This window comes from Vanessa atalanta, chromosome 13 (assembly GCF_905147765.1).
Source record: "Vanessa atalanta chromosome 13, ilVanAtal1.2, whole genome shotgun sequence".
NCBI classification, from domain to species: domain Eukaryota; kingdom Metazoa; phylum Arthropoda; class Insecta; order Lepidoptera; family Nymphalidae; genus Vanessa; species Vanessa atalanta.
The window spans coordinates 10,659,343-10,731,431 of record NC_061883.1 but is presented as its reverse complement, the minus strand read 5'-3'; the positions used below and the strand labels follow the sequence as shown (position 1 = coordinate 10,731,431).

At 32.7% G+C, this 72,089-nt stretch overlaps 1 protein-coding gene across 1 annotated transcript; it reads left to right on the top strand.

Annotated features, from left to right (window-relative positions):
• The first annotated feature begins 33,622 nt into the window (after positions 1 to 33,622).
• Positions 33,623 to 60,490, top strand: LOC125068357 (atrial natriuretic peptide receptor 2-like). Its single transcript, XM_047677457.1, has 11 exons — positions 33,623 to 33,661; positions 45,402 to 45,431; positions 45,811 to 45,924; positions 48,032 to 48,241; positions 48,882 to 49,028; positions 52,652 to 52,781; positions 53,513 to 53,754; positions 56,269 to 56,363; positions 58,570 to 58,788; positions 59,438 to 59,529; positions 60,331 to 60,490. Exons 4-11 carry the CDS (start codon positions 48,066 to 48,068, stop codon positions 60,448 to 60,450), a joined length of 1,221 nt encoding a protein of 406 aa, XP_047533413.1. The 5' UTR covers positions 33,623 to 33,661; positions 45,402 to 45,431; positions 45,811 to 45,924; positions 48,032 to 48,065; the 3' UTR covers positions 60,451 to 60,490.
• Positions 60,491 to 72,089: the final 11,599 nt, after the last annotated feature.

Below are 72,089 nucleotides of genomic sequence, written 5' to 3'. Positions count from 1 at the left end.
TGTCAATTGTAAACCGGATAACTGCAAAGCGTAGCCTACTTATATAATTGTTTTTATATTAAAACATTCTTTGAAGCGCGCTGCAACTTCTGTTATATGTTGTATAGTTAGACATAACAAAAAATGGTTTTTTATTTATTCGTATACATTTTAAGGCTTTTCCAAGCAGTTTGGAAAATAATGTAAATATAATAACGGTTCGGTATGTAGATTCTAATGTTTTGAAAAATCGTACAGTTATAAATCTTTTTCTCAAATGAAATAACATAAAATTTTGAATGAGTTGTAGCTCGTACTTTAGTAACAAATAGTTGTTATTTAAATAGGTAATGATATATATTATACACTGTTCATACGTGGTTCCTGTATGTGTACGTTTATGTGTGCGAATTGTATTTCTATACAAATTGCAACAACACCACCGATTTATTTAAATATTTTTTTTCGATGATTCAAAGAGATTCTATAGTTGATAAAAAACTTTCAGTACTTGTTGACTTTCAGACAGAATATTATGTATAATTTAATTGTATTTAACTAACATAATTTTGTATTTTAATTGTTGGAAAAGAGTAACTACTGAGTTTCTTGCCGGTTCCTATTCGCAACCGGTGTAACTCCAAAAAAAATACAAAAGTGCTGTTAAAATCGTGCTGGAATAAAGTATAGTTTGGTTTTGATTTTGATATGAAAATATTACATGACGTTATTTACAAATGACGTCACTTCTGAATGAACTGTATGAATGAAAAAAGTATTCCTAATTATACTTGAAGTTATTACATTTTTACTAGTTGAACCTACGGCTACAGCCGCGTAAAATTTAAAAAAGCTTTACCACACGAACCCATAATTTTACCCCCTCATTTTAATTAAAGAATCTTATGACTCCCCGGAACTTAAACTATGTATACACCGAATATCAACTAAAACGTGGTAACAGACAGAGTTAATTTCGCATATACAATATTACTATAGATATATTTTGAAGTGACAAATGATTCAGAATCTAAGAAACGAAACAGTCTTTCTTTACAGTTCCTCTTTAGTTCTGGTTTTCTTTCTAATTATTTCACTGTTTGTACTTGTTAGACTATTAACAAGCTTCCAGTAGATATCGAGTCTCATCGAGTCTCATCAGTTCTATATATCATCTGCGAAAACATTTCCTGAATAATATTTTCTAACCTTGTATCAACTACAATAATTTGAGATGAGAGGAGGCCTTAGTCCAGCAGTGGGAAATTTACAGGCTGCTAATGTTATGTAATGTTATACTTTGTTTCGGTCCGTTTGTACGGTTACCTAAATATCCTGCTAACACTCGAAATAAAAATAATGTAAGATGTTAGAAGGTTGTAGAGCTTACTCTATTACGATGCTCCAATGCGAGTTGCTGGATACACATGGTACATTATCCACTGTCTTCTGCAGGTTTCCTCATGTCATGTTTTCCTTCACCGCTGAGTACTATAAGTATTATAAATACGAATTAAGCACATTAATTCAGTGGAGCTTGCCACGGGTTTTAATTCAGGATCATCGATTGAGATTCAAGTCTTGTAGCCAGTGGCTTTCACAGCTCATTGGATCATCACAGCATCGGTATTATACATTATTACAATATTTACAACAAAGTTATAACCTGTAAAAAAAATTCTACTGAACAAAGGCCGTTTCTTCCGTTGAGGAAAATATTGAGAGCTTAATAAACGACTTCGACAAAGACCTGTGGATACACAGAAGGAGGTTCTCAATTCGATTATATATATATATATATTTGGTTTTTTTTTTCTACGTCATATAAGTACTTCTGAATTATTTTTTTTATTGGGACCAAACCAAAACATAGAGTATACTTTTATATAGGGTGTTATTGGTCCCCGGGGTGCCATTAAATTTAAAGAAAAAAATAAGGCATAAAAAATTTTATAGGTTCGAATTTTATTGACAATCAATTTCTCCCTAAGAAAATAGATTGTCGATTCATATTATTTGAGGACGCTTTTTTATTATGTTTATACTCTGAACGAAGCTGATTCGTTGAACGTTATTGAGTGTCAGAATTTCGTGTAAAGTGTCCAAGTGCAGCACGAGATTCGAATCAAATTTAGTAACGGCATAATTCACTTGATCTCAATTGGACTTCAAACTCTGTCCTTCAGTAAAATCTAATGAAATATCTTGGCTTTGTGTTAAAATACCAGTAGCTGAATTATATATAATATTATACTTGGCATATCATAATAGTTATTGACGTTCGAATAATTGAAGTTTAATTATTATGTTGCGGTTCGAAGATAAGCTTTTGAGGATAATTGTATTCAAGTATATTTACATTAAAAATTAATATTAATAAAGTAATAATATTACAAATTATCAGCTATAACAAATAGTACATTTTTAAAAAAAAGTCTTAAATTATTTATATCACAATAAGAATTACATTACATTAGCAGCCTGTAATTTTTTTACTACTGGGCTAAGGCCTCCTTTCCCTTTGAGGAGAAGGTTTGGAGTATATTCCACCACGCTGCTCCAATGCGGATTGGTGGAATGTACATGTTTCAGAATTTCGTTGAAATTAGACACATGCAGGTTTCGTCACGATGTTTTCCTTCACCGCCGAGCACATCAAATCAAAAAAATGCAGTGGTGCTTGACTGGGTTAGAACTCGAAATCATGGGTTAAGATGTACGCGTTCTAACCACTGGGCCATCTCGGTCATTAATATTAATATAGTAATAATATTACAAATCATCAGCTATAATTAATAGTACATTTTGCAAATGTATTTTCTCAAATTATTCATATCAAAATGTGAACAAATTCCTTTAAATTGGCCGGTAAGTCAAATTTATGTAAAAAAAATTAAAACTTATAATAAAGTTATCATATTTTCTTAACTACGAGAAATCTACGTTTCTGGAGACGAACTCGAATCGATTTAATTAAGTATATTTTTAGAACAGTCAAGATTTATTTTATTTTTTACTTTACATTTCATTTCATCAGTAAATATATCACTTTATCATTGAAAAATGATTTTCTTTTGAATTAATGATAAAACAAGATAACTTTTTTTAAGAATAAGCATTTTAACCATAGCAAATCATGTATTCAATTTAATACACATTTTTATATAAATTATAATTAAATTCAAGGAATAAAAATATGACAACTTAATTTTATGAATAAATTTTACTAATTATATTTATATAAAACCAGTTACTAGTTAGCGGCTTACCCTGGGAGGGTAAACCGCTTCGTTACGTAACGCGTTACGGCACCAGTCTGTCTGGCTTCCCTCTCTCTTACGCATACAGCAGCGGTAGGCAACTTCCTCCTCTCTCACTCTAACCCACAGCGCCAGCCGGATTTCATATGGAAGTTTTTTTAAATTATCACTTCTGGCTGGCGTCTGGAGACGCACCCGCGTTTATTTTTTTTACTTTTTTACTACCAATTTAATACAATTGAAGTCCCATGAAAATCAAAAATAGTAACTCTATGCATTTTAATTGTCTATTACTGATTATTTCTACTATTTATTGTTAATAGTTTATTATAATAGTATATAAAATATTCGACGCAACTTTATGTGTTCCTTTTTCATTGAAAACATTCCAAAAGGAGTCTCGGATTATAAATTGATCAGACCAATGTTCATTAAGTCAGATATTGTCATGTTTAAAATTTTATCTTGTTCAATAATAATAAAATTTAAGTACCCAGTTCATTAGCGACAGTCTTCGGTCTCGGTCAAGGCGCAATAATTAGTTCTTTTACATGCAGTACTATTCTATAAGTTATAATAGACGTCTCACGTTGAATATCACTAAAGGAATACTTTCTACTACATAAAATAATGATTAAAGTCCACATAAAAACTATTTTTTAATATTATTTAGTTTTGCAAATTGTAGAGGTAACTGGAAACTCAGCGCAAAATACGAGCGTGAAATATCAGAAATTGATATGCAACATTGATTATATAAATTATAAAATGTATATGAAATATGTATCAAAATGGCGTAACATCGTAAGTTGGTTGAATCGTGTGGCAATCCACTGATTGTTTTGACAAAATGTCACGTCTCACTTTCCGAAATTTCACGATCGTCTTCCATGAACTGCTTCAAATATTCTGTACAAAATAATACCACCAAAATAAATTTACTGTTGATTTGCGTTACTAAATTATCTTAATAAATAACGTTGAATAACATAGTAGAAAATTGTTTGCTAATCCTTATATATTAAGAATTACGACTTTGATTTGATATTCAAAGACAGCATTGTCTAACTAATCACTGTCTTAACGAAGTTTAACCTTATATAGTACTTTTGATGGATTAAAAGTTTCAAGCAAAATCGTTATTTCTCTAATCTTCTTTATATATAATAAAGTTGCCAATTATTACTATATCCGTTTACGTTATTAAAATATGGTCTGTAAGTTAATTTAAAACTAAGTATTATTTCTAATTTTATTTTTTATTAAATTGTTACACGGACTGGCTAATGGGCCATCTGATGGTAAGTGACCACTACCGCCAATGCACCATCAACTTTGGAAATTAAGTTTTGTCTCTTGTGTTTTTCGTTTCACTGGCTCACCCTCCCTTTTAACTGGAACACAACAATACCAAGTATTTTTGTTTGGCGATAGAATATATGGTGAGTGTGTATGGGTGGTGTCTATCCAGACGGGCGTGCACAAATCCCACCACCAAGTAAAACCAAGTAAATCTATAACACTGTGTCGAATAGCTGTTTAAAGCGAAGTTTAATGTGCTTTTTTCTTCTCATATATCATAAAATATGCTTGAATTTAACGAAATTCTCGTACAGATGCAAAATATCGTTCTCATTTTATTTGAAATCTACCACGAAAATAGGCGTCCATAAATACCGTCACTGAATATTAACCTTAGAAATTTGAACTATCATTTTTGTGATGGCTGTTACATCCGTTTTACGTCCCAGTCAAATACAATCTTGCCCTCTCCTTTGCACCATTCCACGTTGACACAATTTGTGCCGTAACTATTTTTAATTCCGTATTTCGTAAAGTCATTAATTTAAAAAAAATCTTCCGCCTCAAATATTTTACTTTAAGTATTTTTTTAGTTTTAGTCGTGTAGATATTTCTTAATAATAACAAGTACATGATTAATGAAATACAATAATAATTGATCATATTCTTGCCCGTTATTCTCTACCGAGTATTTAGATTTCCCGAAATCAAAATAAATTTTGATTTTGATTTTGAAATAATAGAAATCCAATTATTCAGTTATTATAATAATCACATATAATTGTGGGTTCGAGTGCAATGACCCAATCATTAAAAAAAAAACCGAGATGGTTTAAAAAAAAAACCGAGATGGCCCATTGGTTAGAACGTGTGCATTTCGACCCAAGATTGCGAGTATAAACACATTAAAAATTCAAGTGTTTAATTCATCTTATGTTTGGGGGTGAAGGAGAACATAGTGAAACAACTTGCATGTGACTAATTCTGTCACATGTGTAAGTCGCACACAAATCTGTCACAGCGTTTAACATTAACATAAACATTAAATAAATGTAATAAAATGTAAATTTCCTAGTGCTGGGCTAAAACCTCCTCTCCCTTTGAGGAGAAGGTTTGGAGCATATTCATAACGCTGGGTTGGTAGATAAGATACACATCTGGCAGAATTTCGTTTTCGTTTCCTTACGATGTTTTCCTTCACCGCCGAGTACGAGATGAATTATAAACATAAATTAAGCACGTGAAGGAGATACAGTGGTGCTTGCTTGGGTTTGAACCCGCTATCATCGGTTAAGATGCACGCGTTTTAACCACTCCCGCGACACAGCGATTAATCCCTTCCATTCAGTAGTGGGATATTTACAGGCTGTTATATCATTTTTAAATTTAATTTCAAGCTCAAGCTCCATTACTGGACTACGGTCTCTTCTCCTTCTGAGGCGAGGTTTGTAGTTTCTTTCACTACGCTACTCTTAATTTACATCTGATATATGCAGTTTTCCTCATGAAGTTTTCGTACAACGAGCACGAGATGAATTATATAAAGTAAACACATTCAAAATTAGAGGTTTTTTCAAGTTTGAACCACAATCGTTAATATTCACGTGTGTCACCGCCAGGTCACGTTGGCTCACGTTTTATTTAAGAATAAGAAATACAATAAAGAAAAACAAAAAAAAAAAAAAAACGGGCAAGTGCGAGTCGGACTGAGGGTTCCGTACCACTAATCAATACTGAAAGATACGCTGATGTAACAACAAATTTACAGTTAGATTTTCCTATACTTTTACAAGATCAAAATCAATTTATTCTTTATTTAAGTAAGCTTATAAAAGTTTTTGAATCGTCATGTTACAGTATTGAATTTAATGTAAATCCAGCACCGGTTCAGCAAGTAGATTCTAGAGAGAAGAAACGGCTAGAAACTCAGTAGTTACTTTTCCAACATTTTAATTACAGAGTATGTCAGAAGTTAAATTGAATTGTTATGTATCCTGCATAGAAAAAAATACTAAGTGCACGCATTTTTGTCCTTAATAAAATCTTATATTGAGTAATGTTTTTTCGATATAAGCTTTTAATTTTTTTATTGGCTAAGTTACAGTTAACTATAACCGTTGAATCTTATTACAGAAACTAATACCGTGTCCCAGGCAGGACGTACTGACTTTGCTAAGTCGGAAAGTCGGAAGTAGTGTTATTAAAGCTTCTTGCCTAATCTTCATGATTCTAGGTCAACTTGAAGTACCCTATAGGTTTTTATATCCTTTGCGAATGTATGAGAAACACGACATAAACAGTCATGTAATTTGATTGTGTAGTCTTAGAGGTTTGATTTTATAACTCTACGCATTCCTGAGAAAAAGCATCTTGACTGACAGACGAACAACGAAGTGACATTATAAGGGCCCCTTTTTTCTTTAGATGAAGGGAACCCTAAAATACTTAAAGGTTGTTTTGATGTAAGCAAACAAAAGAGTATTTTTTGGTTCTTTAGAAAGAGTTTTAGTAAAAGTTAAAGGCAATTATGGGGTAACTTTATATTTTTATTGGCTTCTTGTTGTTTTTTTTTTTTTGAATAATAAAATTGTTTACGTCCAGATATAATGTAGATATAATAACAAATTAAATTTATTATGTAACAAAATGATAGATTTTTATTTGCATCAATATTTTTTTTTTTTAAGAACATTATATAAATGTATTCGATTTTAGCTATTCCGTAAATGATCGCATCCAAACAGTTTTTCCAGTTATAAACCGATTTCTATGCAATGTTGCAAGTAGTTCTGACAAAGATTCATGAATAATTTACGAATACATAAAGAAGATCTTTCCTTATTCACACTCTTTACATGCTAAGTCGAGGGTAGGTTTTTTTCGAACTTTATCTTTTGCGGCTTCAGCAAAAAGACTTTATGACCGAATCAATAAAAAAAATGTTGAAATGTGCGGCTGACATAGACATAGTACAACCAATTTATAATTAAACAAAGTATATTTAAAATAATTAAGGTAAATTATATAATTAATAGAATAAACACAAAAATACGTTCACCTGGCTTATCACCTAATAAACAGTTCAGAGCTCCGATAGTGCCGTGTTCAACACAGAATGTCTTCTTATCTGTTAACATATGTCGAGCTTTATATAAAGACTTGTCATTTGAATCAAATGCACAACCATATTATAAGACCGGAACTTGATTAAAAAATCTTATTTCTCAGAAATATACATTTAAGAAACTGAATAAAAAAAAAATTGTCGTCTAAAGTGACGGCAAATGTCTGATCGTATCTTGGCGATTAGGGCTTTGTAACTGACCTAGGTAGACACTATCTACTCATAACATACTCTTCCACCAAACAGCAAATACTTAATATTATTTTGTGTACTGTGTGTGTGTGGGGGGGGGGGGGGGGCGTGTGTGTCGTTTGTAAACGTGAGTGAACTAGTGTGAAAATACAAATGTCATATTTAATGAATGATTAAACTTTCTTAGGGTGCCAAAGTTTCTGTTTAGTTTTGTTCTATAATATTGTTCAAAAGTATTTACATCTGATGAAATTTTATTCGATACATATTTTTTTTGTAACAATAGTTTTCTACACAGCCGACCATGAGACTATACACCAATTAAATACTCAGTACTTACCCAAGTTTGAACACATTCTTCGGCTACGATGCCCTTGTTATAAGTATTTTACTACTACTGTATAAATATTTCTTTTTATTTTATTCAAAAAGGTTTTAGTTATGCCCGTGTGCTTTATGAATAAGATATATAATAGTGAATATAGTCCACCCCATTGACCAAGTGATTGAAGACAATCAAAGACAGAAGTCCGTGAACTAATACATTGCAGTCCAACAGTCTCTAGACTATTCCCGCTGTCTAATAATTTGAATACATTTATTATATGCATTACAATTAGGAACAGCCTTGTTGGTTCTGGGCTTAAGATTTAAGAAGATCAGGTTATTAAAAATATACTGGATTTTTCCGTCGAAAATTCTCAGTAAATCAGAAATTGGGGGTGTGTTCACAACCGTATTCTGAAAAGAATGAGAAGTTGGAGGTTCTGTTCTGCGCTTGATCCCTTTTCAGTCAACAATCAATAAACAGTGCTCCTGTGTTTGTGCATACACTCGTGCGCAATAAAATAAATTTAAAATAAATGTCTAGTTGGCTAGAAATCGGTCAAGAAGCCATCATCAATATTAGCAAAATATAAATACAAAAAACATTTGAATGGCACGATGGCAGATTTTCTCGACAAACAGGAATCCCCGTGAATTAAACTTAAACCCCGGGTCAGCTAGTTACATTATATAAGAACGATATATCTCTTTGATTAATGATATCGAAGTTAATTTTTCATAACGTCATTTATTACTATTAATTTCTAAGGTTCATTTATAAAGTTATAAAATAATTTATAAACAGTTGCACGACACGTCATAAATTTCTTTGACTAATGCCTTCTATATTTTTTGTTTTTGTGTTATATAGTTATCCCGGCTTCAAAGGAGTACATAGAGTAATTCATACATAAGCAACCTGTATATTGAAAAACAAATTTCGTAAACTAGATTCTTGGCAAAAAGCCAAGTCGTAATTGTCGGTCTTACATTTAAGGATTTTTATTGACATTTTAGTGAAAAAATATATTTTATTATTATTTGAGGGTTTTTTATGTGTGTGGGTGTGCTTTAGATCTTGGGTTACCTATTAAAATTTTAGATAAAGCCAGTTAAAGTTTTTGATGTTTTGCCTTAGCAATTTATTGCAACACGACAATAATTAGTTCTCAATAAATGATTTTATTGAGGAATCATAAATATAACGAAGAGTTACACTTCCATACCCCGTATAGCCGAACTAGGCATTCTAGACACCGGTGAGTCCTACAATCACCCCTTCCCGCTTCATGTGGGGGAATTATTTACACGTAAACGTTACTTCAGTAAATCTATGTGATTTCGTCTGCATATATACATTTTTTTCTTAATATTTCGTTATATATTTTATATTATAAATACTTATATATTCTACTTTACAGTTTATATGAGACAGCTTTTTATTAAAATCTAGCAGATGTCTTCACAATGTTATCTTTCAAATATAAACATATTTTTTTATGATATTTGTATGAAAATATTCAAATGTGTCTGTCACCTGATAGTCACCACTGCTCGTTAAAATTGGCGCTATCAGAAATATTTTTTATTCCTTACATAACTACCTAATTCGCCCCCTGATGTGGGAACTAAGATGTTACCTTATCACTTATAGCGATCACTCACAGACATCCTTTGGGGAAAGGAGCTTAAAAAGAAAACAGGTAATTGCATATATAGATAAAGAGAGGAGACAATAACTATAATACAAGAATACTTATACCAAAATAAAACAATAAACTAGACACAACTACATCCCAATAATACACACATAATAATATAATAAATATTATATAATACACACATAATTATTATAAATGTAGTATGAAATGATCGAGTCGAAATGCAATGTGTATTCAATAATATTGTTGCATAATGTCACCGTAAATTATATAATGTTAGTTTTGATAGCTCGTGATTTTGGAAACAATACGAAACATACATAGCGAAACGAGAACTCCCTAATTGACAAAATATCTGCGTAATATACCTATACGTCCAATTAACGGAAAATTATTATTGTAACATTAAATACTATGAAATAAATGTTTAACTTAATATAAGTTACTTTGTATAGTTGTTAGGACTCTGTGCAAGCTAATCTTGGTGTATATCACCTACTCATCACATATTCTTCAGCTAAATAGCAAGTATTGTCGTGTTCCAAATAGCGTAAGAGCCATTGAAAATACAGGAACAATAATGATATTTATAAATACAAGTATCAACCCTTTTTACTGTTGAAAAGTTATCAAAATAGATGCAACAAAGTTCCGCGGTCAATTGGAAGGTAAAGCCAAATTGCCATCAAAAAAGTTTGGTGTGCTCAGCAAGGCAAGACGGTACTCACGTCGTTGTCAGGTTTCGTCACGTCGGCCCATCGCCGAAAACTAATCAAGGCGCAAATTCGGCCACACATGGAGTACTGCTCTCACCTCTGGGCGGGTGCTCCCCAGTACCAGCTTCTTCCATTTTACCGTATTCAACGCAGAGCGGCTCGAATTATGGACGTTCAAGTCCTTTCCGACATGCTTGATCCTTTGGCTTTGCGTAGAGATGTTGAGATGTCACTCTGCATCTTCTACAACATTTTTCACGGGGAATGTTCCGAGGAAATGTCTGAAAATCCGCAACAGCGCGAATTTGAAAACCATTTCTGCCTTGCTCTACCCTTATACTTACTCTGTGGAACCAGCTATCGTCGGCAGTTTTTCCGAACCGATACGATATCCATGGGCGGTGGTAGTAACTTTCCATCAGGCGAGATTCCTGCTCGTTTGCCACCAATAGCATAACAAAAGTAAATAATCTTTATTCAACATCACATTTATTTATTGATCGTCAAAAGAAATCTACCACTGGTTCGTAAAGCAACACACCTCAGACCAGAGAAGAACCGTTAAAAGAAACCCAGACAGATATTTTGTTTCTATACCTTTTATTTCCAAGAATTGTATTTACAATGCAATTTCTATCTGAAACTGCCTGGAGGCGATTTAATACCCAAGGTGTTTTGTCATCTAAGAAGTGCTGTTAAATATCCTTTAACGAAATTTTGTATTTTTCAATTGAATAATATTAAATGTTTTCTGTATAATACAAAATAAATTTAACCCTATTTCTAGTAACAATTGTTATGTTTTATTAGCTAGCTTATGCTCCCTCATATATTTGAGAAGCGACATTCAGTATTTTTACTTCTTAGTTTTCTAAAACAAAATAACCATCCTGAAACGAATACTAATTGAAAATGCAGCCGCTAATTATACTTATTAATCCAATTAACAGGAAGTTATTATGGTAAAATTAAATTCACCTGTGCGGTATATTGGTTTAATTCGAAATAAACGCTTAATTAATACAAAATATAGGCACTTTTGCATTGTACATAAGCTGATTAAACTTTCGCCATAATATTACTAGTTTTAATTTAAAGCTGATGAAACAGTGGTTCGAACACGTGAATATTAACCGGACTTCTAAATTCAAAGCCAGACAAGCGACACTGAACTGCACTCTGCGGTAAAATATTGTGTGAAAACGTGCATATCAGATGAAAGTCGGCCAGTCCTCATTGAATCAGCGTGGTAGAACAAGTTCTAGACCTATCTTTAAAAAGAGAAGAGATCTAAGTCTGCCACTGGGACATTTACAGGCTGTCACACTAACCCAAGAGACCGTAACAATTAAAGACTCAATTTAATATTTTTCATAACTGTGCACTTAGAGATGTCAGAGTCGTTAAGCTAGTGAGATTGAATTAACCCCCTCGCTCCCCTACCCGCCTCTCCGCTGACACCTACAAGTACAGTTTGCATTCTATTGTTGTCTGCACGGCTATTGACTTTTCGTCTCGAAATTTTTTAGTTTTAATTTTTTAAGTTTTTTTTTCTTTGATTATTTATTTTTAAATATTGAGATAATACACAATGACATCCATTTGTTAACCGACTTCGAAAAGGAGGAGGTTATCAATTCCTTTGTATTTTTTTTTTGGAACAACGCAATAAATGCCTTTTTATGTTTAAATTTAAAATAATATTATTTTATAATTAACGTAATATTTAAATAAAATAAATATACATAAAATAATAATATTAATTATAAAATATGCTGTCACTGACACTACCAATAGAGTGAACCTATTCATATTTTGACGTTGCCAAGTGCATAGTTAGCAAAAAAAATAAATATTGATTCATGTCGGCTCTTATAAAATACTTGAAATATAATGAAGACAAGGACTGGTTTAAGGTTTTTTTTTTTTTAATAAAACACTAATAAATACTTATGCTAATACATTAATGTATACAGCTTAAGTTAACTTTAGCCGGACAATAATTGGATATCTATTAAATAATATTGTCATAGCTTAAAGAAATATGTATGTATGTAATCTAGTGTTCGGTAACACAATTAGATAACATTAAATCAAAATAACGGAGTACGAACCTGTACACTACGTATTTTCAAGATTTGCACAGAACTCCAAAACCAGTTCAAGACATTTTACTAGAAAACTTTACTTGTTTCAATTTGGAAGTTGTTGACAAATGTTTGCATATGGTAGGGTTTGTATCTGAATTCTGTAAAAATGTTGTCTTTATAGATTCATAGTCGTAGTTTGCAGTCCGAGGTGTTGGGTTCCAACACCTTGGTCTGCAGTCAAGCTAATATAACGTTATTAGGTGTTTTCATTTACAAATTCTCACTAGCAGCCAAGAGTTTGGACATTGGCCTTTTTACACTCCTCGGGGAGCACGTTGGTTCTCATCTGAACTCTACCCGTTCGTGTCAGAGAGCCTACGCTTCGATTTTTAAAAGTGAAAGAATAAACAGTGCGTCTGTAGGTACGCATACATTTGTCTACAATAATATCTAACAGGTACTTTAATATAATGTTTGCTGTGACCAAAAAAAGGTCAATGGGACATTATAAAAATTAACACTAAATGGTACTTGAGATTTGTTTTGGATATCTCCGTTTCATTGAATTGTAGCTCAGTACCCCAGGCTAATATTTACTAATTAATACACGACCAAACAACTATACTTTGTATTACTGTGATTTGGACTTAAGTGTGAGTGAGCCAGTGTAATTATATACAAAAGACACACAACGGTCGAGATCTCGGGAAAAATTAAAACAAATAAATGTATATGCAAATATATATATAAAAATAATAGCACCACAGAACTAGTGAAAGAATCGATACTCGCAAGGTATAGTTTCTAACAATACCGAAATACGGAACATAAAATAATATGACATTTTGTAACCCTATCTTGCCTTGAGGCATAAGTTTCTAGTGTATTTTATTTTTAACCGACTGTTTTTTTATTTTTCTAATAATATTCTCTCGTCTCTCAACGTAGCTACGTTTCGTAGCTCGCGGCTACGAAATTTATAATTAGTTTATATTTGTATACTCAGACGCTATATATATATATATAATAATTTGTCAAAGGAATGTAAACTTTAAGAAAAATGGTAAATTGGTCCCATTTAAAACAAAAGTCAAACTCAAAGTATGCCTTATTTGAGAAAGCCTTTTCAAGCACTTTTGAATCATCATTTTATAAGTCATGTAAACATCAACTAGTAATTTTTTATGTGTTTCGATTTTTTTTAATATTGTATCATATTAGTAAATCTTTATACACAAAGTTTGAATCAGAATTGTTTGAATATTTTAGGGAATAATTGTAGGGTACATATAAAAGTAATATATTCCATATTTTTGAGATATAAAAAATATGTTTTATTAGCTTAATTTCTAAAAGCTAAGCTATATCTAGCTTAACATACCGACGTGTTAAAAAAAAATGTCATATCCGAAAATAATCGGACATAAAAATCAAATTACATCAGTACATTTTTATGTTTAAAAAAAAGGATAAATGAAAAACAGTAACTTTAGTTCAAGTTAATAACCATAAAATATTCATTCTTATTAAAGAGAATAATATTATAATTTAAAACAAGCATTTTACCATAAACTACGAAGATAAAAATTTATTTTTATTTTTAGCTATTCGAACGAATAGTTTAAAAAATATTACGAGATATTTAAATAAACTCGTGATAAAATAGGAGGGGCGTGTTGTACGATGCATAAGCGGTACGGACTAATAGATCGGTTGGCAAATGTTTGTATTTCATTGGTTAAAAATAGCAAGAGACTTTTTTATTTTAAATTATATCTACGCAAACGGGTTGCAGCATAAAATTTTGCTCTCTGTACTTACACTATAATTTTATTTATGAGACAGACAGATCATTGACCATCAGTTAGATTTTTTTGGGACAAATTGGAGAAGACTTGAATTCTATATTCAATTATTTCATTCATGAAATAGTTCACCCAGCCAATCATGAGGTCCTGGATCCAAATCCCGGGACGGGTTAGTAAAAGTTTTGAAATAAGTTAGCTTATTAAATCTTCCTTGATGATCCTCGCAAGGGAAATGACAAATAATATAGTAAACGGAATACCAGGGTAAGGATAATAACTTGGATCGTACGAAATTTTAACATTGAAGGAGACATTGTCGCCCCCAGATAGGATCACCTACCCGACTATTACACCTGGAAATAAAAACATGCGGGCACATTACACTGCCAAACAATTGAAAGATACACCAAAGGCACGTACAAAACGTTTGCGAACTTTATTATTATGAGAAAAAAAAAAAAAATTTGACGGATTTCGAATTAGAATATCGAATGTCCATTATTAATTTGGAGTCAAAACAATTTATCTAATACAAATTATGAGCAACTTTTAACGTTTCCACCGGTTAACACAACGAAGACTAAATAAAATATTATAGTAATTTATTAATAAGATATAATTGATATTTACAGATCCTAGCAAAACGATGTTATAATTGTGTCCTTCGTGAGATTGATAAACGAAAATTGCTACAATTACCAGATAAAATTACAAAATAAATTGATTTATTAGCAAAGCACAAATTAATTTTTATATACAATATAATATAACAACCAGTTTCATAGCTTTATTTGGTGGTAGGGTGGCAGGTTGGTCTGGGTACGTACCACCCTAATAACCCTAACTACAGACACAAGGGATATATTATTATGTCCCTTGTCCCTATAGTTAGTTATCTTTCTATCGTTCTTCGTAGTTAGTTAAAATTGGAGATGTAAGTAATGATTAGATTTTCTTAAGACGCCATTGTCTATGGGCAGCGGTGACCAGCGATCAAGTGGGCCATATCAATTTCATAAAAAAAGAATAATAAACTTAAAAGAGAGCCGAGATGGCCCAGTGGCTAGAACGCGTGCACCTTAACCGATGATTTCGGGTTGAAACCCAGGCAGGCACCACTGAAATTTCATGTGCTTAATTTGTGTTTATAATTCATCTCGTGCTCGGCGGTGAAGGAAAACATCGTGAGGAAACTTGCATGTGTCTAATTTCAACGACCCGCATTGGAGCAGCGTGGTGGAATATGCTCCAAACCTTCTCCTCAAAGGGAGAGGAGGCCTCTATCCCAACAGTGGGACATTTACGGGCTGCTAATGCTAAAAAAAAAAAACTTAAAAAGGTAGAAATTTACTATAGTTTATTTAAGTATGTAAATAATGTATATTATATTTATTTATTTTTTTGATTGCACACCAATACTATAAACTAAATTTAATATTTGCATTGAAAAAAAAGTTGCATGAGGGGTATATTCATAAAATAAAGCTGGAAAATATGTACGTTTGAAGGCGATGATCCTGAAAAATAGTATTATATTTAAAATAATGACTGCGTATTGCAAATTCACGTACAGATAACCGTGTAAAACCAATAATTTAATGTCACGTAAGGTCAATTTTAAAATGCAATTCGTATTCTATATAATAATAATAATAATGAAATAATATATTTTTAATATATTTTATAACATTTAAAATCTACAATTATCAAACTAGTGTATCCGCTTGATAAGGCTTGTAACATTTCTCAGACTGACATATTTAATTTAATAATTATTTATTAGTAAAATAGTATTTAAATTATATTTGGAATTATGTTTGGAAACTTTAATTTAGCTTATTTAATAACTGTTAGTTATAAACAAATACTATGATTATGTAAGATAATGCTTGCAAGTGTTGTGTTGTAAGTCTTGAAAGAAGAAAGAAGAAGATGAAAGAATTTAAAATTTCTAAATTCTGCTAGATAATGTATAAACATTTTATGAAAACTAAAATCCCGGGCGAAAGGTGGTTTACAATAAAACGTGCCTTGTCTTTATATATATTACTAAATTTAATAGAAGAACATAAAGTTTGATTAACAAAATTGCCCTCAAAGTCACGCCAACTTACCGATGCTTTTTTTCCAAGCCATTTCAAACTCTATGTTTAATGACGTAGACTCGTAAATGCAGTGTTAAAAAATTCATCCATGTTTATAAATTACGATGGTATAATTTCTTTCATGTTACCTCAAACAATTTTAATAGACAATGTATTTGTACTCGTTTATTTATTTTCTTTTTAAATTAAAACAAATAAAAATGGCTTCGCATGATATAAATATAATAATATAAATAAAACGTATTTTCATAAAGATAAAGTAAGAATTAGTGTAGACGATGTTATGTCTACTATACTGTTATACTATAATTATTAGTTCAGAAGATAATTAAGGTGTATGAGAAATATTATATATAAACGCTTTATATAACAATAAAACGGTTATTATGTGCCGAAAGAAAATACAGCATCGCAGAAAGGCTCTTACTGGTGAATACTCTAATGACTGACATGCCGGTTCCCGCCTTGCGGTGACAGAGCATACAAATAAGGCAAAGGATTAACATGATACGGCTTAAAACAATCAAGCGTAAGTAAAAATATAAAGGTGAGTTGACACTTCTTCTTCATAATGCGATGCTGTACTTTCCAAGGCACATAATAACAATTAATGATAAACTATATAAAAACTAAGCAATAAACATTTCCAACGATAGATCGATAGAAAAACCCAATGACTTTTTATCGGAACGACCTAAGGTTTGAAGCCAGGATCTTGGGATCTGTGACACTAAACCAAGCCTAGCCATTAAACCAACGGAGCAGTCATTAATTATGAACTAACTTAAGTTCTTTTTATTATAGTCATGTGTAATTAAAAAAACTGTAAAGCTTACTAAAACCGAAACCGTCTATCTTTACAGTTCGACAAGTTTTTTAATCATCATTAGAAAATAGTGTCAAGTGCTGTCATTTGAAACTGCTTAGAAACTAGGCTGTATTTTAAATAGGAATGTAATTAATGTAAACAATAATAAAAGATAAGACTTTAATTTCTTGACACTTTTTCTTCTGAATAATTATCGTCCTCACCAGGTTTCCAATATAAATTTAATATTGAACTCTTTCCGTGAAAAAATGTAGTCAGCAATCTCTTCAATTAAAACTTTCCCTCGGCGAGGCTTGTGCCAATTTATTTTTTCTCGAAACGTAAGGTTTTTGTTCCATCTTAGTTTTCCATAACTCAAAGAAAACCTTCTAATGAGGCTTCGGTATTTGTCACGGACGATTTAGTCGGTGCTAAAGAACCTACAATTCTCGCGAGTGTTTTGTTTCTTTCTAAGATCCAGCGTGTATTTTTGTTCAAGGTCACGTGACTTTTTAGAGGTTTGTGAATGTGTGCATGAGAAACGAGCTTTCTCTTTGTATGACATCATTGTGTATACTTTTATCAAAGATTGTGGGTACATTTTACACAGCTAGCATCAGCAAGGTTGATGCCCCGAGCGATGTGCCCAGTTATTTTAAATACGAGAGTTTTTTTTTTTAACCGGGTGAATAGAATTGCATTCTTTGTTATATATATATATAATTATGTGGGTATTTATGGTTATTAGAAATAATGTTTTTGGTCGCAAAATCTTCGTTCGGCTTAAATCAAACGATGACCCACTATGGACATTTATAAGGAGCGCTTAATTAGTCACATACTGTATATTTAACAACTTTTCCTTGTTGATATCTATTTATTATGTTGCCTTGCTGTTTATGCAGAAGCCATTAATAATTGTCTTTATTTTAATATACGGTTTTATATAATACGTGCTGAAATTACGGCTTTACCGGCGCGATATTTATAAAACACAAACTTTCAATGCCCGTTTTACACCCTTAGGGATCGACATTATACTATTTTTTGTCATTGTTTTAATTCACACGGAATTTTAATAATAATTTGTATATTTTGATATTTAGTTCTCGAACATTGTTTATTTATTTCATTGTGTCTGTTATTTAATGCATACTATATATATATATTATATGTATCTGCTCTGATGTGCTGTTTGTGTCGTTGTGATATTTTATTTATATACCTACATATTATGTTTTAGAAATTAAATCTAAAGTCTCATTACAAGAATCAGCGTAAACGGTCTTAACCTTTTATATTTCTGTAATACGAGACTATTAAAGCGTCTTCGATGTGAAATAATGACATAATCACCAACTTAAAATCTTGTGCCATTAAGCCATGGAATTTAATTGTTGACGCTGAGATATTCGTTCGTTTCTCTGGTATCTGACCATCGAACTCCTATTTGTTACATCAAGTATAACGATCTACGATATTTTAGTTCGTAGTCGATGGAATTTCTAATTTAATGTCGGTAATCGCTTTGTAAAAAGACATTCTTTTATATATACGACAATTTGGCTTTAGAAGATTAATTATTAATTTATTTATTTATTTTTACTCATGTATAATAACATTTTTAAATATAAAATACAAATTTATAAAATATATTTAAAAATATAAAATACAGAGGCCTAACAGTGTCGGGAACAGGGTCCAAGCCACGGGTGGTCAGGGCCCCAGAGAGAGGAACTTCCTCACAATACGTGCCGAGTCGAGGAGTACTGTCTTCTGCATCAGGCCCTTGACCCAGCTGCCTAACGAGAGCCTCATAAGGTGTTGGTTGAGGCTCTTGGCTAAAAATATTAATTATTAATATTATTAGCAATGTGTTAGAAATGAAAATAAATTGTAATTAGAATTGAGAGTTGAGAGTTCAAAAACAGCAATACCTGCAGTGCGTCATTGTAAATACAGGCACATGACATCTTAGTAACCAAGTTTGGTAAGGCATTGGCGATGTAAATAATGGTTTATACATAATAAAAATTCATCAACCTATACAATTGCACCTAACAGAGATAAACTACTGAGTATCTTTGTCGGATCTTCTCGGCAGAATCTACATTTCAAACCGTCGGTAGCTTTACGTTAAATACATATTTTGCAAAATGAAAACTCAAAGTGCTAGATTTAATTTAATATTGTTATTTCTCTTAAATACAATTATGAAATGTTATTATTATATATTTCCTTGTTTCATTTTATTAGCGTGGAACCAGCAACACGGAGTAACATTAAATTAAGGAACTCAACCCTCGGTATCAGCCATCTTTATAACCACGATCTCTGTTCTTGTTGACTCTGTTGAATTAATAAACAACATAGCTTATGTTTGATAATAAAATACCAACAACAATATAAACCTATATACCTATTCTATAAAGCCCTGAAATTAGAGCAACCAACAAATAAACATATGTTGATATTATACAAACAGTGATTATTATCCATACTGAAGCAAGACGGCCATTTAATGATATCATCTTTATAATTGCAATTAAAAAAGCGATACAGCAATATTTTCATATGTTATTTCATAAATAATAATCTCGTACATTTTATAGTTTTATTTTCAATTGTTTTGATTTGAAGAGACAAAAGAGAGTTCGCTCTATTTGTAATCTTGAATCTAGAGTTTTATAACAAAGTTTGAATACTTACAGTTGCTTTACAGTATGTTTACATTAGCAGCCTGTAAATTTCCCACTGCTAGGCTAAGGCCTCTTCCCCTTTGAAGAGAAGGTTTTGGAGCATATTCCACCACGCTGCTCCAGTGCGGGTTGGTGGAATACACATGTGGCAGAATTTAGTTGAAATTAGACATATGCAGGTTTCCTCACGATGTTTTCCTTCACCAAACTAAGCACAAATTAAGCACATAAAAATTCAGTGGTGCCTGCCTGGGTTTGAACCCGAAATCATCGGTTGAGATGCACGCGTTCTAACCACTGGGCCATCTCGGCTCTTATATATCGGCACAGTATATTTACGACAGTGTTATGTATGTATAAAAGTGAAAGACAGTGTTATATATGTGTTAAAGTGATCAGTAATCAGTTATCCGACTCCACGACGTTAATGGATCCTTTCTTGGTATTCGTTACTATACTAAAATATTTAAAAAAAAAAACATAAATAAATAAGGCATGCATTACAATCTCATACTTGTAAGAATTTGTAAGGAATAGTCTTAGCCTCCACGTAAAGCCCTCCAGCGAATTTATAGTCACGGACCGGTTTAGGAATAATAGAAAAAAAAAGTATAACGCTTAGCTATATAAAGTGCTATAATTGAAATCTAAAACAAATTCACTAATAAACGTAGTATAGAAATTTTAAAACAATTATTGTTAAACAGTTTCGGCATTTTTAAACAAAAAAATATTTTAAATTTATTAGAGTTGTGATTGTTTTTATTAAATATACTAAAAGTCTAACTACTTATTAAGCCATTTATATGAGTATATTACTAGTCGGTCTCCCTCGAAACTTCGCTTTTATTTAAAATATTTTTTAGGAATTTCGAAACTTAACGGTTCTGTTTTGATTTAATTTCATTGTAAACTGCAAGTCATTCTACATTTGGCGCCAAAATGATGAAACCTCTTTTAAATGAAAATTTTAAGATCAATTAGTATACTTTGTTTAGTTATAATTAGAGTTTACTTTATTTTGTTCAGGTTTTCGTTTCTTTTTCTTATACAGCCGTAGTACCGCTCTCTAACCGGCCAGTACCTTTTTTCCGCCCTCTAAAATTAATTATTTGTTAAGTCGTAACAATTTAGTAAATTGCAATGGAGAATTATCTTTCATTCTCTGCACATTTACGCCTGGAGATCTTCAAATTGAGACTCTAAACATTTTTTTTATATGCAGGCATCGTCCCATAATCACTGGGACAAAAATCGGCTTACGCTATTAATATATAAGATGTCATCTGCGAGGCATCTTCGCATTTATTAATAAAGAAAATTATATGACATAAATATAATTTAGAGCCTGATTATGATGTCATCTTTACCTATACTGCTCACCGCGGCCAATCTCGAAGGACCCTGCTAACTACGCAGGATATATCATAGTGCACAAGTGTGTGCATTCCATTCCGTCCCTAATCAAAATCCGATCGCCACGGACATCTGGATGGCAAATCCGGCTTTGTTTGCTTTGAACTTAAACACACCAACTTCTTTGGGCTGCTACTGAGAATAAAAACCTATTACTATTTTCTAGCTCAAACTGGGCTTTGAACCCAGACCTGTTATATAGTAACTCAGAAATAATGTAGATTTCCAAAGTTTTCATAAGTACCGGAGATTATGCTCTCCATTAAAAAAAAAGACAACAAATTTTACATCTTTATAATTTCAATTAATATATAATATCAAGAAAATAAATAAATTAATTAGTTTTTCGTTTTAATATTAGTGGTCTAGTACCTTTAAGGCTTCATTACTTTACTTTTTATTTTATCACTGGCTTTAATATATAATAAACTGTCGGGTTAAGCGATTGTTTCTTCCCCCGCCCGGAGGCTGATCGCATTCATCGTACCGTCATGCCATATGCCTCCACGTTATGAGTTTACTTTGACAGAGTTCGGCCCAGTCAATTGACGTATTCGTATATTCCTTTATCGCAGTAATATTAGAGATGTAAGTTTTTTGTTTATTTTTCGATTTCGCGCAATATACTAATCTGATTGATATGGAACATTCCTATTACTTTAGATTATAGTTTCAGGTCGGATATAAACTGTTTAGTATGTTGCTTATTTGTTCAGATATAGGGTAATACGTTAATGCTTGTTGACTTCCACGCAGGAGACATAACATACATAAATAATTGTATTTAACTAACATGACTGTATTTTTAGATGTTGAAAATGAGTAACTGCTGAGTTTGTTGCCGGTTCTTCTCGGCAGAATCTATGTACATTCCGAACCAGTGGTAGCTTTACTTTAAATAGTTTGCTAAATGACGATTCAAAAGTGCTTGTAAAAGCCTACTTGAATAAAGTATATTTTGATTTGATTTGAATGTAATCTGAGAGACTTTCGGCTCAGGTGTTTTCGACACAAACGCTGTCAAAACATAACATATAATATATAAATTAAAATCTAAAATTCTTGTGTCCAAAATTACCACAAAAAGTCAACGACAGCATATATATTCCTATCTATCTATACTTATAAAATAAGATATTCTGGCTGATTGATTCATTATCGCTGACCGTAAAAAATTAAAGTTAAGGCCATGTATGTATGTATGTATGGAGTAGACACCCTCTAAGGGAGGAATTTTGGAAATTTTACCCCTAAGGGGGTGAAATAGAGTTTAAAAGTTCGTATAGAAGTACGTCATTTTTTGTTACAAGCATGAAACGTTATTATTGGGCTACAGATCAAGAATAATTAGATACATATTTAAGCGTTTCTGGATATTCTACCCTAAGGGGTGAAATAAACACCAATTTGGAATAGAAAGAGTTCTTAAATTAACGTAATATTTTAAGTTAATCTGTAAATATATTCAACTTCCACGCGAGCAAAGCCGCGGGCAACAGCTAGTTCAGATAATTGTACATTTTTATTTAAAGAGGGGAACGATAGATACTGCTAAGTATTATTTCTTATCAAAATGAATAACTTATCTGACGACGCAATTGATTGAACTGTCATCGGTAACTAACAATATCGGTCGGTAATTTACTTTAACGCAACACTGAGCGCTGCTGCGGTACAATGAACCGGCGCCCAACATTACGAAAAAGACATTCGGTGGCCGTCAAAATAACGTAAGTACTATGTATTTGGTGGAGCATTGTCTACTTTAATGTACGGTGCAATAACTGAAAGCAAATTATACCTACGAACGAAACGTCTTAGTCGTATTGTCCTCGCTCGAATACCCCCCCACCCCTTGCCAGAGGTCCCATTAATTTTAAACGTTTTACGTAGTTAGTGTAACTTAAGGCACAAGGGACGTAACATCTAACTTTTAAAGGTTAGTGGCGCATTATCAATGTCAGGAATGGTAATATTTTTTTACGGCACCGCGTACGTAATTTATACAGTAACTATTTTTTGTGTGTTTTGACATACATTTAATACTTTAATGTTAATAATTCTTATTGAGTAATATTATATAATTTAATTAGTAATTTTTATTAAATATATATTTGAACCATTTTTATTTTTGTGGTAATCGCTCATTTGTCTAAAATCGATAATAAAATCGTTATTGAAAATTAATTTCACTATCATATTTGTTCGTCAAGGAACATTTGCGTGTTTCGACCATTTTTTACTTATAGTTAATTATTTTTTTTGTTTGTTTGTTTATTTTTTTCTATTTATACATACATTAACATCACACATATTAAAAACTTACTTTAATGTTACACTTAAATCATTTTCTTATATCTGATATATAAAATGATAGATATACACATAATTTGCTTGAAAACTTACTGTCTATCTTTTTAACTAACTAAACAATTTAATAACTAATACGATATTGAAGAATCTAAATAAAAAAAATATATAATAAAAAATCATTTACATTACTAAGCAATTTTTCACTCAGCACATGTTGGTATACTTAGAACAAAGTAAGTAGTACAATTATGACATTGGCACGAGTGTTAAAATTTTCACAATTGGTTTTCTAGGAGGTCTAAGAGGCATTGAAATATTAATATTCGATAATAGTTGTTCACTCTTGACCACCCCTAAAACTTAATTATATCATGCATTTGTTGACAATTCAACAAAGTTTCCATTTTAAAGAATTCCCGTCGCGTTTCATATGGTGTTCTTTGGGATACCCAAAAAAAAAATAACTAGACATCTTGCAACTACCAGTGGTATATCACCACTGGAGGTTGCAAGATGTCTAGTGAACACACGCTTTATATTTTCTATTCTTGGGAAAAATATTTAGGAATAAATAAAGTAAAGCTTGTCAATAGCTACGAGATACTATAAAGATAATCGTTTGACATAAAAAGGAGAAAAAGGTCCAAAACTGTTTTGCCTTTGCCGATTTATATATAGAAGATCGAGGCTGCAGTATTTTTTTAGAAATTATTCGTATCATTAAGTTTTCAATACGCTCAATACTGAATGTGATTCTATAAATCCTACCTCCTAAATTATACTTTGTATCAACATAATAGCCAGTGAACGTTTTATTCGGCGAAATGGAAGAGTTCTTTCAGTCAGAATTGCTATCCTTATCGGAAAAATATATTAAGTTGATGATAACATTATATATCACTAGCTGAACCTGCGGCATTACTCGCGCGAAATTTATAAAACATAAACTAAAATATATAAAAAAGGGTGGAGTTTCGTAAAATCCGTTCTTAGCGGATGTCTACACCCTATTAGGAACCGATCTGCCAAATTTCAAGTTTTTGAGATTTCGTGATTAATCAGTGAATAGTATTTCGGTTCAATAGAAATAGATTAGACACACGTAAAACCACTTACAACTATTATAAGAAAAAGTTCATTATCATAAACCATTAACAACAGTTTAGCAAATATAACTACGTATTTCTGCGTCGCTAAATTCCATGTCCAATTCTGAAGTAGATTTGTTTTTTCATCAGGAATATTTACTCAATATTCTCTTGTTAGTGCGTGTTTTATCACGTTAAATTATGAGATACGATAGCTTTCTTTAACTTAATAATCGTCATTGTTATTTTCATTTTGATCATTATTATCTAATTCATTTTGTTCATAATTGTCATTATTTTATTCACCACCGGCTTCGGTATCTTCATTTCGATCCTCATTTTACGTAGCTAGACTTTCCTCTCTGCTTAATATTATATAAGGCTGCCTTTTATTTATTTTTGTCGGAATTGTGGTATTTGTAATTTGACGTAGCACTAAACTGTGAAATAAATTCAGTATACAGTAAAAGTCAAGATATAAAAATGGAAATTTAGACTATTTAGGAAACTAGTTGGAAAATAAATGCCCTTTAGCTGAGAAGATCTTGCAAAGAAAGGAGATACAATTTTAAATTAATTATCAATATAAATTAATACCATAGCATACAGCTATTATAATAAATAAATGAAAATGAAACAATGTATCGTCATTAATTAATTTTATCGATAATTATATATCATTTTTATTGGAAGCGTCAATAGAGCAATGGTTTAAGGGCCGCCTAGTGATGTGAAAAGTCGCATTATCGATCCTGTTCCCTTGGTCTATTGGAATATTAGTAATTTCTTAATTAAACCGGGGCCTTGCTACTATTCCTCAAAAAGATACCTATATATAATAATTATCAACGAAACAATCATCGGGCTGGTCTTCGAACCCGGGTATCATTCAAAAATTCCCCTTACGTTCCCAAACAAAAAGGTTAGTTCCTAAAGCCACGGACTCTATAATTTATTTCGTGCTCGGTGAAGATAAACTCGTAAGGAATATTAAATTTGTCGATTGAAATTCTGCAATTTGCGTTTTCACTAGTCGAACATTAGAGATGGATGGTAGAATAAACTCTCAATTATTTTTCTCCTCGAGAAACTCTTCCTTAAAACATTTTTTTTTGGGTAAGTGTAGGCTGTTATGTGATTTTCACTCGTTGCTCATAACTTTAAGTCTAAATAACTTCAATGATGCCAGTCAACTTAAATGTAGTTTTTTTTTTATGATATAGTCGGATGGGCGAGTGGGCCACCCCACAACAGTGGTCACCACCAGTGGCCCATAGGCAATGACACTGTAAGAAAAAATAACCAATCCTTACATCGCCCATGCGCTACCAACTTTTTGGGAACTAAGTTCCCTAGTACCTGTAGTTACACTGGCTTACTCATCCTTCAAACCGGAACACAATAATACTGAATATTGCAGTTTAGCGGTAGAGTTTCTGATGAGTGGGTGGTACCTACTCGAAGAGCTTGCACATAGCACTACCGCCAAAGATAAAACAATAACACTAAGTATTGTTCTATATTGATAGTGATGGGTCTGAGTGGCTCTAACCTTGCGAAAACCCTTAGTGGTCTTGGTTTTATTACACAATAATCGTTAAGTGGAAGGAATATCAATTGGTTTAAACCATCTTTTATTACCTTACCTTAGATGCCTAAATGTATGTCACAATATAGTAATATAGTAATATTTGATATTGTATTGGATCACTTGGAAACTAAGTTATCTCCAAAATAAAAATAAAAAGCAGTTTTGGATTTATAAAATGATGTTGATATGAACTAAATGAATGTGTAATTTTATTATTGTAATCAGTTCGTAAAACTATTATTTATTTTATATAGGTCTATGGATTAATAATATATAGTGTGATACAATTAGCTTTGCATACATTTTGTCGTGTGCAAATGTTATATGCGGTAATTGAGTATTATAGTAAATATTTGGAGGATATTAATATTAATAATAATAAGTAAGAATTGGCTTAGGCTTAGTTGGCTTCGTGCACTGAGATTTCCGTTCTAACCTTGGATTTGGATTTAAAACTTATAATTTTTAAAAGCAACAGCCTTTTAATGTCGCGGGGCTGGACTAAGGCCTTTCGCCATTTTGAGTAGAAGGTTTGGAGCTTGTAACACCACGCAACTCCAATGCGGGTTGGTGGATATACATGAAACAAAATTTTATCGAAATTAGGCATATAATTAAAATTAAACATAAATTTCATATGCATGTTATCTTACGATGTTTTCATATACATATTAAGCATATGAAAATTCAGTGGCTTGTCATCTAGGCTTGAAGCTGTAATCATCTGTTAAAGTACATGCGTTCGAACTGGGTCATCTCGGCTCTATAATTTTATATTTATAATTTTTACTGACTCATTATAGTACAAAAGCATGTGTAACCCTACGATTTATATACAAGTAGACAGATGAGTCACGCTTAGTAAAAGGATACTCTTTAGGTACAGAACAGTAATCATTAGCTCTCACACTCGACCTTATTCCCGGGCAAATTTTTGATTAAGCCACAGCCACGAAAAATTGCTACCCGATATAGTATATTATGTAAATGATAATGCTGTTTAATATATGCGTGAGCTTAATATTTCACGAAAAGTAATTGTATAAAACATTCTTTCCCTAAGGGTATTTGTATTTTATCAGAAACTACATGAAATAAACTCTTTATTATTATTTAGAAAGAATATAATAAAAATGGTCCTTCGAGCCGGGATACTCCAGGAAATAATCTCAGCCCAGCCAATCATTCAAATTAGTTGAAACAATGAGAGTCGATGTAGGAATCAATGGATGAAACACGTGACTAAGAGTACGAGGCAAATACCTCTCAGTATTTTTAGAGTTTATGTGATGCCAATTAATTTTGTGCTATAATATAAGTGACTTAGTTGTAATAGAAATTTTTAATGACACGTGATTGGCTTTTGAGTTATCATGAAATAGCAATACTTTCCATTGATGTATTCCAGTTTTAATGATAAGTAAATCTAATAATTTAATGCAAAAGTTATGTAACAGTTCGTATAAAATGTTATTTATAGTTCTTATAGCGTAGAGTACAAAACTAACCACAAACAGGTTCTTGTATTTTGTTTTGTGCTCTCTAGCGTCCTTGCTGTAATTAAATAAATATAAAAGCAAGAAAACGTACTGAGTAGTCTCAGGGAGAGGTAGAGATTTACTTACCGTATATTTTTATTTCATAACTAACAACCCACACCAGCTTCGCACTGCAATTTATTAATAAAGAAAATTATATGATATAAACTTAATTTATACGCTACCCTGGGTAATATACCCAGGAATACGCTTAGTACCAGCTTCCTAGTTGGAATGGGGCTGCTTTTGCTATATATTATATATAACAAGATATAATGAAATAAATATAATATAATAAAAAACGTTTGAGAATAATATTAAATGTCATTTTTCATTAGCAGCCCGTAAATGTCCCATTGCTGGGATAAAGGCCTCCTCTCCTTTGAGGAGAAGGTTTGGAGCATATTCCACCACGCTGCTCCAATGCGGGTTGGCGGAATACACATGTGGCAGAATTTCGTTTAAATTAGACACATGCAGGTTTCCTCACGATGTTTTCCTTCACCGCCGAGCACGAAATGAATTATAAACACAAATTAAGCACATGAAATTTCAGTGGTGCCTGCCTGGGTTTGACTGGGCCATCTCGACTCTTATTAATTAAATTAATTAAATGACAAGAAAAAAAAGTTACTAAAAATAACACTTGATTTCCTTTTTCTCTCTTGTGTCTTCTGTCAGTTCACTCTACTGTAAGCGGTTAGAAGATATTATTCCTTCTACATACAAACTAATTTCACCTCTTTATAATATCAGTACAGACGTACGCCAAACGAACAGGCGTTCGACCATATATGGGTGCTTGACTTATCTACTAATTATATCTAACTAATGCGGGTACAATAAATTGTACTACTATTGTTTGCGAAAATAACCCTGCTGTTGCTAACTCGATGGCTTGAACATGATAATACTGATTCTTATCAAATTCGTGACTCTTTCGCATTTTCTCCTTAAAATATTTTTTGTAATCTATACATATAATAAAATTGAAGTGTCTGTTTGTAATATTAAAATAACCCATTTTTACTAAATGCATATGTATGTATACACGGTACATATACCATAATAACATTTTTTACAATTTTTGTCTGTCTGTTTGTTTCGGCTAATCTCTGGAACGGCTGAACCAATTTCGACGGGACTTTCACTGGCAGATAGCGGATGTAATAAGGAGTTACTTAGGCTACATTTCTTTTAGAATTATATATAGAATCAAAATAATATCACGCTACAATATCCAAATATAAGTATTTAAAATTCAAACAATACGCACGAAGTCGCGGGCACAGTTAGTCACAGAATATAATTGTTTTATTGATTATATAAAATTTTGTCGATATGAACTAAATGAATGTGTAATTTTATAATTATGATTAGTTCGTAAAACTATTATTTATTTTATATGCGTTTATTGAGTATTATAGTAAATAATTGGAAGGGGGGGGGGGGGGTTGGAAATAATAATACATATTAAGAATTGGCTTGAGCTTAGTCGGATTCGTGCACTAAGATTTCCGTTTACTATGTAGAGTAAAATAAATACTCGGTTTTTTGTCGGTTCTTTTCGGTTGAATGTAGATTCCACGTTGATAGCTTTTTTATTTAATTCTTTAGAACTACATGACTTTTAGAGTGTTTTTAAGATTAAGACTGGCATATATTCGGGGACCCAATCTCTTGTATGTTTGACAGTAAAGTATTTCATTTTTATTTATTGTATAAGAAGAAAGTTAATTTGAGACATAACGTAATGTCTAATATGTTCTAACTTTTCCATTATACATCAAAAGATCTTCCGAAATATGCATTTATTTATTTTTTATTTTAATTTATTTATTTAAAAAAAAATACAGTGCGTTTGGAAGACTATGTCTACCAGTGCAACTAAAATTATAAATCGATGGATGAATCATTACGATACAACGTATATTTATATAATTTATTGTGTTATTAATAAAATGATATATAGCGGACAAACAAAAGGCTCGTTCATTCAATACTCCACAAACATACATTTGTATCAATAAATTACGTTCTTCGTCCATTCACACATTCTCCATTCCGGCATACATATTTATACTAGCTGAACCTACGGCTTTACCCGCAAGAAATTTATAAAACACAAACTTCCAACCCCCATTTAACCTACTTAGGAGTAGAATTTCGTAAAATCCGTTCTTAGAGGACGTATACATTTTACATTACGTACATTAACAGCCTGTAAATTTCCCACTGCTGGGTTAAGGCCTCCTCTCCCTTTGAGGAGATTTTTTGGAGATAGTCCACCACGCTGCTCCAATGCGGGTTGGTGGAATACACATGTGGCAGAGTTTCATTGAAATTAGACACATGCAGGTTTCCTCACGATGTTTTCCTTTACTGCTGAGCGCGAGATGAATTATAAACACAAATTAAGCACATGAAAATTCAGTGGTGCTTGCCTGGGCTTGATTCTAACCACTAGGCCATCTGTCTACACTCTATAAGAAACCTGTTATAGTTTCTGAGATTTTTTGATTAATCATGATGACGTGTTATATGCCAGTATTTTTCTTGTTTTAATGAAACGTTTAAATGCAAAACATGAAGTTTGCGTTTAGAAATAACTTAAAAGGAAACATGCAGCGGTCGACAGTTTGAGAAATAGCTTTCCATACTTTTATTTACTTATGGACTATAAACGACTTAGACAAAAAAGTGTAAGCAGGTTTTATATAATAATATTAATAAAATAAAACATTTCGAATATAATCGATTCAAACAAATGAACAACTTTTTATAGTACTAGGTTTAATAATTTAACTCCGCTACACTTTATATATTATATTTAAAAAAGCCGTTAAAAATTATTACCTTAATAATTATTTAGACGACTTAAATTAATTTCCTTGCGTTATAACATTTTATTATCTTAAAATATTTATTAGTGTATATAATAGTCATGTATATATATATTAAAGTTTTATTTAGAATATATTTGTATGAATTTATTTTCCATTCTCATAATTAGCAATGTTTTAAAATACTATAATGAGTAACTACACTCAACCTTTTACAGGCTTATTGTATTTCTTACAAAAGATCTCTGCGGGAAAACTTATATTAGTTGGAATGTCTATATGACATATACGGGTGTAAAACGATCACAAAACAATGATAATTTTACAAGAAAACTTAGCAAAATCTAGTAAACTCAACAAAAAAACTTAGTTTAATTTAATACAATCTATACATTAAGGTTGGGCCTCATTATAGTTATTACCTGAACTGATAGATATTTGCACTGAAACGAATATTACCCAATAATGCATCTCTAAACGGAAAGAATCAATTGAAATATCAAATCTAAATATCTAAAGTCGGTAACAAGAGTTACTCTGGGTCACTTATAAGCTGGTATAACTATACTAAAGATGAGACGATAAATTTGAACAAAGACCCTATCAATTGAAATAGAAAATAAGTTTTCATTAAAGTAAACGTGACAGTCCGCGTTTTAACAGCAGGTTAACCACCCGTATAAATATAGCGTTAAAGACCATTTCAATGATTTGACATGAATAATATTAATTAGAACCGGCGGGTTACTTGTTTGTTGTTATCTAATTACGTCACGAAGTTCCTCCCACATACGAGTTTCCTCGCGAAGTTTTCCTTATTCCTTGATCACAAGTTAAGTGAGCACAAATCAGGCACTTTTGAAATACGGGATCCGTATTCAGCTCTTGATTAGATTCACGTGTCTAATGTATCTCAATTTAGTAACAGGAAAAGTATGTTTGAAGGTAATTTTGCGGGTATATTTCTCAAGGTCGCATCATTATGTCGTTATAACCGGTATACGTATCGTATATCTTTCAGCTATTTTTAGAAACAGTGACGAGTTACTATGTGTCTTTGCGTCATCGCCCTCGTCCGACCCACTGATCTGCCAAGAAGTAATATTTAGTATTGTTGTGCTCCGTTTTGAACCAGTATAACTACAGACATAAAGCCTTCGGGTAAAATATAATAATAACAGGGTGCTGATGGGGATGCCGCGATTCTGTAGTGCATCGGGAATGTTCGCGGAATATCGGCTCGATTGTTTTTTGCCACGATGCGTAAAAGATGCGCAACCCTAGTGCGTAAAGTTAATGGCAGCACCAACAGCATACTAAGGATGATCGCCAGCAGACTTGGTTGCTTGTATATCAATCACTGTTGTGCAATATCTAACGGAATGGCGCAGCAGTTATTGTTAACAGTTCTTTTAAATTTTTATTTTTGTTTTTGTTCTATTTAGTATTATTTTTTGTACTAACACTAGGATGAGATAATTGTTACTAACAAAAATTTATATATAGTCTGAAATAAATGATTTATTATTATTATGGACTTATTAAAATGTCACTTTCCAATTCTCATTGGTCATGTAAGAAATGATGGAAATTTAATAAAGCTCTTTGGGTAGTAGTGAGCGCTTACCATCAGGTGCCATCGCCTACCGATGCCATAAAAAAGAAATCTTCCAAGTTTTATTATTTAATTTAAAAGCGTAAAGCGTTATAAGCTTATAAAAGAAAGCGACTTTGTTTTATACTATGTAGAGTTGTTTTAATCATATTTAAAGTATTTGTTCAAAAAGTAAGTTTCAGAAATTCCTTATCGTTAATCACAGCCAGTCTGAAGTCTGACCAAATCGATACAAATATATGCTTATTGAAACAATAGATTTATGCTTGTTTACTTATAGTTATTTTTAACCGACTTTTAAATAAAGGAGGTTACGTATTTTGAAATGAACATTGAACAAATAAAAATGAAGGATTGTTTTAGAGTATTTAATTTCATGCCTTTCTTCAACTTCGTTATATTCAAAATATGTCGAAGCAAATGAGGGGTCGTGTTCGGAGTAACCCGTGTCATAATTTATGTTGTCACAATAAGTGTCATATTATACTGCAAATGGCGGCTATTACTTGCACGATACAAAATGCCAAGTAACAAAAATATCGGTAAATAGATCGAGTTTGATGTGATTAATATTATATCATATTAATTTACGTATTTCTGTATAATTAATTGAGATCTGACGAAGTACTTAGCGTTCCACGGGTTTAGATTTGTCGTCTGGTAGAGAGAGATACTTCGACCAGTTCTCAGATACTTAACATTCCATGGGTTCGCCAAGCGGAGATAGAGAGATACTCCGAGCATTTCCTGGGATTTGCAATCCGAGTGTAGATTTAAAGAGGCCCCCTTTGTATCAACGCTCAACTTCGTAGTCGTGTTGCTATTACTCAAATTTGGTAGGAACCTTTGGATATTCGTTCTAGAAAGGGCAAGATCTTTTAGAATGGTACAGAGAGAGATATAACTGGAATACCTCCCCTTCCACAGCATATAAACTAACCACATAGCCATTTTTGGTTAGCTAATTAGCTAATTTGTTAGGTCGTAAAATTTATTCATTTTAACACATTAAATATTACTTGATTTTTATAATTGTGTTTTAGATTTTTAATGTTATGTAAGAATTGTTCTATATTATTTTTATTTGTTCCAGGACAGTACTACAAGGGACGTTTTTAATAACGGATCGCTGGCTAGACGACGAGTCTACGTATCACGTCCCGAACTCGCTCAAGATAGCATTATAGTGAGTTTGTACATTTCCATTGTTTTATCACGACCCGCTTAATATAACGAAGTATTTGTTAATACGTAACAAATACTTTGTTAGTTTGGGCTGATAAGTCGACTAAGCCGAACTGGGTTCAAACCCTACGTTGGGTCGATATCAAATTAATAGTCCTTCTGTCAAAAAAAACTCCTCTTTTTACGAAAAATATGGATGGCAATGAAACACGACAAGAGCTATCTCTTGTCGTGTTTCATTGCCATCCATATTTTGTGATTAAAACTATCAAACTCAAACTTGTAACTGTTTTTTGTTAAGTATTAAAAAAAATATTCGTCTGACGAGAATAGAACCAAGCATTTTATGTACCATGGATTTAGTTCCATGTTCCTACTAGCTACAATATGTAAGTGAAAATTTACTTCGATTCAACGTTTTATTCATTTAACAAAACACTTAGCTAAACTTACATTTATAAGCAGCATCGTACCTTGCAACCATTCCGAGGCAATTTATACCAACGCAAGCAGAATCAATATTGTTAAAGCAGTCTCCACGTACAAACATGTACGATTCTTTTTCTTTTAAAGTTTCTTAACTTTCCCAGTATGTTTATACTATAAATGAATTGAGTTAGGAGAATAGTTTTACATCTAACGATTGTGTTGTGCGAATGGTTTCCACTAATTTGGAAAGTTAGCCAATCGATTCAGTTTTAGTAGCAGTTGCAACGCTTGAATTCGTATTTAAAGGTAACCAAAGTTCTACTATTATTCAAAACTAAGCCGAACTGCAAACGCAACGTAGTAATAACTTAGTTCTATTTTACTTGTTTAGGCTCGAAGTATTATTCGGAAGACCTTTTCACAATTTAAATAAGTTTAATTAATTTGATCAGCTATTCAAATGTTTGTCTAGACTATACTGTGTTTTCAGAAACAAATATCTCGTCAGCGCAATTCAGAAATGTGAAATATTTCATAAACGACATTTTATCGTAAGCATTTTGTTACCCTCTGTGATAATAAAGTTTATGATATTTTTTATAGATACTTTGAATTATGAATTCGTGATATAATTGGGATGTTCCCTGCGGGATTTTCCTTATTGGTCGCTGAATGTAAAGATATTATTAATAATGCAAACAAAATATTTTTAAGATAAACTCAAAGATTGATTAATCTTATTCAGCAGTCCCAGCAGTGGTAGATTTACAGGCCGGGACTTAAGTAGCTAAATAAACATTATATTACTAATTTTAAATTGCGTGCCACAACGAGGCATAAAGAGTTCGACATGGGAAACTAATATGAAATTCAAATAATACGCCCTTTTTTCACCAGTTCAGAAAAGATAGAAACCTGAGTTAAACAGAAAGGGAACGTAAGGTAAGAGGGAAAGTAAAGTAGCCCTTACGATATTTTTATTTCTATTGCAAAGATATACAAAGAGGTTTCCTTTTGAAAAGATTGTATGCGAGTTCTTTTAATTTGAGGATTTATTCATTTTTTTTCCAATCAACTAATATATCCTTTGTTTGGCTTCCATTCACCAAAATGGTATACAGCGTGATTTTCGCCATCTTGTCTGATAAACTTGAAAATCGACACGCGAACTAATGAGCGATGACGATACAATTATTTAATAAATTTGACCTCTTCCGACGGTTTTCATGGGTACGCCACTCCGAGGTCCCGGGTTCGATTCACGGCCGAGTCGATGTAGAAAAAGTTCATTAGTCTATGTCGTCTTGGGTCTGGGTGTATGTGGTACCGTCGTTACTTCTGATTTTCCATAACACAAGTGCTTTAGCTACTTACATTGGGATCTGAGTAATGTATGTGATGTTGTCCAATATTTATTTATTTATTTATAATAAATGTTGGTACAAACTTAGCTTTACAGTTCAGATGCAGTTTAACCGAATAAATGTCCTATTGGCCAGGTTATAACAACAAGTTGAACATACAAGAGGTATTACAGATTGCCTACGTGCGTAGTCGCTAGTACGCTCTCGAAGTGTCGGTAAATGTTAGCCTTTCGCGATTTTTTTTGTTATAAGTCTATTTGTAAAATGGTTGGAATGATAGCAAGTATACCAGTCATAGTGAATCACAATTCTCATCATGCGAGCATACAATAGGTTAAATTATGGATGTTAAATGTTCAAGTCAACTATATTGCTAAATATTTTAACTGAAAGTAACACAATTGGGACATTTAGAATAAGGTAACATTTGCGGCGCTTACCTAGCTCAGAATTTATACGACAGCTTCCGCATACTGCGCCTTCTCCTTGACAGGGTTGACAGAGTCAATGATTTTACGACTGAGTCTTTTTCCCTGGTTGTAAGGCTTTGGGAAATCTCGTCTAGGTAGGTTTTACTCATCCCATATGTTGTGACTGTTTGAATGGTGACTGAGCCATATTAATAAAATGAACATAAGACCTTAGTTCCCCATTTTAGTAACGCGCCCAGTGGTTAGAACGCGTGCATCTTAACCGATGATTTCGGGTTCAAACCCAGGCAAGCACTTCTGAATTTCATGTGCTTAGTTTGTGTTTATAATTCATCTCATTCATAGTAAAGGAAAACATCGTGAGGAAACCTGCCCGTGCTTAATTTCAACGAAATTCTGCCACATGTGTACCACCATATGCTCCAAACCTTCTCCTCAAAGGGAGAGGAGGCCTTAGCCTCGCAGGGGGAAATTTACAGGCTGCTAATGTTGGTTACGTAATGGATGGTTAATATTTCTCACGGTACCGATATCTAAGAAACCGACTTGTACCTTATTACGGTATCAAATAAGTAATGCGTAACTTAACACTTAGATAAGTTATTACTTAGCGTTCCATTTTATTGTTTCATGATATATATGTGTGCATTACGTGCAGTATATTACAATTTATATAAGATTAATATTAAAAGGCTGAGAGCATACTGGATGAATTATATATTATTTAACAATAAATATCTAACAGCTATATTATTCTGTAAGAATTAACGACTAATCTAACTGTAATAAGTATATAAAACCGACTTAAGGTGATATAGGATTTTAGGACGTGTAAACATTAATTATATTTAAAAAAAAAAACTACGATTTTTTTTTATTTTTTTTTTCGTCGATAATTTTGCAAGTTTTTTTTTTATCTGACTATCGACCAGCCTTGGTAACGCACGGATGCAAATTATTAATAAAAAAAATATGAAACTTGAGTGAAAAAAAAAAAAAACATTGAATCGGATCATTAGTTTTACCTCTTGATAATAATTATTATAATTATAGTAGTAGATTATAATTTTTTACATTTTTTGTTGGACAACGAAAATGTTAACTTTATTATTGACGTAAATTTTTAATGATTTCGGAGTACAACTTTGTCAACTGTCAATCACGATTGTCAAAACTATTACGAGTTAATTTAGTAGTTCCCATGTGACGTAAGCTTATAGCGGAAGGCTTCTTACATATGCAGATTTAAACCGCCACATCGATTAAAGTCTTTTTGTAATGGTATGTGCATTTATTTTTATGATCTTTAGTTCTTTTTGAAAAACTTGCTGTTTCATATGCTTTAAAATTATATATTTATAAAAAAAAGTTACATAAAAATAAAACGAATAAATCCGTAGAAATGGTATCATATTCTTTGTACTTTTTATTTTATTATAGCTTATAACGTAAAACCTACATCCGGATGGCAGTCTGTAATAGTCGCTTTAACTAAATACTTAGGAATAAAAATAAGAAAAAGTTTTTTTGCGATACGAATATTAAAGATATATATATATATATATATTAAACATTAGAAATAATGATTGCAATCGTATCCTAAAATATTTATACCATTGGTAGGTTAACTTTAATATAGTTCCGCAAATGACGATTCAAAAGTGCCTGTAAAAGCCTACAGTATCATGATAAAATTATTGGCTATGATAAAAGAATAAAAAACAAGCGGCAGATGAAGCGCACGTACCTTTAAAGTGAAACAACAAAAGCGAATACAAAAACAAAAGCAATAAAAATTCAATTCAAAGAATGACAATTTCCGGTATTGTGAAACGACTTGATTTATTAACACATCAATAATTAATATAAATTGAGGACAGCGCTTTTAATCAACAAATTTCACATTCATTTTCGATATGCTTTTGTTTTATAATCTCAGTGGTTAAGCAATATTTTATGTTTAATCATTTGTATGTTATAAAAAAGTCCTTTTCCTAAAATAAGTCTTACTCTCATCGCACCCTAAGAATCAGCGCAGTATTGCTTGAGTTTAATATAAAAAATATCTTCGAAAAATTAATTGGTACATAATATTTTGTTAGTAAGGTTAAATTTAGATTAAAGTACAAATGGTACTTAAGACGTTTCGGACGGGAGGAAAGTGCACAATTAATGATTGCTCGTGGTACACTTTAGACGTAATATTCGAGGTGCAGGTTCAAATTTAAGAGCTAATTTCTTGATTGGTTGCGATGCTATATCTCCTTTGAAAGACTGCCTCCTTCCACAGACTGGTTCCCATCTCAGCTCTCGGTACTTTAAAGAGAAATTGCCTGAAAGAGATCGCTTTAAGTAATAAGGTCGTTCTTGCATACTTTGTACTTAGTTTTATTGTTCTTTGTTCTAAGTATAAGTTTTGTGGACTAAGTACAATAAATAATAAAAGACGATAAATGTTGTGGGACAATCGGTTGGATCAAAGTTTCTTTCTCTGTATATTATGTACTAGCTTTGCCCGCGACTTCGTGCGCGTTTGAATTTAAGTTATTTGGACATTGCAGCGTGACTTTATTTTTATTTCATACATAATTCTAAAATGAAAGTAGCCTAAGTTATTTCTTATTACATCAGCTATCTGCCAGTGAAAGTCCCGTCAAAATTGGTCCAGCCGTTCCAGAGATTAGCCGGAACAAACAGACAGACAGGCAGGCACCACTGAATTTTCATGTGCTTAATTTGGGCTTATAATTCATCTCGTGCGTGGCGGTGTAGGAAAACATCGTGAGGAAACCTGCATGTGTCTAATTTCAACGCAATTCTGCCACATGTATATTCCACCACATTGGAGCAGTATGGGGGAATATGTTCCAAATCTTCTCCTTAAAGGGAGAGGAGACCTTTAGCCCAGCAGTGTCAAATTTACAGGTTGCTAATGCTAAACATATATGTGCATTTAGTAAAAAGCGGTTATTTTAATATTACAAACAGACACACCAACTTTATTATATGTATAGAAGATGTAACTTTGACTGTCTGTCTGTTGCTCTCTCACGGCTAAACCACTGAACCGAAATTGATGCAATTTGGTTTAAAGCAACAACTAAAATGCGAGCGATGTTGTAGGCGGCAACTAGTTTTCTATAAATTATAGTCACTGTCCATCTTATTGGATTATCTCTCATAATCCAATGTGACCGTGATTGTCCTACGTGCCCAGAGAGATGACTAGCAAAATTATAACCAGCATTCGTTCCAAAGAACGGAGCTATAAGTTTTTGTTGTAAATTAATTTTGTGTGTTTAAGTGCGTAAACGCAGGTGCGCTCTCTTTTCCCTCACTCATAATCTGATCCGATCTAGAAAGAGTTAACGCAGAACCAACGTCTTATCACTGGCCACGAGGCAGTCAATCCATATAAATAACCAATGTGTGAAAATAAATAAAATAAAAAGTAGTAACAATAAAAATGTGAGTACATAGAATCTACATACATATACACACGTTTTAGCAAATGTTTCGTGACGGTCAAATTCTTCCATTTATTTCAGTCTGGCTCGTTCTATGTTTAGGAAATTCGTTACTATAAATAGAATAAGTTTCATTTCAAATATTTGCAAAATAAATCAAGTGCTTCGATTTAATATATTTTCTCCAAAATAACATTCGGTACAAATAAAACCCATTAACGAAACGATTCAATTGAACATCAGTTGATATTCAAAGTTGCGATAGCGATGCGAAGTAGATTTTGTATTTAAATAAAAAACAGCAATGTATTTCGAAATTACTAATATTCCCTTCTAATTAACTGTCTGTATTAGGTGTGTGGATAACACTGACCCAAGGTGCGAGGGTCAGACATTCGACTTTTACATCGTATATATACGTATAATTAAAATACATATAGTAACAAATAAAACCTAGTATTCTAAGTATCAAAAGCGGTTAAATTTCAGGCTACTCGATTGTATGGAACTGATTTAAAATTCAGTTACAATATTCAGTTGCTTAGCCAAGTGGACAAGAACTCCTGTGCATTTTTTTAGCATTAGTAGCCCGTAAATGTCCCACTGCTGGGATAAAGGCCTCCTCTCCTTTGAGGAGAAGGTTTGGAGCATATTCCACCACGCTGCTCCAATGCGGGTTGGCGGAATACACATGTGGCAGAATTTCGTTGAAATTAGACACATGCAGGTTTCCTCACGATGTTTTCCTTCACCGCCGAGCACGAGATGAATTATAAACACAAATTAAGCACATGAAATTTCAGTGGTGCCTGCCTGGGTTTGAACCCGAAATCATCGGTTAAGATGCACGCGTTCTAACCACTGGGCCATCTCGACTAAACTCCTGTGCGGCGGTGCAAAAATCAGGTCCCTACCTGGCGTGCTTGTAGTTGAAGCTTGTATCAGCCTTTAAATCGATAGATATAGACGAGTGCAATAAAAAGCTTAGAAAAAGAAAATAACAATAAATCGCAAAGAATCGAATAATAAAATATTTCCTGTTAAGTCTCCACTTAGCTCTAGGGCCCTGGTGCACTGCACTACAATGCTTTATGGCAGCTACGCTGCTAGCCCATAAATAACAACAAATAAACTCGACTAAGTATAAATATAATGAAAGAGAAATTTTGTGTGTGTCATAGAAATTATCGTATTTATTTGATTAGCTTTTTCAGTTAGATGTTCCTTGTTTTCCTTTCGACAAGAAAAAACTTTTTCTTAACTGCTTCATTTGTATTGTGGTTAGATATAAAGTCATAGATTCCGAGGGTTTGAAGCCCGGGTTGATGCTGTTGCAATATCGCGTCACACTAAAAGCTTCTTATACAGACGACAGCATAGACGCGTTGGGAACACTAGTAAAGAGGGCACAAATGGCTATCAAATATATTCTGAAAAGCAACCTAAAAATGGCGACCCATTGAGACCAGTTGAGGAACTCGTTGTTGTAGTTTTCAATGCAAACTTTGTAATCAATTTGATATCCAAAAATTTAGATTTAGATTTATAATGCAGGATGGCAATTCAAAAAAACATGCAGGAACTTTAAAAGAACATAAATCTATTTATAAATAAGATACAACAACTGTCTGATAATTGTCTGATATTACAATAATAATATTGAAAAGAGAACCATACGTAAGGTTGATGAAAATTATTGGGTTTTTCTTTCGAAAATTTTTCAGTAGCAGCCCAGAGTCTGGACGTTGTTAGAGTGTATGGAACTATAGATACTTGCAAATACATCTGCCAACAGGTAAAAGTCGGTCTTCAGCTTGAACTCTTGCCGGTCGAATCGAATTTTCCTGCTTAGTTGACAAGTGTCCCTTGAGATTGCCGTCGTGGTCGTGGTAACTACCGGCACGAGGGACATAACATCTTAGTTCCCAAGTTTGATGTCGCATTGGCGAGGTAAGGGTTGGTTGATATTTCTAACCACTTATCATCCATTGGCCCATTAGCCGGTCCGCCTAACAATTACATAAAAAAAAAATGGATCAGAATATAATATTTTTATATATGCTTTATTCTCATGACAAAATTTATTTCTATAAGAAGTATTTATTATTTTATGGATTTAATTAATTGGTTTGTTTTCTAACACAGTTTCAAAAGGTCCTATCATTACGGAAGCTAGAACATATGCTAGAATTATGTATTATTATGTCGACTATATAAATTACGATTATATTAATTAAGACCGAGTAGTTTTAATTTCTAATCAAACAAAATTATTTGTATTTTATTCAAGTAAAATTTAAATTTAAGTAGTTTTCATCGTCAATATATCAACTCTACCATCGTTTCGGAATGCAGCCTCCAGAGAGAAGGAACTAACTCGCATACACGACATTTTCAAATAAACCAGATTAAACCAGTTGACGTACATACAATGAAACACAATTTATTAAATATGTTTATCAATTATGTCACCTTAAAATAACTTATTAGGTATTATATTTCTCAATGATTTGAAGAAATCCAACTTTGGTGCGACTATCATAAGTTTTTTATCTTGTATTAGCTACTACTGAATATAGCCCAAAGAAGTCATACTTTTAAGAGCTAGTATGAATTAACATTATTTTTTTATAATAAGTTTTCGATTCTCGCTTCCGTAAATTGTTTAAATGTGCTCATATTATTATGTGCAAAATAAAAAATATACATTTTTAAAACAAATAAAGCAAGTAAAAGCTGTTTAAAAGTAATACATTTATAATTCTTCATATCAACTTTTTCATAACATTAATAATATCCCAAGTAAAGCTTTTATTAGGCGCCACCCCATGTAATGGAAATAATAAGAGGGCGCTTCATGTATTTAAAGTTGAAACTAGATGGCGCTGGCTGAAAACATCGACTTTCTACATCGCGATGGCTAGATTTTCCCGAAGGATAAGTCGTTACTCTGATTTTCCATCGGAATGTACAAATTTACACTTTTCCGTCGTTAAAGAGAGATCTCTCCACCAAATAAACAAATTTTTGAAGCCTTGTAACGGTTACAAGGTTTGTAAATTTTAATTAAGATACTTCAAAGTTAAAATTATATGCTTGTTTATAGCAAAATTTTCTATTTTTAAAGAATATGATTTTTCTCGGTAGAATCTACATTCCGAACCGGTAGCTTTACTTAATATAGTTTGTTAGTTTGATTTTGATTTACCTACCTGACCACCACTAAACAGTTATCACGTTACCTTTTATTTTCAATTAAGACGTGACAGTAACATACTTTAGACGATTTCGCAAGAATGGCTCTTGTTATTTTTGTCTTAAATGTATTTATTCGTTTTTTGTAATAAATTAAAATCTAAAAATTCCGCAGACAGAACGGCGAGAAAGCGAGACGGAGCACAAATAACGAAATTGTTTGACGCGTTTTGAGAGATTTTTCTTAACTATTCAATAAGATCGATTAATAAGACTTGCGATTCAAAAGGGAAATGCTGCTAACATTCTGGCGACCGTTCTACGCGGTCATGATTTATATAGTAACTACTTTTAATTCATATCGATTTCATCATTTATCCTCCCTTATCCCAATTTTACTTGGGGTCGGCGCAGCATGTCTTGTTCTTCCATACTTCTCTGTCGGACGTCATTTCACAAGTAACATTCATTCTAACCATATCGTCTTTCACACAATCCATCCATCGTTTCTTGGGTTCTTTATCCATCCACATCCATGCTCAAGACCTTCCTCATAACATGGTCCTCATTCCTTCGCATAACATGCCATAACATAACATTAAAAATTAAAAAAAATAAGATATAAAAATCTCTTCTTCATTTTAAAGAAAGATTATTAAATATTATATAATCTTAGAAGAATGTATGGATGGTGTGACGCTGAGGGGGTACTACCGAATAAGCAAAATAATTTTCAATACTTAGCATCAGACAAGTGACTACTCTAAGAGTCTGGCAAATTTGTTTTACAGTTTGTACAGTTCCCTCGTACGCGCTTCTTTGTACCTTCCTCTTACATACCCTCCTATAGAAAAGGGTGATACGAAAGTGCTACAGTATAACATTTATCCATAAATATGAGTACCTAAACTTTTATATAACTTTTTCATCTTTATGGCTAGATCAAAGAGCTCTATCTGCAAAGAGCATATTCATATCGTTGTGTTCCGGTTTGAATGGTGTTAGTGAGCCAGTTTAAGACCCGTAACAAAGTACATAGTATCTCAGCTCCAAAGGTTGGTGGTGCAATGGCTATGTACAGAATGGTTATTATTTCTCACAGTGCCGATGACTATGGGTGGTGGGGACCACTTACCATCTAGTGGACAAAATGTCTGTTCACCGAACTAAATGATAAAAGAAAACTCCAGGCACCAAGGCCTATAAAGTAGTCTTTTACAATCTTTGAATCATTTTACAGAATTATGATTAAAGTGAAGCTTGGTAGGTTTGCAATGTAGATTCTATCGAGAAGAACCGACAAGAATTTAGTATTAACTCTTTATCAAAATTTGAAATACATCATGTTAGTAAGATACAATCACATATATCCCGACGATCAATAAACATTAGCAACCAGAAGCGAGGTAAGACACGAAAGAATATCACAAACAAATACTGCAAACTTCAATAATAAAATAACATCCAGGCTTACGTGACCTTAAACATGACCAATCCTCCTTGTCACCATCGTCTGTAAAACTACTGGTGACAAGCAAATGTCACGTTACTTCTGAGTTAGTTAGTTTTCGTCAGCTGGTTAGTGACGATGCATGAAAACTCCTTACAATAGTATATATAACAGTGATAACACAAACATTTTCGACGTAAAGTATGTCTAATCTATTAGAAACTTAAAGTTTTTTGAATAGATTAGTCAAAATTATCAAGCAGGAAGTTAAGTTTGGCATATGATTAAATACAAGTATTTTTAATCAAAGTGCCGTTTTGTTTTTATATGTGATAATATATTTCTGTGTGGTACTGGAAGAGTCAAAGTACATTTTCGAGTAAAATTGTCATTTGTAATGTCATTTAAAAAATAATGAATGTTATTTTTTCTAAAACGGCATAAGTGTAATATTACTAATACCAACGATATTACGCAAAAAGGCATATGTTATATAAAACGACCAACATCTGTACACCGTTTCTATTCTGATTACCAAAAGTTAGTGTTATTGATATTGGCCCTATATACGGTTACAGGTTTATATATATAGCTCATTAAAATTATTTATTTATGGAATAAATAACATCTAAACACTTTATGCTTCCTCTAAGAAACCTTCATATTAAATCAGATAACCAAAACACACTGGTATATTCTTTTAAAATAGGTAAAGAAACAGCTTGGACATGTCTGACTGCTGGGCGAAGGCCTCCTCTCCGTAAATAAGGTTTGACGCGTATTTCACTCCGCTGTTCCAGTACAAGATCATCATCATCGTAATCAGCCTGTATTAGTCCACTGTTGGATATAGGCATCCCCTAAGGCGCTTACCTAACCCCGATTTTCGGCTTTACTCATCCACAAGATACTAATGCAAGATACCAACGCGCATACACATGTGGCAGAATTTTGTTGAAATTATATTCATGCAAGTTTTGCTCACGATGTTTTCCTTCACCGCCGAGCACGACATAAATTATAAACACAAATTAAGCACATGCAAATTCAGTGGTGCTTCCTTAGGGTTGAACCTGTAATCGTCGCTTAATCATCTCGATCCATCTTTTTAAGAATACGGACTGGATCTTCACTCATTATAATATAAATTTATAATTAGTGGAGATCCAGTCACTCTTATTTGCAGTAAACAGTCAATTAATCTTTTAAAATGAAAAATGCAATAAGGTCATTGATTTGGGAGCACGATACACGCGCAATGAACTAATGCAATTAATTTTAACTAAGCTTTTAAGTAATGTTATGTATTTTAGGATATAAATTTGGCAATTAGTGTGTAAAAGTTCAGATAGAGTATACTCGCATAGACGTAGAATAACAAAATGTACATTGAAATTTCATGCAGCCATTTTAGAGAGGATATTTTGAGCATATCGTAAGTATCTGCAATAATTCATATTCTTTATTAATTTTGGATTGTATTGTACTTTACTTTCGGTTCTACACAAATACCATAAAACGTGTGCTGTCGGCAATTATGTTTCCAAATGTTTATAATACCATAGAGCATGATCAATTTACAAAAATATTTTTGCGTCAGAAATATTCAAATGCTTCATATAGACACGATACACACATATTCGACCATTTTTTTTTTATTATGTACAAAAAAATATCACTACGAATTAACCAATAATATATATCGCTTAGCATATTCCTATTTATATGAGTACGTTCATGATTAAGTTACATACAAAACCTCAAATTTATATTGTATTAATATTACAGAAAATCTTTCCAAAAATATGTTCCAGAAATCTGAAGAAGGAGGACCTGTTCAAAAGGATATCAATATATCAACAAATAAATGCCGTGTTACTCGTTTATCTCGTGAAATATGCGAGGACCACAAATTCAGCAGTATGGAGGTAATTAAAAAACAATGGTTAACTAATGCTGTTAAACAGCATTGGTGAAATGACATATTGGTTTAATTAGAATTTGTTTTGAAAGAGTAGCTTAGTCTATTTAGCTAGAAGTTTTGGAAAATCGACCCTAAGCACCAGGCTTTGACGATAAAAATATTGGAGTAAGATTGAAGTTAAAATTTCTATTGATTATAATTTATCGTCTTGGTCTCACAAAAAAAAAAAAAACGATTAGGGAATACTATACTATACATATTTATCGTAGTGAATAAACTGTTTCATACTTCCTTCCCGTTATTGCTTCATTCCTGTTATTAGTAATTTAAAATTCAAAAGGAGAAAACAAAGCATTATATAACAGAACAACCGCTTATCAAAATGTATCAATAACAGTATTCATAACAGTATCAATAACTTTATAAATATGATTCAACAATATTATTTTAATTTATTTCGAAGGATATTTGTTTGTTGGATTTAAATTGTTAAGTTGCAGCAACGCTACTGCAATCCGAGATATAAGCCACGCAGATACATATACAGTGTATGCCAAATCCGACCATCCATTATAAACAATGATTTGGGGCTGTCGGATTTATTCGATTGGACAAACTTTAATGCTCACGTAATGCTGTTATGGATGAATGTACTTAAAATTTAATCATTTATCTGGTAGATAGACCATTTATTTTCTACTTGGCTGCTTTTTTATTTATTTGCAAAAACGATGCAAAGATATATACATATTACAATGTCTTGAGATATTCCGGTCAATCGTTAGTTGCAGTGCGAGAAAAAGTTTTTAAAGTTCCTACTTAAATTACTTTTAGTGGTCGCTTTTTGCATCGTTGGAAAGTATTTCCAAAGCCTCGGCATGGAAGGAATTCCAAAGGAAATCAGCGTAACATGATTTATAGATCTAGATTCCATACGATATATACAAATATTGTTATGGAAGTCTAAAATATTGTGTCTCTTGCAGTGCCGATGTCAACAACAACAACTGTTGCCGGTCTGTTGATTTAGTTGCTCGCTTAGCTTTTATAAAATGAAAATGTTTATTTATTTTATTGTACACTTAATAAACATAGTACAAAAAAACTCATTATTTAATTGTCGTAGGGAGCGGCGTTTATGGCGATCTTGTCAAATCTTTGAGGATTGTCTCAATTTATGTAAAACGTGTACTTTTTAATATAACATTGGTTATAACATCACGATGAAAAGAATTTAAATTGCTCATCATAAAATTTGATAATTTTTTTGTTAGTCAAAAGATTAATGTTTTAAACTTCTGGTTAGAAACTTAGAAAGAAAGACAAAACTTGATATGATATTGTATGTGTAATGTTATCTCATTTATATTGCATATCTATACATACAATCAAACACAGTCCCTTACCGCCGTCTGTAGGCTTAGATCTTTTAAGTTACGCAACGGATTTGAATGCGGGTTTCATCAATAAGCAGGGTGATTCAAAAGGAAGGTTTATATATATATATATATAATACCAGCATATTATTGTAGAGAAAAACTGAAAATTTAAGCTTTCCTAGCCTGAACATGCTACAAAAAAATAGTTTTTCTATCTAAAAGTTGTATCCGGGCTAGGTAGCTAGTTAATAAATAAAATATAATCAGAATGGATCTATTTGGTCTATCTGCTTATACTTTGCTTTGAATATGGGCTACGTTCTCTTCCTAAGCAGTTTATGTAAATGTCTCGTAATGTATATTTTAAAAGTATTGGTGTAAATTGAAAAGAACAAACTGAGTTCTTTATTTAAATAAAACGCTTATATTAGTATTCTATTTAGTTATTTTTTTTTATTTGTAATATGTTAGACTAAAGCAAAACCATATACTTCGCAGTTTTTTTTCTGGACGTTATTTGATCCTACCATTTAATAGCAGTACAATTCGTTGTATCTCTTAGTAAATTTAAAAAATCAAAAATATCATACCTACGATAGAACCTTCCACAGATAAACTTATTTATGATGAAAATCCGTCATTTAATTAAAAGGAAGTAAGCGAAGAGTTCAAGTTACGCAAACGTTGAAAACACTGTTTAAAAATAATAATTATTCATACATTCAATTTCAGACAGTTGTCAGCAACTTATGAACTCGTGCAAACAATGGATGAATTATCTATTGCTTTCACTATGGTCACGTTTTCAACACCCGAAAACCTGGAACGAATCCAAAAAGCACAGAACCATCTGGCCGTTGCGCTGGAACACCTGCAATCGACTGTCCAATACTTGGAAGTCGAGAGGATCAATACGACTGAACTTGAGGAAATTTTAATTTTGTGAGTATTTTTTTCTACTGTCGTAAAAAAGTAAATGCACTGTCTTAATAACTGTAATTAAATTAAGGTACGAACTTGTTTAATGATGATTTTTTTATAATTCTTGTTTTGTTTAAATTAGAGAAGTTAGTGGCGAAAAAGTTCGTTTTTCTTACAAAAGACATGAGTGTCTCCAGTAGTTGTAATTAAATATTTAAGGGTTGAGAATTAAAATACTCAGAGCTACATTTCATGAATTTTATATTTAAAAAACTCTTGTCTCTTATGTCTAGTGAGTTCATAAGTATACAGATACCGAGGTCCGGGGTTGAGGTCTATGTTGAGCCAATAAAATGTTATTTTATGTTTCGAGCAATGTACACTAGCACCCTTGAGTCTGGGAATTGGGAGTATTTACACTCCCGTTCCTAAGAAAGTGCTTAAATATGTTCTTCTACATGTACTCTTATAGGACATCAGATTGCTCGTCCCATTGGATTATCACATTGAAACAATAAAGATTGCACTCGTATTTGAGTTTACATTATCATTATAATATTTACTGCACAATTGGCTCTCCCTTGAGAATTTAACGCGATAGCCGAAAACGGTCATAAAGATTCTGATATTTTTAAAATGTCATGTAATCTTATATTTTCAGTTACAAAACATCAACGCTGCTAGTTTGGAACGAAACGAATATAGCGGCAGGTGCGTGGCACTACACGTCGTACAACTTTACAGAGAAAACCTACAATTTCCTAGAGAATTTAAGAGAAATTCAAAACAACTTGTGGATTGTAGTTCGGTAAGCGTACTCAATATTTATTTCTACTAGAAGCGTTTGTGATAGAAATTCGCCTCATTCGATCTTATTTTTGGCTGAAATTTTACCATTTTTCTTGGGTCTGCGTTTGTGTTTGTGAACTGTGATTTTGATGATTGTTTTTTTATCTGTAAGTTCAATAGTGCCTTAATGTCAATAACCTTAATTTCATTGGCATTGAATATTATGAGGTTCTTATTTTAAGCGAACATTTAGACTAATTTAAGAGGTTAACTTTGTAAGTACCACCCACTCTTCATATATTCTACCGTCAAACACCAATACTTCGTATTTTTGTGTTCCGGTTTGAAGGGTGAGTGATCCAGTGTAATTATAACAAGGCACAAGGTTTACAATTAACTTATATCCCAAGATGGTGACGCATTGGGGATGTACGAAATCGTTAAATTTTCTATGGGCAATGGTGACTTACCATCACAGGACCCATTTATAAGTCACCTATCGACACCACTAACAAAACATATGTATATATATATACAATATAGGCTTTTGTTTATTTCTAATATATGTTGAATAAGTGGTACCGTGGATGAATATGAAGTAAACTACTACGTAATGCATCACATTGGTAATTTGTCGTAAGACCTCAAGCAACATATTTAGTACTAGTGATATTATTAGCCGTGGACTGTACTTTTTCACGTACAATGTATATTTTTTTCCAAGAAATAATATAAATTTTATAGAAATGATTCTATAAGAAAATTAACAGTCTGTAAATATCTCGCTGCTGCGCAGAGCCTTATAAACTCTCAAGGAAAAGCATTGGAGCTTAATCAACTACGCTGCTCCAATCACGGTTGGTGGATAAACAAGTGACCGGAAATTTCAACCGACACGTGTAGATTTATTAACAACGCTTTCTTACGTCGTCGAGCACAAAACTAATCATAAAAACAAATAGAGCAAATCAAAATTCAGTAGTAAAAGTAACAGCCCAACTGTTCATATCCCACAGCTGGGCAAAGATCTCTTGTCCCTTAGAGAATACGGTTTTTAGTTTACTCTACTACGCTGCTCGAATGCGGGATAATGGATACACGTGACAGATTCATCCACCACGTGCAAGTTTCCTCACGATGTTTTCCTTCACCGCCCAGTACGAGATGAAATATAAATACAAATAAAGACCCTGTCTCATCTCGCCTCAGTAGTACTGATACTACAAAAATAAACTGATTCATTAAAGGTATTAAAAAACACTTTAAACAAAAGAAGCAGTTCTAAATAGTAGAGGAGAACGTCTCTTTAAAATGGTTTGATTTTATTCGAAAAATATACAACATAATATTACTGGCTCATTGTGAACGAAATGGTTGTCAAATTCAGTGACCGACTTGAGAAAGAAAACAAGTCTGAAACAACAATGAGTACAGTCAAGAAGGCATGCATACCTGCATATTACTTTCCAGATAATACAGGAAGCGCTGACATAGTTCAGTGGTTTCGAGTTTCTTAACCGAAGATTGCGGGCTCAAAACCACTCATGTGCTTAATTTGTGTTCATAATTCCTCTCAATGTCATTGATTAAGAGAAAATATGAGAACTGTATATGTGTACGACGCAATTTAAATGTAGCATCGACATATTAAAAAAAAACAATATATCGTCAATTTGGCGAATGTATTTGGTCATATGACATTAGAAATTATTACGTTTGCGTAAAGATCATTTTCGCATAAGAAAATTGAAAGAAAAGAAGATAAAAATTGATGATTATGAAGACGCACTTAATTCGGATGTGATTTTATGAACTATCTATTGTCGTATTATTTAATCTCAAGCTAACAAACTTGGTAAACGAAAAAATTACGATAACTTCGCCAAAACTTGTTAAGGAATTCAATTGCTTTGTAATATATACATTATTATTAATTGCCGATTTAGTCCGATAAAACTTAAGTGAATTATTTATTATGAACGTGAAGTAGATAGGGAAAATGATTATTCGAAAGTTTAACTACTGATCATAAGGTCAATGACCTATTAATATAATTAATCATATCATCTTCATTATCCAATCTAGAATTATCATTATTGAAAATTTTATTGAATAACATTTTTGTCTTAAATGTTCCTGCTCTATATCTCCATTAGCTCTCCTGTATTGGACTATATAATACAAATTCAATTTTTTTAAATCTAACTGGTACTTCTTAGTGCAAGTGCAATCAAATAAATAAAAAATAACTCTCGTCACCAAGTCTTCCTGATTTTGCCAAGTTATAAGCACAGGTACTCAAAGGCTTTAAGGTCCAATTCAGATCCTGATGCTAGTTTGCTAATGAAAGCATACGTGTGTAGTATCTAGAAGCAATTTTCTCTCTAACGATATATGCAAATAAATTCTCTTACATTAATTTCCTGAACACGTTCACAAGACAAATGGATTCAATAAAGATGGAATGGACTTACTCCGTAATACCTATATAATTCATTTCCATGTTAGTTTTCTGGTTAGATTAAAAGGCAGGTTATGAGGTTTCTCTTTTCTGGGTTTAAGCCCAAATCAGAGCAGTAAGTGTTATTATCGTTTCTGCTAAGTTATCTTTACTTGCTTGAAGTTTGAATGAAAACAGATTTTACTTTCTTTATTTTTTATTTTTGTAAAAAATATTATTTAGTTTATTTAAATATTACATAACTTAAATTATCTTTTTTCAATTATCTATGGGTGGTGGTGGTGGTAACGACTTATCATCAGGTGGCTCGTCTGCCAACCTATATCACAAAAAAAGAAAAAAGAGCTTTTAACCTTATTCCATCACGCTGCTCCAATGCAAGTTGGTGGATTCACATGTACAATTCCATGTGACACATGCAGGTGTATTCACGATAATTACCTTCACTTAAAAATTCAGTGATACTAAAATTAGTTGGACAGATAAACATTTTTGATACTTGGATATTTTAAACCTGAAAATACAACGATGAAAAACATCTGATTGTCTCTGCGTCAGCACGCGGAATATTTTAATGAAAATCACCATTCCTTGTTCGTGATTCAACGAGTAACTGTTTTTTTTATACGGACTCGACAAATTCTTTTCAAAGGATACTAAGACCTTAATTTTACTGACTTCACAAAACGAGGTTATCAAGTCGTCCTTTCGTTTCTTTGTTTTAGTTAGCTATGATATCTTTAACGATTGTTAACTTATAATGTTATATATTTATAGTGTTACATATAATCAAAAAATTGTAAATATATAGAGGTTATAATCTATCTAGTAAGATTGTAAACTAACGAAATATTGTGAACCGGAACAAACTACTTAAAATTTAACGCGTTATTTATCTAAATTATAATCTTTCGAAGAGCATTCCATTTAAATTATAGTTCGTTGGGATATAGTCGGCGATGGGGTAAAGTCGTAGCGATTAAATTTCCGACTGATTCGAGCATTTTTTATTGAATTTGTTATTTAGCTAATTAAAATGCTTCTATTGCCACTGAAATACTAAGCATTGCTGTTTGGCGGTAGAATGTCTGATGATGATGATGACGGATGAGTTGGTGGTACCAACGCAAACGATTACCTAAATTCCTACACTCAAGTGAATATTACGGATACATTTTCAGGGAATCAGCTGCGACTGAAATATGGAACGCACGGCGTACTCTAGTGCTGGGCGTGAGCGTACTCTTGGTTGTGCTGTTCGCGGCACCCGTGCTCGTTGTGCTGCTGCAGCACACTCTTACCACTATACAGGTAAGCTTACTTCATTTACCTTTAATACTTTATTTATTTTTTATTTATTAAAACATTTATTTCTTTAGTTAATTCTACCTGTAACTCTTTTAATTTCTTTATAAATAACAAATAAATTAGATATTGATTTGAAACTATTGAAGAAAAGTTAAATTATTAGTTATTAAAAAATGCACTCATACCTAACTGTTGTTCTAAATGAACATAATCGAAGAGATTATCTCATCAGTGGCGTTATCATTTAATAATTGTAGTGCTCCTGTAATTATCCTTTTCCAGAACTTTTTTTATAAAATAAACTCAAATCTAATGTATTTTATTAGAGTAAACTTTACAATAAAGCGTTATAAGGTTTTAATATTCCGTTTCGGAAAGGAGAACACTACCACCGTTTCAGAAAGGAGCATCTAGTGAGAATGAACGGCAAGAAACTTATATAGTTGCTCTTTCCAAAGAAACAGATTTACAATGCTGTTATTCACAATTATTATTTAATCAGTCCTATGATGGAACCCGAGCCTAAGCCCAGGCGTTATTTCAAAAAAGTATTCCTATAATCAATAATAATACTTATTGATTAATTTAGTCTTAATAAACTTTTAAACTGTTTGAGTAACTCAAATACTGTTTATGTTATCTCTTTGTTTTGACGCGTACTTAAGTAATCTTAACTTATACATTTTAAACGAATATCAAACCTCAAAAATTGAGTGCAGATAAACAATTTTCAGATATTCACAGAATCCATAGAGCTGAGTACACAACAGCTGATGGCTGAGAAACAGAAAAGTGACATGTTGCTGTCGAGGATGTTGCCGATGCCGGTACTGAGGCGGCTGCGAGCTCAGAGGACGGTCCCGGCGGAGGCTTTCGACGCTGTTACCATCTACTTCAGCGACATCGTCGGCTTCACCAATATATCTGCAAACAGCACGCCCATGGAGATCATCAATATGTTAAACATGCTCTACAGGTGACAAATATATTATAAGCAGTATATTATAAGCAGTATATTTTAAGCAAGCATACTAGTGATGCCAGTTAAGAAGAAACCTAACTAGGATAGTTCGGTGACTAGAATGATACTATCTGATTTGACCGGTGAAGCGTAAATCTAAAGTCGATAACAAAGTGATGTGACGCAGAACACCCGCTTGGAACAAAGTTACTTACTCTATGTATTATGCATTTTATATAACAGATGTAAAAAAAATTTTTGAGAATAATTTGTAAATTGCCCCAAGAAGGATTAATTGACGTTGCGGAGTCGGAAACATAGCGTTATAAGCTTATCCTTACGTCTCGTGTACACTCAATAATTATCACTGATTCTATCAAAGTGATTAATGTTGATGAGAATATACATAACATTATTGTAAATATATTGTGACGAAACTGTGAATATTCCCACTTTGTTAAAAACATCGCGAAGGGACACTAGTCTTGTTTTCAGTGAAAGCCTGAAAAAAGAGTATGTCTTACTGGCATAAATATAATTTGTGCATTATAATTAATCTTGTTAGGTGAAAATATTAAACATGATTTGATTAAACTATGTAGATGATTAACGGTAATATTAAGACATTGATATGTTAATAAAGACGCAAGATTAAAACTCACAATTCGTAGGAGTGACGTAGCGAGGTATATAATATATGTATACACGATATACGAGGGTTAAACAAAAAGTTCTAATATTTTCAGTTTCAAAATACTCATCAAAGATTGTCATCTTCGTCTAATTAAGCTTAATTTATTTCCTGTAGAGAAAATTGATGCGTGGAACGCAAGCGAAAAACCTTTCGTGTTTGGCGATGGTGTGGCAGCAGCGTTATGTATGCTAAGCCTTAGCTCTAAATCTCGGCTTAAAGAGGAAACATTTAAACGGCTAACGGGGATTTATACTGAGTATTTAGTTCAATATAGAGAATTGTATCAGATTCAATTGAATTATGATTAAGCGTTCAGTTTTACTGATAAAACGTTAATGTAATTAAAATAATCGCAATTAGGTTATAATATGGGGTTATCGGTAACGTTAATAGTTTTAACCGGCAATTATATATATGGTATATGTATTATCTACATTATAATATTTTGGTTAAAACCAACATTTACAAAAATCATCAAATTAAAAAAACAGTCCCCGTACGATTCTTTAAAAAAAAAGTCATTCTTTTTTTCTTTATTCTTTCTGTATTTTAGTCTTTATATATATTAAAAATATATTTTAAAAAGTGTTCTTTTTTAACAATATAAATACAGTATAAATCGAATCATATCATCATCTTAGCTCCCAAGGTTGGTGGCGCATTGGCGATGTAAGGAATGGTTAATATTTCTTATAGCACCAATTTCTATGGGCGGTGGTGACCATCAGTTGGCCTATTTGCCCGTCCGCCTACCTATAAAACATAATATACTAAGTATTATTTTTAGGTAATTAATATTTTCAAAAATTAATTAAGTATTTTGCTAGAATTATGAAATACATTGAGTATACAAGTAATTCATTAGATTTAAATATACTTGCGTCACTTCCATTCAGTTCTGTTCTACGACCTTTATATATATATATATATATATATATATATATATAGTGAAGTTAATTATTTCGAAGTAATTATAACCATATGATCATTTAAATGAAAGTAATTTATACTAATAATTTCAATGTGAATCATTTTATGATTAAGGTACGTGTTTTGGATTTATTGAAAGTTGATAAAATCAAAATATAATTTATTCAAGTGGGCTCTTGCCAACACTTATGAATTACAAGGTTAATTTTAATGTAATGCTATGTTAGATTTATATAGATATATCGATCATAGCTGAATACTGTAACAAACAGTTCGTATTTTCTAGTTTTAAAGCGATAAGCGATATTTATACCAACTATCGGCGTACGGATAGAAAAATGTTTTGATGTTATTCCGCGTTTTCAATCCGTTTGAAGTCATGTCGTCTTTTATAATTTTGTGTAGTTTTTTAATCATTGCACTTATATGAATATTTCTAATCTTTTCTAATGTTTAAGTAAATTTTGGATTACGTAATCATGTCAGTATTATTATTACATTAGCAGCCCGTAAATGTCCCACTGCTGGGATAAAGGCCTCCTCTCCTTTGAGGAGAAGGTTTGGAGCATATTCCACCACGCTGCTCCAATGCGGGTTGGCGGAATGCACATGTGGCAGAATTTCGTTGAAATTAGACACATGCAGGTTTCCTCAAGATGTTTTCCTTCACCGCCGAGCACGAGATGAATTATAAACACAAATTAAGCACGTGAAATTTCAGTGGTGCCTGCCTGGGTTTGAGCCCGAAATCATCGGTTAAGATGCACGCGTTCTAACCACTGGGCCACTCGGCTCTTATCATTATTATTACGTATTTTGATAAAATTTTGTTTTATAGCATTATGGCAATCATCAACGGTAATTTTTTGATGCTAATTTCAATACTCGTATATATTATGTTCCAGAATGTTCGATGATACAATAATGCATTACAATGTATACAAAGTGGAGACGATAGGAGACGCGTATATGGTCGTATCTGGACTACCTCAACGGAACGGTGAGTCGTGGTTTTAGCTTAGACATCCCCGGAATCCTAGGGACACATCACACACAATATACAGAATGGAGCCGACGGACACTCTTTAATATACAGCTGATAAAATTGATGAAAAAACAAATAGATTAATAATAAAAAAGTAAAATTTTCTAACAAAATAATTCACATGGAAATTAAAACAGAGTAAAACACCAAATTAGTCCAACAGCCTGTAAAAACGGTAACGCCGCGAGCAGTGCGAGCGTTGGACGTCGAAGAAAACCGGAACAAACTTGTATCTGAAATCGAGTCTTCGTTAAACAAAGTCTCGAACTGGGGTCGGCTAAACCTAGTTCACTTCAACCCCAAAAAGACGCAAGTTTGCGCGTTAACTGCTAAAAAAACACCATTTGTCGTATCTCCACGATTCGAGAACATTCCGTTAGCCGCTACAGCTAGTATCGGAATACTTGGCGTTGATGTTTCGAGTCTCGTTCAGTTCCGCGGTCAATTGGAAGGCAAAGCCAAATTGGCATCAAAAAAGCTTGGTGTGCTCAGCAAGGCAAGACAGTATTTCACGTCGGCCCATCGTCTAAGACTATACAAGGCGCAAATTCGACCTCACATGGAATACTGCTCTCACCTCTGGGCGGGTGCTCCCCAGTACCAGCTCCTTCCATTTGACCGTATCCAACGTAGAGCGGCTCGAATTATCGACGATCAAGCCCTTTCCGATCTGCTTGATCCTTTGGCTTTGCGTAGAGATGTTGGATCGCTCTGCATCTTCTACAGAATTTATCACGGGGAATGTTCCGAGGAATTGTTCGAATTAATCCCGGCTGCTGAATTTCACCTTCGGACATCTCGTCAAAATTCCAAATATCACCCGCACCACCTAGATGTCCGTAAATCCACAACAGCGCGATTTTTAAGACATTTTCTGCCTCGCACAACCACTCTGTGGAACCAGCTTTCGCCGGCGGTTTTTCCGAACCGATACGACTTGGGAACCTTCAAGAAAAGAGCGTACTCTTTCCTGAAAGGCCGGCAACGCACCTGCAAGCCCCCCGGTGTTGCAGATGTCCATGGGCGGTGGTAGTCACTTTCCATCAGGTGAGCCTCCTGCTCGTTTGCCACCTTATGACATAAAAAAAAAAAAAAAAAAAACGTACCCGCTCCCCCGCTTCCCGCACCGTCCCCTTTGACTTCAGCCGGCGTTACTTTGGGTTAATAACGTTGCGAATGAGTTCGGAATGGTAACTTTTCGACCTATTTTGGCCGCCGGTATAATTTATGTAAAATTTTCCGATATAAAAGCATGTTGTAAATTAATGAAATGAAAAAAACTCCTGGGGCTAAGTTAATGGATGAATTTCATTGTTTTTTTTTTGTGTTTGGTCTTAAAACTCTATATAATATTATTTTTATAGGGGTATCACTTAATACATGGATGTTACATTCACATTGTATACAATATTATATATAGTTAATAAATGCCATCTAGTTTTGTGTATGTAAATCTGATTAATCATACTTACACTACACAGAATATACTATATAAAGATAAATGTCTATTGACTGAAAGCTTAGTTTACACAACGAAAAAATGCCTCAGGGTGTGATTTTTATCAAAATAGGATATCGTCTTAATCGATTTAAGTCACGGCGTCTAATTAAAGGAAGTGTTTGCGGACACACTCGTACAAATATGCCCTGCGTTAGCTGTTCTCCCTTGAGATTTGCCACCGTCACCAAAACTAGTCAAGACGACATTATCATCGAAAATATTTACCAATACAATATTTTATATTAAATTATTATTATTATTAATTTTTGTCTCAGTGATTATGGGACGATTGCTGTGCATATAAAAATCGGTTATGGTCTTATTTTGAAGAGCTGGACCGTTCTGCACGAAAAACAATTGAATAAACAAAAAATCTTTTGGAGAAAGAAAAGAGTTGCTGGTCGGCTATAGAGAGCTAATCTATTTTACATAAAAAATTTCATTTAAAAAAGGTTTTATCAGTTACAATAAAATGAAATCAAAACAAGACCTGTCATAGGTTTTAAATTACCTAACAGATCTTTTGAATAAACGCGAAGTTTCGCGGGGGACACAATAGTATGTATTAACACAGCTTTAGGATTGCGAATCCTCTAATCTACTAACTTTCAAAGCATCTAGCAAACAGACAAATCAATCACTAACTCAACATTCGTGTAGGCAATCGCCACGCGTCCGAGATAGCGGATATGTCTCTGGCGCTGATGCGCAGCGTGCAGGGCGCGTGCGTGCCGCACCGACCACTTGAGACGCTACGAGTGCGTGCTGGAGTTAACACCGGCCCTTGCGTCGCCGGCGTCGTGGGCGCTACCATGCCACGATACTGTCTCTTCGGTGACACAATCAACACCGCTAGTAGGATGGAGAGCACGGGGGAACGTGAGTTTATGATTTATCTTATAACCAAATTACAACCAAAAACAAGATTTAATGTTTTGGTGTATGGTATTTTTTTACTGACGAACAACTCTAACTATATGACGTGGTAATGTGGTGGAATTTTACTAAATCCAAACCCGAATATAGCGAAGGCTATGGAGGGGTTCACATTTGGTTCGTAAATCAAGGTCATTCGGTAAAAGTCCTTTGGCTATTACGAGTTGCTTCATATTTCATCTAGCTGTGTCGGCTCATGTCCAATTCGTGTGCTAAAAGTCGAGGTGTCATTTATTTTGGACCTTAACCTCGTTAATCCACACATTGAGATAGAAGATCCTGGAGTTCATTAAGGAACTATAGGGATCCACTTGGTCATCCATACCGAATGGAATTATATTATATTATAACTTATTTATTATTTTTAAAAAAATACTAGCAATGTCCCAAATTAATTAAGGAATAACTTATTTTCCTATTTACCCCTTTTAAGCTTATTACTTGTGTTAGGAGTGGGGACGACAATAGTCCAAGGGGTCCTGACCCCGACTTTGATTCGATCCTGCGACTTTGTACATCGCTAGGCGGCCCGTAAACAATTGCGCTATTGACGCTAGTCGGATGAATAATTAAGACCATTTTTTATTCACAGCAATGAAAATACATATATCACATACGACGAAGACGGCTTTGGATATAATCGGAAATTACATGGTGGAGTCACGGGGAATGGTCGATGTCGCGGTAATTATTGCAATTCATCGTTTCCTAAAAAATTGGTACAGATGCGATTTGGAATACTGATAAAATAATCCACGTCGAGTGTTTTTCATTATTTTTTATTATCAATATTATTAATATTCTTTAAATTATTCAATATACAAACATATTTTAAATCCAAATTGAGGATCTAACCCATTTTAAAATTTATTAAAACTTAGACTTACACTCTCCATTCAATACCTCCGAATCATCCCAATCCCAAATCTCATCATTATTTCCTTCACCTAAATCGTAATTATTTCTTTAATATCCTAAATGTTTATATTAAATTTGAAAGACTTTATCTTTTTATCACCATCACTCATCTCATCCAAAGCCTTCTTGGCAGCGCTTTTGCTGGTACATTGGTTCCCGGTGTGAGCTTGGCGTGCATAATGTCATAGGTTGTTGGCCGTCCAACTAATGTCTATGAGCGATCACCACCGCTCATAGACATTAGTGCTGTAAGAAATATTTACCATACCTTATCATCATTAATGCACCAACAATCTTGGCACCAAAAATGTTACGTCACTCACCCTTCGAATCTCAACACAACAATATGAAGTATTGCTTCTTGGTGTTAAAGTATTTGATTAGTAGGTGATTCCTACCCAAACGGGCTTGCACAAAACCCTACTACCAAGTCACCAACCATTGACGAAAATTATTAGCAAAAAAATATCTTGGTAGGCTTTTACAATATCCCTACTGGAGTTCGGTGGGCTCTCTGATATGATGAAATCTTACGGCGCTCAATTAAAGTAAGCTTATTTTTTCCAGGGCAAAGGCTTGATGGAAACCTTCTGGCTCCTCGGGAAAGTCGGGCAAGTCCAGATGGAGAGTCCACGCTGTCGTTTGCAGGACTACGACCAGAATGTTCTAGAACTACTTATTAAATAGTTATATTTTGTTGTTGATTGATAAATTATTGAATAAAGAGTTTCGTTTTGTTTTTTATTATAACTATTTATTTTAGCTACGTTCAGTTTCACCAAATAAAATCAAACCAAAGTATTATTTGTTGAGGTAAGCTTATAAAAGCGCTTATAAATCACTTTGTTATGGTATCGCAATGTAAAGCTACTCCCTTATACGGTTCAGAAAGAAGATTATACCAAGAAGAACCGACCAGAAACTCACTTACACGTTAATAAAATTTAACATTACACTATTTATAAAATAAACAGCCATTTAATCCAGCTCATATTATATCTTTAGATATCATTATAGAAATCAAATTAAATATTCAAAATTTTTAATACAACGAAATATTCACGGTGTTTATAGTATAATGTTTATTACAGAATTATAATTAACTGCACATAGCTAGCGCCATCTTTTAAATTACGAGGAATCACGATTTTACAGCTAGTCGGTCTGGTAAAGCGTCGTCGTATCGATAGTTGGCGGTAATGTTGAACGCCGCCATTGTTGTGCAGTCGTCAACTGCAAGCGCCACCGCGTCAGCGACAAATCGTCCTTATCATTACAAAGCATAAAACAAAGTCGCTTACCGCTTTCTGTCCCTATGTATGCTTAGATCTTTAAAGTTACACATCGGATTTTGGTGCGTTTTTTTTTAAATAGATAGATTGATTCTAGAGGAAGCTTTATATGTATAATACATGCACAATATAGTAGAGAAACAGTTATAATTTAAGAGGTTTCCAAAGTGTTGTCGTAAATAAGCACATTTTTTCCAATTACATTGCAAATGCTGGCTTAAACCTACGAGATAGATCGAAATAATGTAGTACAGTATTGTACACCTTAAAAAGATCTTCAAAAAAGTCCCGATGGTATATGTCTATCTCTTAGGGATAACCCACAATAACTATTTATTATACCATACTTTTTACGAGAAATAATGGATTATTTTCGAAGCCATTTTAAGCATTATTAATCCTTATCCAATTAAGTACCTTAAATACATTGTGAATTTAATATAGATTAATATGGCCCTTTACAGCATTAAATTTAAATGAATATATTAGAAGATATTACAGATTTAAAACGAAGGGACAGCGGTTTGTATTGTCTAACCGCTGAAAAACTGTGAACGTTCTAAGACATTCTGTAGTATATTTAGTGGCAGCATTCCACCCTTGCGAAGCCTGGGCGGGTCGCTAGTTTCTTATTATTTTAACATTGTGTAATTTTAATTTATTAAAAAAAGGAACAAACAAACAGTAGAGATGGAGTCTGTTTTTTTACTCCTATAGCTCAGTCTAACATTCGATCTTGATTTATAATGAGTTAACCAAGGAGTTGTTCGTGTTTCAAATCTACAAATATTAATTTTGTATATCGAGAACTATAAATTCCTAATTTATTTGAATTGTTTTACAATAGGTACTCCAGCGAATATACCCGTTGATGGTAAGAGGTCACTACCTATAGATCCCGACGTTCGTAGCGCATTGAAGACGTAAGAGATTGTTAATATTTCTTATAGTGCCAATGACAATTGATGTGTGTTAATTGATGTTTCTGTTATAGAAATTTATAACAGCGTTTTATCTGCAACAGGATAGAATTTGAAATTTTTGCTTTGTAAAAAAAATATCCAAATTCCGAAACGCAAGCATATAGACCGAAAAATAATTAGCAGCTATTTTTAGTTATTAAAGTTATATTATTTCTTTTGTTTATTAATTCATTAAGGGCCATCAGCAGTCACTGCACTTACGCATGTAATAATAAAAACATATTTATACTTAATATAAAGTGTGCGACACTTTAAGACGGCCACGACATACATTTTCAGATACAATATACAACTATATTTTTATTTACTGAAAAACTAGAGATTAACCTCATTTCATTTAAAAAATAGAACAATAAAATTATTATTAACGAGGGCATTCATAATCAGGCATATTTAAGCATAATTATAGATATTTAAATGAAAGTGAAGTAAAAGTAAAAGTAAAAAGAAAGTAAATATTTAAATTTAAATTGAATAACAATTTAGTTTGATTAATAAATTGAATATTTTTATATAACAATAGTCGTATATTATGACGTCTGAGATCTCACCTTAATATAATAATCTCACCTATATATAATAATAGCATTATTTCCTCTCGGAAAATGGGTTGGTACAATCTAACGTTTGGACGTTAGATTGTACCAACCCAACTATAGCAACGCGCGCACTAATGGACCAAAAACATATCGCTTCCCATATTAAAATATTGTATAGTAAGGTTTTATGTTACATACTTCCGTCCGTAGTTACGTCGGTCGTACGGTCGTAGACGGGCTACGGAAAGTGTACTTCGCAACATCTCTGCTCTGTGTATGCATAACACATGTCAAAATCGTCGTCGTATGAGGCAGAACTGGTGTTTTTCAGAGGGCGGTGTCGTAGCAGTGTGCTAGATAATATCGCATTCTCGGTAAAATGACACGACGCGACTTGATTATCACGCAGAAAGTGAACTCTGATTGATGTAATTTTGTCTCACAATAATTTTGAGTAATCGTTTCCACGAAATATAAAACGATTAATTCACTAAATATAATCACTTAGTAGGAAAACTGACAAATGTTCGACGTCAAAGGAAATTAACATTTATGATTATATATTTAATTACTGATCTCATATGAGTATGAAATTAAAATAGACGTTAAAAAGAACGTCAGTCGATATCATATACATATGTGCTTATTTTGGCATATAATATGTAGAATTATATATCAAGAAAGCCCACTAAAATAGATGAGATAGTTTTAAGCACGTGACGAATACGTAATTTAAAATGAAAATTTTATTTATTTAAGACGAATCTCATAAGCAAAGTTGCACAACCCCGAACCGATACCACTTGAGAACATTCAAGAGAAGAACTTACTCATTCAAGCCTTCCGATGTTGCAAATGGGCGGTCATAATCAGTTTCCACTAGACAAGCCTCTAGTTTGTTTAGTACCTACGCCATAAAATGCTCTTTTGATTATATAATTATACAGGATTAAATTGAATGATGCCATTGTTTAAATGCAGATCTATACACCGAAAGGTGAGAGACTCATTAGATTTTTATACTGACAAATTATTATTTTTGAAAATTTCACACGAAATTTACATACGTACTCACACACCCATACAGAGACACACACACGCGCGCGTTTCTACCGTTAACTATTTTCATTAGAATTTTTGTAATTCTTAGCTTGTTTCATCTTATTACTTTGAATTAAAGTGTGAGTGTGTTATGGAAGAGCGACTTCTTCTGGCACGGGAGCTCATGGCACTCAAAAGAAGAAGTCAGCCTTTGTGATGTTATTGTACTGTGTTGGTTATTGATGAAATAAACATTTATTATTATTATTTTTATTGTAATTATTTTTAATGATTTTCTAATTTCTCTTTCATTTAATTTTTAGAAATGTATATTACTTCTGATCTATTGGCTCGTACTACGCTATAAACTTTATCGTCCTGAATATGTTTAGTGCAATAATTTTACACAAAATATTATAATCTTCTAATAATTATTTTTAAACACACTCATACTGAGGTATGCTTTTAAATGATTTAAAAAAAATACCTTCATTTAAAGTAATTTTTGACATTAATCATAATATTACAATGTAACGTCAAAGCGGTTCTATAAAAGGTTTTAAGATTTCTTTAAAATTATCAGTCGTTGGATTCTCTAGCATGAAATTATTTGAATTAGAATTGTTGCCAGCATACCACGCGTTCATGATTTGTACAGCAACTGTTTTTAATGAGAGCCGAGATGGCCCAGTGGTTAGAACGCGTGCATCTTAACCGATGATTTCGGGTTCAAACCCAGGCAGGCACCACTGAATTTTCATGTGCTTAATTTGTGTTTATAATTCATCTCGTGCTCGGCGGTGAAGGAAAACAACGTGAGGAAACCTGCATGTGTCTAATTTCAACGAAATTCTGCCACATGTGTATTCCACCAACCCGCATTGGAGCAGCGTGGTGGAATATGCTCCGAACCTTCTCCTCAAAGGGAGAGGAGGCCTTTAGCCCAGCAGTGGTAAATTTACAGGCTGCTAATTCTGTTTTTAATTTTTATTAGTATATAATCAAGTAATTAATGCTAATAATCCTTATGTAACTAATTATTTATTATGGAACAGTTAATTGTGATCACGCCCACAACACCTGCAACCAATGATGAAGTCGATGAGGATAATTGTCTTTTCCTTCGACATAACAAGTTGAAATATTATACAGGAACAGAATAATTATATAACTCGGTCCCTTCGAAAGGGACAGTGGAATTGTAAGTTTAAGCTTAGTGGCGTTGCGATCGGATTCCAGGATATTTTAAATAAAGTAAATAATTCTTTTCTTTTTCTACTATAAAGTTTAAAAAAAAATTAATGCACTATTGGACAACATCACATACATTACTCTGATTCCAATGTAAGTAGCTAAAGCACTTGTGTTATGGATAATCAGAAGTAATGACGGTATCACAAACACCCAGACCCTAGACAACATAGAAAACTTACAAACTTTTTCTACATCGACTCGGCCGGGAATCGAACCCGAGACCTCGGAATGGCGTACCCATGAAAACCGGTGTACACACTACTCGTCCACGGAGGTCGTCAAAACTGTTATTAAACTATAAAACTGTTATTTTTTATTTTTTATTTTTTTTCGCTTTCACGGCTAATTTAAACAACCCATTTTGATGAAATTTGATATGAACCCCAAGCTTGAACCCCAAGAAAGAATATATGTTCATACCTAACACCAGATGACCAAAACCCTAAAAGCGAAGCCGCGGGCAACAAATAGCACTGTTTAAATTCACACAAACTATACTTATTTGAATAATAAATGCTCTATAATATTATTTGAAATATCTTTCTTTACGTCACACAATGCTCTTCCAACTATTCAAGGAAACTGTTTCTCTTGACACTGGCTCACTCACACTTCAAAGGAAGACGCATAATTAACATGAAAATTAGTCAAATAACCGATAAGCGATGCAAAAATTAAATATACATAATGTCGTTGTTTTAATTCATTCATTGATATTTTCCTTATCTACTGGTAATTTTAATATTACCGAGAAGTTTAATATAATGTTCCTTGGCGAGAAACAAAGCTGATTGTTATTTGAAAAGTCAAAAGATACTGACTTCAAATGATAGAATAATAATTTTTACATTTTTTTTTTAATTATGTCAAGTAAACATTCGTCATCCGCTCATTTATTTGCGCTGCGTATTTCACGTGTTTGTAGGTACACTTCGTTCGAATTTCAAAATTAAAATTATTAATTATATGTTTTTTTTTTTAATGAATGACAAATTTATATTGATAAAGATTAATAAGTTCTGATAATTAAATTATGATAAAGATGTCGATAATTTCATACATTTTTTTTTTAAATAAGGAAATTAATTTGTGATTGTAATCGGCGGTTAAGGAAAACATCGTGAGGAAATTATTTGGGTTAGTTACAGTAACGAAGACTATTTAGAAATTGTAAAATAGAAAATTAATTAAAAAATGTAACGATTTAACTTAATTTGTATTATTATTGGTATAATCACAGAAAAATAACAGAAAGCCTAAAAAAATAATTTGCTATTGTTTAAAGTATATGCGAAAACTAAATTATAATAATTTATTTATTTTACAGATTCGGTTATGTTTTGCGATAGTTTTTATTACGGATATACTATTTCAGAACTCCATAAAATCCCTGGCCTATATCAACCCTGAAACTATAATATTAAATAATATGAATTAAATTAATTTAGAATAGAAATTATGTTTTGTATGTACGGAAAAATATTAATGTTTTTATGAGAAAATGTGATTCTCATAACGTTGGTACAAGGAAAAATCTTGTTACTCCTGTTACTCGACTGCATAGAGTCAGTAACTCTTTTGTGGGGCAATGTATACGCTTCTACAACAGGATCCCAGAAAGCGTTCAAAATGCTTCTGTTGCGAAATTTAAAAAAATTGTTAAGGAACGCTTGTGTGCGAAAGGTTACTATACAATTAGTGAGTTTATGTTTGATAGCACACCTTGGGAATGAAACGATCGCCTCCTGCCTGTTTCTACTCATATATAATTATGTATATAATTAATTTGACGTAAAGAAAAAAAAAAAAGTCCCGCTGAGTTTCTTTCGCCGGTTCTTCTCAGGTCAGGGTGTTTTCTTTTTCCGAACCGGTGGTAGTGTTTAACTTGACAATCAATAAGAAAGTGTAATACTTCTATATTGAATAAAGGAATTTGAGTTTGAGTTTTGAGTTTATGAGAGATCAGGTCAAAATTTACATGCATTGGGGAAAAATCAAAGAAACATAACATAACCGATTTTTGTCCCAGTGAGTACGGGACGATAGCTGATCTCATTTAGAAGAGCTCCAGCCATAGATGTGCAGAATAATAAAGAGGATTCTTGATCACAATTTACTAAATTGTTACGATCTAACAGAGAATTCATTTTAGAGAGCGGAAAAAAATTACTGGCCGCGTAGACAGCGGTACTACGGCTGTATATTTAAAAAAAAATGAAAAAGGGGAAAAAAAATTTTGACTGGAATTAATGTATCGTGTGTGTATTTGTTGATATTTAGGTGGAAATAAATAAACGATTACTGAGAAAAATGCAACGAACGTATATTGTTTGTACAAAAGGTTACAAGCTTATATGACAATGACCGAATATGAAAAAAATAATAAATTATTAGTTTTCAACTAATAACGGTACAAATAAGGTTGCGTTCTTATATGCCAACACTATGACATTAAAAGTTTCAATTAAAAAAAGTTTCATCATTTTGGCGCCAAATTTAGATGAGTGCCTTGTAGTTTAAAAACGGAGTTTCCCACTAGTACGATATAAACAATTATACTATATAGCACGTGCTGAACAGTCGTGCGTAAGTTCAAGGTCAACACGGAGCGATGACATTATGACATAATGGCACGTCATGAATTCCTTACACAAGCATCATATCATGACTCAATCGTAAGGAAAGGTCGTGGCTCCGGTCACTTTAGTTAACGCAAGTTAATTCAACTATGATTTAAACATTACAAATTGTTTGATTGTAACCTTTTTGTAGCCGATATTAAGACGTTTAAAATTCACGACGAATGATTTATATTTTTTGCGTAAATAAGGTTTTATATGAAAAAAAAAAGTTTTTACAGCAGTATGTGGCAATCATTTTTTTTGTGAATATTTATCGGTTAACCACGTAACCTAGTTTCAGCCAATAAAATCTCGCTGACTCATAAAGTCAATGGCTTATTGAGGGCATGATTTGAGCAGCCGTGACGTCATTCATACCTTTAACGGGAGTATGCCCAGTAGTTTAGTTTAGTTTACTTAGGGTAAGTTCTACAAAAGTCATAAAAAAATGTGGCCATCACGGGACGTCAGGCAAATCGATGACACATCGAAGTTGATGACTTAAGTTGTGCAATAAAGTATTAAAAAAAACGCAGTTTCGTTACAATTTTCGATTTTCATAATAAAATGTAGTAACGATTCCCTCACTCCCATAATCTGATGTGACGGTAAATCCGACACAAACGGAAAGAGTTCGGGCGCAGAACCAATGACTTTCTTTGCTTTCCGAGGCACGTGACGTGACACAACATCCAGACTTCAGGATGTTACAGAGTATTTTTCAACCCAAAAATTGAATAACTTTTTATTTATCCGATGTGGCGTTTGAACCAAAAACCTCGGACCTGTGCCTTATATCTAGCTACTAGACCAATGAGACTGCAACGTAGTACCTACACCACGCACACATACGAGAGTAGAGAGAGATAACAGCTCTCGTGGCGCACAAATAGTTGTTTCATATTCATAAATCTGAATCTATCTGTCTGTCTATCCGTCAAAACTTACAAACAGTTTTTAATTAGGACGAACTGCATTACGTCTGCGCAGGCTCAATCACGCGGTTTCAATGGATTGTTTCTTAAATACGGTTATGACTTTTTCAAAATAATTGAAAGCTAGGCCGGCAAATGGATACTTGATGGTATCTCGTCAATACTGCATACATCTCCAATGGACCATAAACACTGAAAAGTTATTTAAAAATGGAAAAAATGGAAGGAAAAAGGAAATTAAATTAAACTAATAACACTATTTAGTGGTTAAAAGTAAAGTAACAGCTTATAAATTTACCACTGATGGGTTAAGGCTTCTTCCCCCTTTGCCCAATTGGAAACATGTAGGTTACAAGATGCACGCGTTCCAACCACTCAGCCATTTCGCCTCGTATTTAGCGCTTAATATATGACGAAGTAGTTTGTCGAAGCTTGTTTTTAAAAAACATGACGACATCTTTGCTGAGGTCACGAATGTCAAGGTTTGGATTCGAACAAGTCTCCCGATACTGGCGGGCACCCGGCCTTTTTTAACAAAATTGGGTGGAGTACTAATTACTTTAAATAACACCTATTTAGGAACGCAAAATATTTTCAGACTAATTTAACATCTCAGAATTAAATAAATACTATTAATTTAATAATCAAACAGTTTTCAGTCATTAAAATAATTAAAGTAATCATTTACAGACACGTGTTTTTCTTAAATACGTGGTTTCCCGCTGACATATACTATAACTCTCCAACCCTGTAACCTCTGATTAAAATGATATTTATTTTTCGAAGTTCCAAGAATGAAAACCTCTAAATTGTTGAAATCATTAAATAAGATTATCCTTATTTTTTTTGTTTTAAATTCCAAGATAATAATTTGGTAAATTGCGTCTGTCGCTTAACGATTTGAACATTATTTACACGCAACAGAACTTAGGGTTAAGGTTATTAATAACTAGGTTTGACATGTTGTCGTGTTATTATTCATTAAATGAATACTTTTTAGAAAAAAAACGCCTGGATCTAGGCTCGGTTTCCATCACAGGACACCAATAAATTTGTAAAAAACAGCATTGTAAATCTGTTTTTTCAAAAAGAGCAACTATGCGAGTTTCTCGCCGTTTCTTCTGCTTTCCGAAATGGTGGTAGTATTTAAATATCGACGATTTAAAAACGCTTCATTGTGAAGTTTACTTGAATAAAATTGAATAGATTTGATTTATTCGCAACGGAATGCTTTAAAGGGGTATTAACAATCAAACAAACGAAAAATGCAAGGAAGTTAGGAAATATGTATTAATATTAATACTTGACAATGAAATGGATTTAATGATTTACTGGTAACGTATTATAATATACATAAGTATATATTATAATTCTATCTGAAACTATTAAAGATTTAGGATAATTAGAGTCGTTACCGGTAGCTTTGTAATGATCCAATAGGGAGAACACGTGAATCTATTAAAACTATTTAATAAAGGTGGACAGCATCAAGTTTTTCAAACTTGTGTGCAGACTGCAAAATAAACTATTCGAAACCACGAGCTCAGCTAAGACCTCCCACCTGCCCACTTTACGCTTCATCCGGTAGTCCTGTCCAATTTCCTTTAGTAATACGTTGTATTGGTGTTGTAGTCGGTGTGAGTTAATGTTGATCCTGAGTTTCGCGTTAAAAGACTATATGACTAATATGTAACTGTTAAAAAAAGTATTAATAATATTAGTATGTTGTGATTTTTTTTTAACGTGTCACACCGAACTCTTACGAATAAGACTCACGCATTGCAGGCTATGTACCGTATATTATATAATTTATCACAACAATACATAATTGTAATTTGTTTTTGTCACACATAATAATAAAAGTCAGAAACAATACTTTAATTCAGAAAAAATAAAAAGTCTTAAGTTATAAGATTATTTTTTTTTAATTATAAAGAATAAATATGTTCTAAATTTATTTTATTTTATTTATTTATTTTATTAAAGATACATAAATCATTAATTTGACAAAAAACAAAAGATTAAAATGATCTTTGTGAACTTTTTTAGAATCTTTTAATAATAATTATTCAGATATATGTAAGTATAAACATGCACATACAGGGTACGCAATAGAAGATTTTAAGATGCATGTCTTACTCACCGATCAAACCGTAACACCATAATACGTCTTGCTGCTTTAGACAAGACAGGCTTACCCTTCGCCTTACCACCAAGTTAAGATTTGCTAAAATACTTCATACTACAGTGCGAACCAGATTTTAGGTCAGTGTATTTACACTGTATGGTAAAAACCCGTTATTAGACTTTCATAAGTAGAATATAATTAGTCACAATCCATAAAATTATAACTCATGCCTAAAAATATAGCTTTTGGCTAGCCGGTCTGGTAGGTACCACCTATACATATACACATATACATATACCCCCATCAATTGGCCTATCAACCATTGACGTTGATTTCTGGAACACCTGTATATATATAGTGATTGTTATAGTATACACAATGACTTTTTTACGAACTCACCGCCTTATATCATAGATATACTCAGCCTGATTCATGAATGAGCCCTTAAACACGTCAAGCGAGATGCGTAACCCTTCCCTGTTGCGGGGAATTTTATTATGAGCACCCGATGACATAATTTTAACACGAAGTTATAATAATAAACTCTTAAATATCTAGGTAAGAATACGTTCTTCTATTTTAATTGTAAATTAATATAATTTATATACAAATAATTTGCAATTTATTACGTATTTTTTAACATATTATAAAAAACAATGTAAAACAGCAAATAATAAAACAACTTCACAAATATTATTAAATGTCATTGTGTAAACAAAATGCTTTCATTTGATTGGTTAATTTTTCAATTACTCACGGTTCCCATGAAATCATCCAAAACAGTAATATTTATGAGAAATAAGTTTGTAAATAAACACGTAATCATAATTACGTGTTTATTAAATAACTTTTACGGTATTATAAAATAACAATTTCTGACTCTTTTTATAAAAAAAAATTCCAAAAAAAAACGACTTTAATAGTATGTATTATAGCGGCAATCGCAGTTTATTTTCTGGTATTAATCGAAGAGTTCCGTTGACGGTATTTAATACTCATCATCAAATATTTTTATTAAATATAAGCGGGACCATTTTGGATCAATATTTTTTTTTTATGATATCGGTAGGCGGATGAGCAAATGGGCCAACTGATGGTAAATAGTCACCACCACACAGAGACAATGGCGTTGTAAGAAATATTAACCATTCCTTATATCACCAATGCGCCACCAACCTTGGAAACTAAGATGTTACGACCCTTGTGCCTGTAGTTACACTGGCTCACTCACCCGTTAAACCGGAATACATAAATACAAGCTTCTTTCGAATAAAGATTGGAGTTGTGCTCGAATATACTCAAACAAAATATATACATTATATATATATATATATATATATATATATATATATATATATATAAATATATATATATTTGGAAGTGTAATTAAAGTGCTTTGCCTTAACAATAAAAAAATGCCAGTGATATACATATTACACACACACTCACACACACACACATATATATATGTATATATATAGTATCGGTTTCTATATACAATAATCATAGTTATCTGCTACAAAAAGCTTGCTA

Bases quoted from the DNA above. Each gene is read 5' to 3' on its own strand.
- LOC125068357 (XM_047677457.1), top strand. From the start codon at position 48,066: ATGGATGAATTATCTATTGCTTTCACTATGGTCACGTTTTCAACACCC. The intron at 52,782-53,512 runs GTAAGCTTACTT...AACAATTTTCAG, and splicing joins ACACTCTTACCACTATACAG to ATATTCACAGAATCCATAGA. The intron at 53,755-56,268 runs GTGACAAATATA...ATTATGTTCCAG, and splicing joins ATGTTAAACATGCTCTACAG to AATGTTCGATGATACAATAA.